General features: G+C 36.8%; 1 long non-coding RNA gene across 1 annotated transcript; it reads right to left on the bottom strand.

The window, feature by feature from the left end:
- Positions 1-40289: 40289 nt before the first annotated feature.
- On the bottom strand, positions 40290-65147 carry LOC120409803. The gene is made up of 4 exons (XR_005601601.1): positions 64936-65147; positions 43351-43540; positions 42607-42678; positions 40290-40552 (listed from the first exon to the last, which is right to left on the bottom strand). It is a non-coding gene; the product is annotated as an uncharacterized LOC120409803 (long non-coding RNA).
- Between the last annotated feature and the right edge of the window lie 6942 nt (positions 65148-72089).

Raw genomic sequence — 72089 nt, 5'->3', positions numbered from 1 at the left:
ATATTCATTATGTAGAAAAAATTGAGATATGGCTCTAAGTCTGTCATCCATTGGTCTCTCCCCTGCTGGCCAAAAATAGCATTTTCATTCTTTATCCCCAGTTAAAAACATGTGAACGTACTACTCTTTCAAAAAATACTATTTCTGTCATCTTGTGCAAGTCACTCCATGCAGTCATATCACCCTCAGAAGAGAACATCCCAAATGTATTTTCTTTGCTATTACGGTATTGCCATCCACAATGGGGCACAGTAGGTCTACAAAGAATATGTTTTGGTCCAACAGGTGAACTTGTGTGAAATAGGTATGGCTTGCTGTACAAAGGAATTTAGCCTCCACAAATTACAAATTAATGCTTAATTCAGTCCTTTTGTGCAGGAGTCAATCCTTTGTTCCCTGTGTCAGGATGCAGAACAGGCCAGGGGGTCAGGGGCAGCCAGGGCAGTCACTGCCCTGGGGATCAGGTACCCCCATGGGGACAAGGATGATACAGCCAATAATTCTTTCTGAAGAAGGTAATTTTAGTGAGCAGAGCTGATGGATTTGCCTAGAAAACCCCTTATTAATGCCAAGCAAAACAAAACATTAAACTTTACTTTCTCAACGAGTTGAAGCGTCTGTGATCAGAAACGTTCCCACAAGAATACATCATTATTTATTTAAAACAAGCAAGCTAACAAAAAGTACAACCTTTTCTACTTAAAACAGAATATCCAACTTTGTACCAACTCCTTGTATGCACTCATAGCAGTGCTGTTGTCAAAAATTTAAAATTAAAACAAGATATAGTAATAAATGTTGAACACTACCTTACAGACTAGAAACTCCCATAGAAATCATTTGGGCTGCTTGAGGTCCAATGTTTCCTTATGTGATTAAGGCTACATCATCTACCTGTATGTTTTATAACATGTGAACAACATGTAAACAGAAACCTATTTTACATATGTGAACTACAGCCTTTTGAAATTTGTATTTTAAAATTCTCAAAAGGATATATACTAGAGCCCATATGCTTGAAAACAAGGTCCTGAAGATAGGTTCTGCATATGCCATTTTTGAGTTTCGCAGCATCAGAATGGCTTACCAAGTGTACTCAGTCACTACTATTGAGTTCACCAGAAAACACCAGGATCACAAGACTATGAAAATCGGCCCATAACTTTCTCAGCCTGCAGGAGAATTCAGCTGCCATAGGTAAATCCTAATCCCCCACAAAATTGATAAGTAGGACATTTGAGATGCGATCTCAATCGCATCTCAGTTTAAGACAAGACCTTGCAATCTCTGAAGTTCTAGTCTCAGCCAGAAAAAAATATACAGAAGCTTCAAGATTCCTCTAAAGCACATAACAAATGTGTGAGCATATATACAAGTCAAAAGGAAGGAATTATTTCCTACATTTTTATAGCTATGCTATTATATTTTGAAAATTGCACTCATTTGGGTGCTCTTGGGATTCCTGTCCACTTTGGCATGGATAGTGGGTAAAAGGCAAAATTTAAAGCTCATAAATCATAGCTGCAAGTAAGGAAATTACTCATATTTATTGATTTCAGTAAGTTCCATAAACAATATAGACTAAAAAAATCTATCTTTAACAGGAAATTTACCAGTATGTCAATTTAAAGGTTTGACAAGCCATCCTCCTCCTACAGGGAAATTTTGTGGTCCCAGAAGCTGTTCCTGGAGGCAGCACAGCCACCACAGCAGTTCTGCTGAAAAGCCCAATACACAACAGATATTTCAGAGCAGGTGACATGCAACAGCAGACATTGTGTTCTAGCTTTAGCTATGTGGAGTTAAGAAGTTTCTGTCCTCAGCCTGTCCTCAGCTGCTCGCCGCTCCTCCCCTCCTTAGGGGTAATGCCATCACTGATTTGCTGGCATAAGACCACTAATAGTTACTCCCTAACTTTTTATCTGGATGATAATATTTAGTCTTTCCAATCACACCTTAAATATTCTGGTTTAGCTGTGCAGTGTCATTACATGGGCTTGACAGAAAGATTTATTAGAAAACAGAAGAAAAAAAAAAGCTGTAAAATTCTGATAGGGCTTAGCTAAAAATGAAACATGGGATTTGGAGGTGACAGAAATTGCAACTTTGCCCATCCATAGAGGGGTCAGGCTCTGAAAGTGTATTATCACATGTATTATCACTACTCATTCAGTGCATTCGGTGCTATGGACAACTCAAAATGTTCTACTTTTTTTTTATCTGTTAAAGGCAGGACAGACATAACCTTTCTACACATTCTCAAACCCCAAATCTGAGTTCATTCAGATTCAATATAGTGTAAAGAAATGGCATCATATTTGACTGAGGCACTCTGACTGACTCAGACTGGATGACATATTTTTCCTTTTGCTTAGCAAGTGGATTTATTTTTTGCCTCATATAAGAGAATGCAGAGGAAGAGAAGAGTTTAGTTAAACTACATAACCATAAGTAAAGATTTTGGGATTTAGTTTGCAGTTTTTGGTTTTTAACATTTTGTTGCAAAGGAACGGCTTTCAATTGTTTATGGGATAATTTTAAATAGGATTATGATAAGTTTTTAGTGCAGTTTTTGACACACAATTGAACTTACTAGAAGAAAAGGAAGAGAAATTCTGCATGACCTTAGATTCAGATGCATAAAAAGCCTACATGACTCAATACCTCTACTGGAGGATGACATATGCAATATAATTCAAAGCTTCAGACTTCACAGTGCCAAGAAGCCCTGTAAGTACTTGCAGGCTAGAGGAATGTATAGGCAACTTGACCACAGACCTTTATGTACTGGTTCAAAGGACTGAAGTATGGTTCTAATTGTTCATTTTGAAAAAGCATTGTATTACTTTTCTTGTCGAGGAAACAAGAAAAATGAAGAATTCAGTGCCTCAGAATAAGAAAACCAGAGCTGTTGAGAGAATATGGTGACAAAATGTTCTATAGACCAGAAATGGAACATTTTAAATGTGCTTCATTCCCTATATAACATCCCGTGAGAGCAGAGGTGGCTAGGAGAGATTGATGTGTATGTGCATACTCTTGAGTTACTCTAGAATAGAGTGAATCAATGCAACACATATTGATTCAAGAGATTAGCAGTTAAAAGTCAGTTTCACATTAGAGAGCTCTGAAGTTGTCACTGTTACCATATCACCACTTTAACATCCCAAACAAGTATTTCTACTGGTAGTGCTGACGTCTTAGCACCAAGATACGTAGATATTCTACATTTAATACAACCAGGGTGCCTGAAAGAGCTACTGAAATAAAATTCTAAATTAAATTTTGAGTAATATGACTTTCAAAATAAACTTCAGTGCCAATGTATTTGAAGAACTAATGTATGTTCTAGATAAGTTAGTAGGGAAACCTTCAGAAACATTTTCCTTTTCAGTGATAAAATAAAGCCATCTAGTCTTATGCAATTGTTACAAACTGCAACATTTCTCTTACAATCTCTTCACTATATTAATTTTTGATTCCTCTGGTTAGAGTTTGTAAAGCCTTCAACCATTTCCTTCCTTCTTCTGTCCTTTAGAGTAGGAGAAAAAGGAGAATTAGATCAGTGTTTTTCTTAAAGTCTTCTCTTGGAGAAGTGGACTCCTAAAAATTCATTAGCCATGGATTTGACAAAAGGTTAACCCTGTGTGTGTGACCAACACTGAGAGGATCAGAGATCATACATTCAGGTGGCTAAAACAATGAGTCTGCATCATAAATGAGAATTTTTTTTAATGTTGTAAGGAATAGCTATCAATTTTTATAATACCAACATGATAGATTTTATAATGTACATGAGGCAAAGGCCAGTTGAATGACTGGAAAGTTGGAGAGTGAGGAAGGGTTACTAGAAAAGGTTAGTCTGTTACTTATTATCAACGTGGTCTTCCTCCAAACACCTCTTACATACCCAGACCATAACACCTGTTAAAGGAGGAGTTCATCTGAGCATGTCATAGGCTACCTATTTGCAGAAAACACTGGATAGCAATTTCAAGTTCACTTTATTGAACAATTATTTTATTTCTTGTTTTTTCTCCTTCTAGCTCACTGACTGTAATGTGCCACTGTAATTTATTTCTTAGCAGCAGTTAGCATTTCTAGTACAATTTCTAGTACAATTATCCCCTCCATAATAAAAGAAAATCTGGTGCTCCTTTCAAAATCACGAGGGTTCCACTGGTCAGTAACTAATGTTAACACTTACTATATATTTTATTTTCTTTCAGTGCCTATTTTCACATTAAGGTGAGGCATACAATTGTTTAAATGGGGAAGCTGATTTATCATTCAAAAAGTAATTCTTCATATGGGCACACTAGGTGATAAAAATCAATGACAAGTATAGTAAATTGCCTGGGAGGGTTCAAAACAGATTCAAGATAAAGGAGAGAGAGAGAGAGAAAGAGGGAGAGAGAGATTAAGTCAAGACAGCATCTAATGCTTTTGCCAAACACTTCAGCCTCACCCTATTTGACGTTGATCTAATAGTCGACCATTTAATTTCCAGGTCGCAGTGCCAATCTTTTGTCACCTCTGTTGCCCCATATCAAACTTTCAGGAAACAAAACCCCTGAAAGCAGACAATCAATAATGAGATCAGCAGATTTTATCTTAAGAGAAACAGGACTTGCCTGCTTTGTTTGTGGAAGGTTGTTTCTTTGAATGCTTCAGCCAGGGCTGCTTGTCAGTAAGTGACTGTGATGTGCACAGCATGATTGAACGAGACTAGATAAAGTCACCAGAAAATGTGGAAGTGGAAAGCAAAACACATAAACTAAAGGGTGAAAATATACCACACCATGTGTGGCCACACAGTTCTTATCGTATGGACTCTCCTAGCATGTCATCCCATATTATTATTGGTGCGTTTTAGATGTCTTGTCACTGGTCATATGCTAAACATATTTTTACCTTAGGATCAGAAGATACTATAGGATTCCTAGGTTTCTTGATATGGAAAACTATGCATTTCTCCACAGTAGTGACTTTTTGCTGCTTTGAACTACTATATTGTTTAATAGGCACGCTGTGGACTAAGAAGTTTATTGTATGGTTGGCTTGTTCCCATTGTTTCTAAACTTATTTCTGAAAAAAAGGATAGAGAGGCAGGGAAGACAGTAGAAGATACATTTAAAAATTTTTAACAAGATTTTGTGTATAGGGGCCCAATCTAGGAAATCAGCTTCATGGACTTGTGATGTTGATATTTCAGTAAAAAAAAAAAAAAAAGTCGTGTCAGTGTCCACTGTCACACCATATTTTGCATGGGTCCACCCTCACTGAAATTAGGTAACATCACTTCCACTCCCCCTTCCTCTCAGCAAACTGATATTTGGGAAAAAAAAATACCCAACTTTTAAAATAAAAAGTGATTTTCGGGCAAACCTAACTGCAACCATCACTAACTTCAGTGTAGAAAAGTAATAACTCTGCATATTACTTTTTCTAGTTTTTCTCTTTATCTTCAAATGTGCCAGCCTGATCAAAATATTTCCTTTTATAAGGCAGAGTGGGATAAATCTTCACTTTACACCACCCATTTTCATTTTTATTTCCATTAGAGCCAGTATGAAAACCACCATTAGTTAAAATTAAGTAAATTTCCAAAAAGTATTCAAATGAATACTGACTCCTCTAAAAAGGCAGGGGCCAAGCTCTTCTTTTTAACCACAATGAGGTGCTAGTCAGTTATTTCACTTACTTTGTTTTTGTGCAATGGCAGTGCAGACGTGAATGAGAAGGGTGAAGTATCAGCACATGTTCCATGCTTGTTTTTTAAGTTGCTGCTAGTAAAATAATGCGGCAGAAATAACCTCACTGCTTTCCTTGGCATAAACACAGGATATTTTTAATTATTGAATTTGCTCAAGAAACTCAACTGAATGCAGTTTGCGGGGTTGAAGAGAGAAAAATTGCTGTTACTAAAGCTTAAAAAATGTAACATGGTAGCATCATTAATACCTTCAAAAATGTAGGATAATTTAACAAAAAAATGCCCTCTTCTTCATTCAAAAAGACACAGTATACAAATTTAGAGGGCAGAGAGAAGAAGAATTACACTGGCGAAGAGGAAATGAATGTATCTAACAAATAGTTACTCTGCGGATCCCTACACTTAATTTCCTATGCTCTTAATTTCTGCTTCTCTTCCTTATGATTTTCACTTCCAAGAAACTGAGCAGTTTGTTCCAGATCTTTAAAAATGTCTATTTCTAAGGAGAATGTTGTTACTCTGAGCTGAATGATGATTTAAAGAGGAATTTGTGCCCAGGGCAGTGACCTTGGTGGCCTTTTCGTACATTACAATTCCAAAGGAAATCACAAAAGAAGATGGGCTTACTGTAGTTAATGAGATTCCTCACCAAAAACACTAATCTGGGTTAAAACTAAAAGAATGCTGATAAGGATATTACAGCTCATACTGAGAACAAGAAAGGTGCACTGCTAAGATCAATTGTGGATGTTAGGAGGTAGTCTTCAATAGTGGGTTTTTACAAAAATATCTATCAAAATGGATGCTTGAGAAAAAGCCTTTTAAATGAAGAGCTGCTAAAATAGAATAAAACATATCATTTCTGCTTTTTTTTTTTTTTTAATATTGTACGAGGTACAAATCAACCAATATTAGCAGAAGTTTAACATCACTTTAAAAGAAAGAGATTGACCTACTGAGAAAGTACATGAGTAAATGTGTAGCAATACACTGATTATTACTGTTTCCCCTCAGGCAAATACCTCTCTCTTAAGCATGTGCTTCACTGGAACATTTTGTTTTATTACCTTGTGAGATAAGTGGGGAAAAAAGCCTTTAGTACCTGGGGAATTAAAAAATTCAGACTTGTCATATCAGTGTCTGTTCTCAATTTCATGCAGGGCGCATAATTATAACCGTGTTTAAATTGAGCCCAGAAGAAAGATGGGTTCAAGTGCAAATTAATTTCAGATTATCACAACAAAGGCAATCAAATCTCAACAAGCTTGCCAGCAAAATACTTTGCAAAGGTCCCCAGGTCCCTTCCCACCCCCAACTTACAACAAAGACCTTTCAGCTCAAATTAAGCTAATGATCTAATACAACATTTCTGCCTACCTTTTTGGGTTTTATTATTTACTCAGATGTGTGCATTAAGTTAGTGAAAAATGGGGGGAAAAGAGGAAGAAAAGGTGGCACAGAAAGGTCAGTGTTCAGTATCAGTAAAGTGACAAAATAAACAGTCAACAACCCTGACAAGGTCTGCATGTCGTCAAATTGTCTTATTCTGTGGAAGCTATCAGAGTGAATTGACAGTGTTGAAAGAACTTGAAATTTATCTGAACCCCTTCTCGTACAGACAGAATCCAAAACCAAATAACATGGCTCACCTCCTCCACCTATCTATCAGCACAGCTTTTATATAAATCCAACATCTTACTCTATCCTATGGGAACCTGCTGGGGAATGAAGGGAATCAAGTGCTGAAAAAATTCAAGTCAAGCCTCATTACCTCCTCATTACCTTTGCAAAAGTGGAGTGAGAGAAAATTTTATCTAGGGAACAGAAGCTTGGGAATCTCATTCAGAGTTCTGTCTGGTTATTGCACAGCCAACCATGGAGCTCTGCCTCTGTGGGATTAAAGTTTTCTTCCCATTTCTCTATAGTAATGATCCACTCATTAAGGTTTTTAAGGTAAATTACCATCACTTATCATTATGCCAGTCACTAAGTAAGCTGCATTAAACAAGGAATGTCAGTCGTATGCTTTGCTTTTCTTTCTTTCCAGTTATCATGAGGAAATAAAGAAAATACATTTTGCAGTTGGTTTTATAATTCTATATTAATTATATTTTCCCACTTGTATTTGTTGGACCCTTAGGGCAGACATATTAGATAGAAATATAAATTACTTTGTAAAAAACAGAAAAAAGTATACATGCAGGTATGTAATTCTGTCTTCCTGAAAAAAAAACCCTTGAAAACATGATTTTTTTTTAGCAGTTTATTTCCATATTAACTTTGCTTCTATCTGAGGATTTTATGTACCATCTCACTGTAGCATGTAAGAACTATTCATCTTGCTACAGTTAAGTTTGGTTGTTATAATGTGCTTTTTAATTATTCAACTCACCCTTTTTGTTTTAAATCACTTCTTTTGTCAGTTTATCCTTTATTATGCAAATAGTTGTTGCAAAATAAAAATGCCCCACATACACCCTATTTTGAGCTTTTTGTAATGCTCAGTTCCTTGCTTCCTTGTTCTTTTCCATAAAAGTATTGAAGCTTCTTGTTTATTTTTTTCTTTTTCACTCAGCATTTCCAGGCAAATTTACATGGGCATTTTTAAATTCGAAAATAAATTTGTTGGGTTTTTGAGATCACGTTTCCTTTGGGAAATTCCTGATTTTTTTGCTGTCACTTCTCCAACAAATTAATTGGAAGTTCATTTAAAAAATAAACACATAAAAACTATGTAGCAATTACACTGTTTTGCCAACAGAAAAGTGATCTGCAAGAGCCGTATCCCCTCCAAGCACCCATTTGCTTATCCTATTTGACCGGAGAGATCCTTAAATTAGCTCAGTGTCTATCTGTCCCTATCATGAGACACTGGGTGATAGCAGCCAGTCCACTGCAGATGGAGGAGAAGGCCACAGAACTAACCTTCCCAAAACAGCCATACTTCCCAGGTGCAATGAGCAAGAAGAGGAGAATCCATAATACTTCAGAGCTTTCCTTGGAAATATTGGGCCTCATCCTTTTGCAAGGAATATGTACTGGAGGAGAAAAAAAGGATGTGAGAAGATAAAGGGTGGGAATGGCAAAGGCAATCAGAATAGACTAGAGGAGGGAACTAAGAAGCAGAAGATAAGAGCTGGGAACTCTGATGGCTCCAATAAAATGGCAGGCAATATCAGATTGCAGACATGTAAAAATAAATTCCTAACAAAGGCAAGCTGCCTTCAAAACTGCAAAAAGCTGCCTTAGTTTCTCTGCTACCAGTTGCTTTTCTAGACTCCCCCCTCTTCTTCTACATGATGTTTTTTGCCCTCTTTCTACAGTTTGATTTCCTTTCCTAACACTTAGGCGTCCCACATGCAATAAAAAAAAAAGTGGTTTTCCAATAGGGTTTGTATTTTTGCAGTTTTACCTTTTGTGTAAAGCACAATCCCCATTAACTCTACAGCAATTATGGGTTGGAAGACCACATGTTCCTGTGACATAAAGAAGTGAAACTGATTATTTTGCGGGTAGTGATATTTTGTGGAGCCATGAATCTCTGTTGTAATATTTTTGGAAGTACATTTAGCTCTCCTGGCAGAGAAAATCTTGAAAATAGGTCTTTAGTGTCTCCAAAGACTCTAAAACCAAAAAGAAAATAGAAAGAATCAATGTTACATTATCTTTTAAAATACTGTGATAATGAACCAGTCACGTGAGGCCTGTCTGGAACCATTTGAATATGACAAAATGGATTCTAAAATGATTAGTTTTACCTTCTTTTGCTACATTTTAAAATTTAGCTTTCCTTAAGCACCAGATATTAATGAGTTAAATTAATGTACCAGTCATGAATGTGAAGGTACTGTCCGTAAAAACTGTGATCTTGAAAAGACTTCAGAATATGCTTATCAGTTCAGCAGTTGTTTTTGCATGTGGAAGAACAATGTCCTTCTAGGACTAAACCTGGTTAGGATGCAGTCAGATTTTCAAGAAGGAAATAGCGCTGTTGCAGGCTGGGGAAATATAAACAGCTTCATGCATAAAATATCACTGAGGTTACCTAGTTTGGTGAATGCAGGAGAAAAATACCCAGCCACTTTAGACTAGGTACTAAATGAAGTTCATATAATCTATTTATCTTGGGTTTTATGTTAATTAAAAATATTAGACTGGTCCACATAATTATTTGTGCTCAGTTGTACATACTTCAGCATCATGATGGTGATGTTTTCAATACTCAGTATAAATCTTTGTAATGCCTTTAAATCCCTGAGAATTAATACCCAAATATTAGCTAACACTCATTGACATCCAAGAGCAGTTAATCAAAAGACTGCGAGATACAGTCATATGACATGAAGAAAAAGCAGTAAAATAAAATCTCTTTTTCTTTAACATCTAGAATAACCATGCTTAATGCTTGCTGCTGCAAACACTGAACAGGCATTCTCACATGCAGCACAAATATATAGACCCCTTGTCAATGAAAAGTGCTTATTCTGTTCTAGGTTGGCAGCTGAAATACCTTCAATGCATTTTGGTTTCAAAACTGGTAATTTTTATATACAAATACATACTTTTTCATATGGCAACTGGTTATAACCTCAGTACTGCAAGACTTTGATGACTATTATAATAACTTTATTGCAGGTTTCCACTTCATGGCAACACCATAACAAACGTGATGCGTCTATTTGTCAAATACATGAAGGATTGGCCCATTCTGTGAATAAATATAAATAGAACTAATATACAAATAAATACAAATGGGAATGCTGTCACTTTAGAGTCACTTACATTTTGTCAGACAGAATAATCTACTGAGAAGCAGTAGATTATTGTGTTACACTCAGAGTGTGGGAAAGGCTGCAGAGTCTGTACAATGATTACACTTTGTAAAACATAAACTAAGATAATATGAATTGCAAATAGCTTTGGCTTGATATGCAGGATATTGTAATAAGCATCCTCCCAAACTTGAGCAATCAGAGGAAGATCCCCTTACAACTTCAGTCTTTGATCTCAAGATAATTCTGGATCTGTTTTGCCACTAAAATTACTCATTTTTCCTGAGCCAGCAGTAAGAGTGCAGAGCTAAGGCCATGCTCGGTCATTTTACTACACCTTGAGGTGAATTTTCATCACTTTGGCAGATGGATACATTGTCTTAAACACCTCATATGTGCAGATTGATCCGAAATATATAATCACCTAAAATACTGGGGACGGCTTTTAACCAATTTTATAATGATTTTTTTCAAATACATTCACAATATATGCAAAGTTTCTTGTGTGACACATGAAAGATATCAGTTTCATGGTTCATAACAAACTACATGATGGTGAAGGTAAAATTACAGCTCTCAATTTAAAGGTAATTTTAGTCCCCTTTCAATGATGCTTTCTCTGTCTTTACCACAAATGAGGAAATCCCATTTTTCATTAAATGTAAAATTATTCCTTAATTTCTTTTGGAGGCAAAGAAGTATTCCCTTTTAGGAACAAAGAAACTGGATTACATTGTAAAGCCCCCTGAACCATACACTATTGTTGATCCCCTCTGTTGGTAAGCTACAGTTCAAAAAGTGTTATAATTTGATGGTTTCTAAAGGAATGCTGTCACGTTGTGGCCACTGTTCAGAGGCACATTTTACTTCTTCTCAGTGTCTCTTTTCTCATGGCTAGATCTCATATTTTCTCTGTCTTTGGACTCCAATATCCAGATGAGAGTGTCTAGCTGTGCAGTTGAAATACACTCAGCTTTGCTGCTGCCCACCCATTGGCAGAGTTGTGCCGATACAAGGAGGGGAGAAAGAGGAGTTTCATGTGCTGCTTATCAGAACTGGTTGCATTGGCATGACAGAATGCATCAGAAGACTGCCCAGCTGAAGGAGCCCCCATTGCCACTGCAGACATGTCATTGAGCCAAGAGCCTGGGAAGAGGCAGCATTTTTGCCATGCAGCTTTTGTGAATGTTAGGGAGGGAATAGCAAACTACATTTCCTAGTGTAATTTAAGAGTTTAGAACAGCCCTATGGTTGAAATACAGCTCTCATACAGGTAATGGAAACTGACTGGTGTATTTTCTCAGGAGTCCAGACAGTCTTCCCTTGTCTCCTTCCCTGGCACCACAAGGCCTCACACCTTTAGAAATACTTAAAATGAAAACAAACTCTCTTCTACACGCACTTTCTGATAGCATTAAAATAAATCATCATCTACAAAGCCAAACAATGCCACAAATCTGTTTCCAGCCATGAGTTGGTTTCAGTAGTGCTTACCAGCAGCCAACATTGAGTTACAGTATTTTCTTTCTATTTAAAGAACTAAATGGGGAGCTTTTTCAAATCCCAAGTCAATTTTTTAAAATAGAAAGTAACATACAAGAGCTTGCAAATCTGCTTGTAATCAGGACTCCTGGAAGTTACATCTGGTTGACAGATTTAGAGCACCACAAGTGTAGAAAAAGGAAGGGTAGAAGAATAGCAGCAGGAGCATCAAGAGTGGGAGGGGATAAACAGAACAGCAGCAGCAGATACTAAAGGAAGCATCTAGAAAACAATGGATAACAATAAATAAAATATATTTCATGCTAACAACCAATGCCATGGGATATAGATATTGAAAGAAAAGGTAACACACTGTCAAATATGTTTTTCCTGACTGAAATTGTTAAGAAATGCACAGTAAATATTTCTTGATAAATTTTGGTTTAAAGATAATTAGAAGTATTTCTTAGTTCTTCTGAGTAGCCTATAAAGATTTGATATTTATTACTTAAATGCACACAAGTGGGTAAAAAAGAATGGATACCTATAGGTACCCAACAAATTAAGATCTTAATTTTGTTAAAACAAAATAGGTTTCTTCACAATACTGAATACATATAGACCTCTTACACTTATACCTTTAATAAGCATAAGACTATGAAGTCATTAGTTTACAGTGTTTTACTTTGAACACATAGAAGTCTTGCAAAGTCTCCAGGACTTTTATGAAGCCAAGCTTTGTCAATCTTCATCTATTTCAGTTCATGAAGCAATTACTATTTTTAATTTTATTGAAAGCAACATTGACAGCTTTTGACAATAGCACTGTATAATTTTAACCTAAAGTGGCTTATAATTGTATTTTACTGTCATAAAAGTAGCTCTCCAAATTTGGTAAATACTTTATGAAAAATTAAAAGATAAAGATGAGTTGTATGATTTACAAAGTGCTACTTCAATAAAATGCACAGATACAGTCAGATACAGAGAGGTTTCTAAAATTTGATTAATATTTCTCCATATCTCTCTCTCTCTCTGACTGTTGGGTTTTGTTTAATGACAGGAAAACTACTTCAGAATTATCGATCACTTTAGAAACATTTCTGAGTATCAAATGGTGTTTAGAACTCAAACACCCTACATATTCTGTGTCAGGCATATATTGCTTGTCACCAAATTAATGTTGCTCTGGAAGAGTCAGAAAGACTGAACCAACCAAAAATCCTTTACTGAAGGAGCGGTTTTGAAATATTTCACTGTTACTCTCTGTTGTGATAAGTTTGCTTGGTTTTGGCAATATAGTCTTTGGATTTGGAGAACTTGATCTTTTACAAAGGAACTAACAGATCAGGGAAATTTCCAACTTAGCTGTAGAACTTTGTAGTGAAGGAAAGTTCATCTTGTTCTTTTATTTCATAGGGGTAAAATGTCCAAAGACAGACTTAAAAACAACCTCCACCCAAGGCAGAAAAACAGGTAAGAAAAAGATTCCTTCCATTTTCCTTTCTCATCAGAGATATGATGGGTTGTAAACAAGCAAAAGGGAACAGAACATAAAGTTAAGCAGGGTAAACGCAAAAACAACACAATGGACCTAACAAAAGTTTGAGGACTAAATTTCAGTAAGTACACAAAACCTTAGTAAAGCTTTTTCATGCACATCACAGTTGAGAAATGTAGAAGAGGAAAGGGACGGGGATGGGGATGGGGACGGGGACGGGGATGGGGAAGGGAAGGGAAGGGAAGGGAAGGGGAAAGTGTAAGAGACGGTCCGAAAATCCCTCATCTGCCTCACGATCATCGCCGAAGACAGAGACTGAACACAGCAGTCCTGGCCTGGCTGAGGTGGGATTGTCTGCCGAGTGTTGCCTACGGGTGTGCCCACTGGGAACTGGTACGCATTCCTGAGGAAAATTAGTGCAGGTCACAATGGACTGCGCCGTTCTTGCTGCCCAGGCGGGAAGGACTGCGCCGAAGCGGAAAGGAACGACCTGTCCTGTACACCTCTCCGGTACACCTGTCTTGTACGTCTGTCCTGTACCTGTTTCCCAAAGCAACGGACCCCATAACAATGGCTGTAGATTTCCCAACCTCTTGGCCAGTTGCCCCTCGCTTCTGAAAAGGACTATAAAGGGACCTTCTGAAATAACCGAGATCGGAGATCTCCCCACGGAAAGAAGACGAATCTATTGGCGGAAGACCACGAGGACTTCGTCTCATCCGTTAGTAGCTATTGCCCCTCTTTTCTCTCTCTCTCTCTCTCTCTCTTACTCTCTTCTATCGCATTACTGTGTTGTGGGCACTTAATAAAGGTGCACTGCTTTGATTAAAACTGAAATCTCTTGTGTCCTTTTACACTCTGAGATCGATAAACGAACCATCACGACCCCCGCTTGCATTAGCGGATCGTGACAGAAAGAAGTAAAATTTTATTAGTGATTGGCATGAAAAAAGGGGATAAATTCCTAAGCCACAAATCTTCTAATAAGGGGTTCTCTGAAAGTCCACTTTATAATGAAATGTTTCTAACCTCATTTATCAGACAAAAATATAAAATGAACAGTGCTAAGTCACTAACAAGAGATAATACATACCCAAGAATTCTAAGCTGATGGAAGAATGAGCTATCTGAATTGTTATGGACAATCTTTGTTTGAAATAATTTGTTAACTAAGCAATGGTGAAAACAGATTTTTTTTTAAAAGGCTGCTTATGCATAATGAAGGAACTACAGACTGGGAGCTCCAACATCTATATCGTGCAATTCAGCAGGAACTAATGCAAAGAATATAATCAGTGGACATATTAATAAATTACATGTAATAGGAAGGAGCTAGAACTACTTCTATAAAAATAAATAATGCCTAACTAATCAATACAAGTTCTTTAGATGATACACAAGAGAATGAATAAGATTCACTCTGATGATACAAATTATTTGGATTTCCAGAAAGCGTTTGACAAGATCCCTTACCAAGGGTCCTTAAAGAAACTAAGTCAGAAGATTAAAAAGAAGATTCTTGCACGTATAAATAATTGTTTAAGATTGGAAACAGAGATTAAGAGTCCCTTCTCAGTGTAGAAGGAGGATCCCCGTGGAGCTCTGCAGTCATGTTTTTGGGTCTCATACTGCTCAGTGTATTTCTAAATAACTGGAAGGAAGAGAGGGTGAATATAAAGTGTAAACAGTTCCTTATGATATTAAGCTATTTAAGGCAGCAGAAAAAAGAGCTCACTGTGAAGTAGTGCAGATAGTGCTACTGGAACTCAGATATTGCAGTCACTTCTTACTCTTAACCTGGCACTGTATTGTACCTTCAGGCATGGGGCAATTAAGTGTTAGATGAAATTCATCGAAGGTAAGTATATAGGTAAAAAGATAGACATGGAAGAGTGACAACCCTTATTTCAGATATATTTGTACAGACTTTAAGGCAGCCTTTACCATTTAGGAGCTAGGCCTTCAGTTACAGCAATGAAGAGATTCTTGTGAATCTTTAATGCTGACCTCAAGTTAGTCCTGGGGAAATTTCAGAAGAGTGGGAAAAATCTTGTGTGGCAACCTTTCAGAAGGGCAAAAGGATGAATAAGTAAAAGCTAGTTATCCTGGTTATCTGGGAATTATGAGAGGATAGTAACACTCCATAATTTCACCTGAAATAGCTCATGTAAAATTAAAAAAATATGACTTGTTGCCAGTGATGATTATAATTCATAAAGGTAAATGTTGTAATAGACTTCTATAAAATTCACAGTTTTATGAATAAATGATAAAAAATTGAGCATAAAACCACATGACATACTATATAACAATTAATAATACTTGATTGTGTAAGAGTTCAGAAATTACTGCAGACAAGAAATAGTCTTCATAGGATTTAGAATTTGCTCTATTCCCTGCACAGGGTAACCTGTGCAGAAGGTTTGAAAGCCCAGATGAGTAAATCTGTGTCCTTCAAACAAGAACATAGCTCATATGATAAATGCATTTTAACCATAGATGAAACAACTAAGTTTGTGGTGGAGCTGCTGACTAAAAGAACACCTCAGAAAGAACTTCTTGTACATGGAAAAGGGAAATAAAGTTCTGGCTTAAAGGTATCTTCACAGTATCTCAGAACTTCTACCTGCTGCTTCCTGAAGCCTAATATAAAAATACAACCAAACTAAGCCACCTTTTGCAAAGCCAATACCTCCAACTGAAACTACCTGCAGCAGAACTAGGTTCCATGCAATCTACTTGCATTGGAATTATAATTTCAATAACCTGAAATTGCCTCAATCACTCAGGCTAATGTCATATTGAAAATGCCGCCTATTATTTTCTATCACACGAATTTTTATCAACACATCCTTAATTGCATTTTTAACATTTGTCTTTCAGTTTTACATGGACCTATAGGTTTGTATCTTTAAAAGCAAGGAAAAATGTTGACATATTAGCAGTCAACATTTTTGTCCACAGCCAAGTTGCATTGCATTCAATTTATGAATATCTGCCACAAGGCAAAAGAAGTAATGGATGCAGAGATAAATCTGCATTTTCTCTTTTCTTCAGAGTGCACTCAAATGCACTTGCTCCAATCTGTTACCCATTCCATCCAGTTTTCATCTTACTCTTTGTTTAACCATGATTGTCTGTGCAACCCACATTCTGTTCAGTAATATTTTTAACCCAATCTTTCCCTAACTTTTCCTAATCCTGGTTTTACTTGTATTAATTACCAATTACCTCCTACCCAATTATAATCTGTCTACCCTTATCCCAGTCCTTTCTTCTCTCTGGGTCTTCATCTCATTTCCAAACTTCCCTCATTACAAGTATTTTCTTGTTATAACACCTTGGCAGAAGCTCTGATTCACACTCCAGATTATGACTCACAAGACTTGCTGACCTAATTCTGCTCCTTATCTTTCTCCAGATCTGTCTTTTGAACCCCTCCTTTCTCCAGATTTCTTGAGTGGTAGCTAGAGGCCACATGCAAAGCAAAACACACAGGACAACTTGACCTTCATTCTGACATTGGTTCCTGCCTTTCCCTTGTCCTGCAAGTAAAATGGAAGTCTCTGACCAGTGATAGGATCCAGGATACTCCCTTGCTTTCTGTGAAAGGGCCACATATGGCTCAACAAGCAGTAGACACATGCTCGCAGAGGAAGAGTCTTTTGAAATTTTATCTTTTTAATATGAAGGAAGCTGGCGGAGAATATCTTTCAAATGTTTATTATTTGGCCAAATTTCAACAGATTTTGAAGGGGCCAACAACAAAAACAAAAACTAACACATCCCTGACACATATTTCAAGTCTCTGTTGGAAAGGAGGGGGTTGCTACTCAAAGAAATAATGGACTGCTGGATCACTTTGTTTGAAATTAAAATGCAAAAATAAGAAATTTAACCTGAGGCTGACACAAAACATGGAGAAATTTCCACCCCAAGGACTGAAGTTGTGCCAAGCTATAAGCAACTGAATAATAGTAACATAAAATGGGGACTGATAATGAAAATTATTGATAATAATAATTTTAATATTAGTAATGATGTGATGCTACCATCCTGCCTATAATAACTGACAAGTAGCACTCTCTTATATAGGCTAAAAGTAAGGGCATACAATTTACCACAACTCTATGGACAAGCAGCCACATAATTATGTATCTTTCTCTTACAGCAAAGTGGGTGAGATAAGAAACTAGGTGAAGGAGGATTTTGCTTCTCCACAGAAATAGGATTTTCATTGGTTTCACCAGTTGTGCAAATTTGTTTTTGTACAACCATATTTTCTTTTAAATCCTAAGGAACAGACATTTGTCCCCTAGGACAATTTTTCAAACACATATGAAAATATCCCTAGTTGCTGTGTAGAGTGAACAAAATCCATATCCAATATCCATATGCAATTATGTTCCATTAGTCACCCTTCCTTCTATCCCTCCTTCCTTCCTATTACTCCTTTACCAAAGACACCTGGCTTTTTATTAACTATTGCACAGATTGAGGATGTCATCCTCAAGCTACTGAGTACCAAGTTTTCACTTGACATTTTGCCAGAGAAATTCTGCTTCCTTAAAGACTGGATGCTGTAAGCTCTATTATCACCAGTATTTCTGATCAGTGTATTCTCCTAGTTTATCTAAATAAGTCACAGTCCACTTAACCCCTAAACCCTAGCATCTTTAATAAAAGCCTTGTTATTTTTCCCCCTTGTATCCCAGCATCTTACTTGCCAAAGGTCAGTAAAGAAGTGTTTGCCATTGAGCTTCAGAAACATCTCTCAGCAAATTGCATGAATGAAGAATTACAGTCAGGTATTGTCATGCATATAATGCTTTCAGATTGCAGTCTGAGGTTTGGAGGGGTCTCTGTCTTGGATTAGATTCATGTCTCCTTTACAATGGTTTTCACTTGGCAAAAACTTAGAAGTGGAGAGGGGACCAAACTGTAATAACTCAATATATTATGAGCCTAAAATAGTATAAGTGGGGATCTGATCTTCATACAGTATAAGTGACATCATCTGCACATGGGAGTGTATCATTTGTACATTTTTCCTCTTCAATCCAGCCTAATTTCTCTGTAAAAATTATTTTATGATCTGCCATTGAAATATTAATAAAAATAAAAATAAAAATAAAAATAAAAATAAAAATAAAAATAAAAATAAAAATAAAAATAAAAATAATTAGCCAAAGTATTATTTATTTCTCTTCTCAACTTTTTTCTTTTTTATTGTTGCAAATGAAAATTCCTTTTGATTATCATAGTATGTGCCTAGGTTTTTGGAGTCTTTTATTTAAAGCTTTCTCTTAATGACAACATTTGCTTCATACAGCTTCCTTACCATCACTTGAATATTTTCACCAGTACAATACCTGCACTGCTTCCTGTTCATAGAGGGTGCAAAGTGTCTGTCTTTACCACTTCAGAATGTCTCCAGTTCTCTCTTCACATCTTTATACAGGAACACATGTAGATCTGTATATGTATTAACTACATGTTACAGTAAGCATGCATGCTAGAACCAGATTTTGCATTAACCTGTTCATGTAGAAACATCCTTGGTTCATCACAGAACACCAGACTGACTTTAAAATCATGCTGTCCTTTAGTATAACCTTTGTGGCACACTCTGCTGGTTGCATTATGCAGTAGCTTTATAAGACTAATATTATGCCTGATAGTCCAATATCCTGTCACACCTCAGAGAACACACCAATTAGTTGCATCCTAGATGGCAATCAGCCCACTCCCCGTCACTTTACTGAGAGAGGGTCTAGCTGTTTCTTTGTGCAATGCATGAAACTCTGATGTGCTTTTCACTTCTTTTGGTTAGGTGAAAAGATGCCACCCATGCCACCACACAGAATTCCCCTAAATCATTTTCATGGCAGGAATGCTGTGCTGCGTTGGACAAGATAGTGAGATTGTATTCATATTGAGTATCATGGATTGAAATCACCTTGGCCATAAGAGGTGATATATTTGCAGTAGCAGAAAGTCTTTAATTGTTCATGGAAGAATGTGTAGACACCATATTACTTATGGCCTGACTACAGCTTTGCCATTTACCTTTGAGCAGATGGGAAAGAAGCCTGTCATTTGGAGAAAAAAGCTGGGGGTTTCTGGTCCTGTTTTTTGTATCTGTGAAAATAATTAGGATCTGTCACTGCTTACACACCACAGTGTATTCTTTCAACACACAGGTTTGGTTACATGGGGCTGTACATTGTTGTTTTAACCTCTTCTGAGTAACAAAGCAAGTGCTCTATATATTCCTAGTCTAGTACAATAAAGATACAGAAGTACCACATACTTTTTCCATACGTATACTGCAGGCATTCATTTTCCTTTGCATGACTTGGAAGGTTATGCTAATCTCCTCAAACTTAAGAATTCAGAGGGCACAGTTAAGCCTACAACACTTATAAGGGCCTGAGTAGGGGTCACCATCTCTGCAAAGGGAGATTAAAGGAAAGGAACGCCTAGTGGGAACATCTCAAAATTTCACTCCAAAATTCCCTTTGTATTTCAAGGATCTCCAAACCCAAATTTCCCCATTCCTCCTGGTCAAAGATACATTTCTTCTGGAGCTCTGTCTTAAAAATCCTCATTTCAAAGGATTGCTGCATTTCTACATAAGATCTAAATTCTCTCACCTGAATTCCATCCAGCCCTCCACAGATCAGAGTCCCAGCTGATACCTTTTATCAACAGTCCTGCTCCCCTTGAACACTACACCTAGTCTTCTGGATTCTTTCACTGCTGATTTCCCACTGACTGATAAATCTTACATACAACATCATCTCCTCACTAGGTCTCCCCATGACAGCTATGCTAACCAGAAACTTTCTCATGTGTAATTTAGAGACCAGGGGGAAAAAAAAAGGAAAAAAAAGATATGTCAGGAGTAAACAAATATGGAAGCTCTACCAGATTCATTCTACTATTAATAAAACTCTCATTTTGGCTTTTTCTTCAAAATATGTTGTTCTACCCAGGGACATTATTATCATCTCTTCTTAGGATAAACCAGCTTTCAAGCCATAAACCATTTCAGCTAACAACTTTTATCTCTCTTTTTAATCAGATGCATGTCTGCGTGGTCCAGTTTATTTCTGAAAAGTAGGTATATTTTTATCAATATTTTATTGATATATTTATTTCATTATTTAACATGGTCAGGGTTTGTATCACCTCAGCTTTAGGTAAAAAATATTAATATAAAAATATTTCAGTTGGGGAACGAAGGTATTAAAACCATTAGAATATAAAGCAATAACATTTAAAGTCCATAAAAAATTCTAAATTTCAGAAATAAAAGTTGATATAATGTATATCTAGCTATGTATCTGGTAATTACAGTATATGGCTATTACATATATATTCAATACTTTATAAATACAATGGTGACAATTGTATCATTTCCATGAGTATATCACTTTTAGTCAATTATTTTAGCTATTTAACAGTAGTCATAGACAATCAATAAGGCCCTATAAAAAAGCACTGCTACCTGAAGGATTAAGGACAAGGGAATGAGATCCCATAGATAATTTCAAATAAGTAGAGAAAGTTTGCTGTAACTCTTGAAGATCCAGTAACTCTCAAGACCTTGCACATAAAAACTACTCAAAATGTTATTGTCATATTTATGTCTATATTTTAGATCAGTAGACTAAACAGATCTACACGATCTATTTTAACTGGATTGTTAAAAGTAATGTTAATTGAAAGAAACCCCATCATCTTAAATGCTCAATAAAAGCAACGAATATGGAAAGTACTATGAGGTGAAGTTTAGGTCAGGAATGATACCAGATTGAATTTGTAAACTGATTTTGCAGATTTGATGTTGGTTTGCAACAATTTGCAAACTCACTGAGTTGCAAAACTTAAAAAATTATTCTCATAGTAAGGAGTTGTATTTACACTTAACAAGGATGCCACATTAACAATCCTACTGCACATATTCAAGCAGCCATTAGACAATTTCATGCATCAGCTTTCAGCATCAGTAACCAAAAGTAAGGCCCCAAAGAGAGAAAACAAATATTTTGGCTGTAAAACTATGACATATATTTGGCCTTGAAGGACATACTGAAGAGCAAATTTTTAGCATTAAAAACATCTGTAATTTTTCTACCTTTCCTAAATCACTTGACTGCCTTTTGGGTTCTTAATGTCCCCTAAGGATAATTCATGATTCCTCACCATTTGTAGTATTCATCTCAAGTCATGAGCATTAATTTTACATCCTTTATAATTTTCAGACATCAGTTATAACATAGGATTTTTTTCCTCTTGGCTTTTTATTGCGACTCTGCTGAGCACAACTCTGTGAGACCCCAGTGCCGTGTGTGTTTCACCTGGGATTCAGGCTTTGTGAGACTGCACTACACAGGTGGAGTCTGAACCTACAAATCTCAGTTATCATCAAGTGAGGTTATAGCTTGTTAGCCTGACTTTAGTGACATTGGGCCTTTGTGATCAGATAGGCTGCAGGGTCAGGCACATCAGGACGTGTTTTTTTCTATCTCTTCATTTCTGTTCAATTGTGGAAAATTACACATCTATTTCTAGGGTTAATTTTTTCTCTTTAGTGGCTCCTGGCTGCGTATTCTTTTTATAGGTTTGAAATAAATCATGTGACAGCACCTGCCTCCCTGCTCTTCTCTTTCTGCAGAGCTCCTTTCATAGCTATATCAACTGTGCCTTTGGATGAAGCAATTATGTGGGGTGCTCCCATGCTCTCAACAAGAGACGTCAAACTACCGTCTGCCTGTTTTACTGATGCAATGTAACTCATGCTTCATCAATGGTAATCAGCTCTAAAAGGCAACACTAAACTTAATATATTTCACCTTTGATCACTGAATAGCATTTAGGTGAGAGAAGATTCGGTCCTCTGTCCTGGTTTCAGCCAAGGACAGGGTTAATTTTTTTGCCGTAGCCATGAAGGTGTGCATTAGGAAGAGCACAGCCAGTAGGTTGAGGGAGGTGATCCCGCCCTTCTACTAAGTCCTGGTGAGGCCACGTCTGGAGTGCTGTGTGCAGTCCTGGGCTCCTCAGTACAAGAAAGACATGGAGCTCGTGGAGTGGGTCCAGGCAAGAGCTACAAAGTTGATCAAGGAACAGGAGCAAGTCTCCTTTTAGGAAATGCCAAGGGATCTGGGCCTGCTCAGCCTTGAGAAGAGACGACTGAAAAGTGACCTCAATGTCTATAAATATCTAAAGCAGGGATGCCAAGAAGATGGATCCAGCCTCTTCTCGATAGGGCCAGCCAATAGAACAAGAGGTAATGGGAAGAAATTCCTGTGCAGGAAGTTCCACCTGAACATAAGGAAGAACTTTACTGTGAGTGACCATGCACTGGAACTGATTGTCCAGAGAGGTTGTGGAATCTCCCTCCCTGGAGCTATTCCAGAGGAGTCTGGACACAGTCCTGTGCCATGTGCTCTGGGACAACCCTGCTTGAGCAGGGAGGTTGGACCAGATGACCCACTGTGGTCCCTTCCAAACTGACTCATTCTGTGATTCTGTGAAAGTAAATTCAAGGCAGGTTTCCTTGCAGCTTTAAAGTTCTTGGATATCTATAATATCCTTACCTTGTTCTGTCCCACAGGGAGAAGATGAAGACCTGTAGAACATAATTCCAGAAAAGATCACCATATCACCAACCCTGATGATCGTGTGGTCTTCTCCTTCTTTTGTATCACAAAGCTTATGTATCACTCAGTTTCATACAAAACCTAAGGTTTTAATTAGACCAAAGTGCTTCAGAATAAGCTCTGTGGTACAGACTGAGAAGTGGAGATCAAGGCATTAGTAATTCCAAAAGATCCTTTGATGTTAGAAAACTGACGAAGTGAGAGCTGCCCTGATGATTCCCAAAAGCTGAACCACATCCTATGTAGCAAAGGAAGTTGAAAACACCTTTACACTCGCACAGATACACACACACACACCAGCATCTAAAACCCTGTCAATCTAAGTCAGGTTTGACCTTAATCAGACAGTCAGCCCAATCCTCAAACTTGATGCAAAACACAGCCACCAAGAACCAAAGAAAGAGTTTGCCTTTGCTAGCTTTAGGCACAGTTCTGAGCAATCTATTGTCCCATGTCTAGTTGTATGAGGAAGGAAAGGAGAAATAAAGAGCAATGCCCACCTGAGAGTACAGCTTGCTAATTACAGCTGGACATAGCTCTGAGCATTCCCACTCTCTTTTCCAGATACAAAAGGTGGTATATTAAAAGTGTCAACATTTCTAGATCCTTGTAAGGGTGAAGACTGTGGATAAGTTTGCACTGTAGGGCAGAGAGATCTAAGCTAGCTCAAAATAAGGCTAACACTGGAAGCAGCATAGCCACGTCAGCATAACTGCACTAGCCAAAGCATAATTCATTGCAGCAATCATGCATCTGCACTGCTTCCAGGACCCAGAGTATAATTTCTGTTCAGAGTTGTACAGATGTGTAGATCTACTACCTCATCTGGAGCTAGCCTGAAAATCTTAAACAGAATTCCACATTGTAAGGCAGTTCACCCCACATACATGCTTCGTATTGTTTCGGGTCATGCAAGGGAGAACTTTTCGACTTTAAACACATTTCAGTATTCTCACAATGTAGCATCCCCTTTGCCTTATTAAAAACCAATGCACTGTAAAAAGCCTTCTTAACAGAGCTACTTGCTGAATAATTTCTCTAAAACTGATCAGGCAGGACTTGCCCCTATCCATTTCTAGGAAATCTCAATGACCAGTTTACATCCAATATCACTGTGTATTCAACACCAGGGGCACAGAAGCAATCCTCCAAATAGGCAATGTCTCTGTTTTAGGAACAGTATCAGGAACATATGTAGATCTTGTTTCAATTATTGTCCTTGTTCTTTTCCAGTGTATACATTTTAGGCATGAGCTCTACTATTCTTAATTCCTCTCACAGCTTAATTTTTCACCTATATGTTTTTATACATAATCTGAGAACTGACTTGACTAATACCCACCTGCTCTCCTCAGAAAACCTATTCATCTCTCCTACCCATTGGTCATTTAAAACAAATTAAAACACGGAGAGCAAAGCCATATTAAGTTCCTTCCTTTCTCAATCCCTTGAGGAAAGGACTTTCCAGCATTGACTGTGAGTCTTATTTGACTGACTTTTGGGCTTTTGATTGGTCCTTGGATACAGCAGTGAGAAGATATTTCCTGTGTTGTAGAGTGTAATAAGAGCAACAGATTTTACTCTGAGCCATGAGCTGAACAAGGGAGGAAATTGGAGTGCCTCGCTGTAATTAATCATTGTATGATGAGACCTGTCAAAACCCTTTCTAGAGCTGATATTGCTGTCAATAACTAGTTAGTACATTGCCATCTGTGACTGCTTAAAATATCAGCCTATACTACTATCAACATATTTTTTACTTACACATCTTTTTTATTTACCAAATATAATTCTCCTAAGTACTATATGTGCTCCAGTGTTTGCCAGATGACAGCACTGCTGGTGTCAATATCTAAAACTAAATGCTTTTGCCCTAAGTAAGTATCCAACAAATCCCCTGAGCTGTAAAATAAAGTACCAGCTAAATTACATTTGTATCTAGTCTAAATTCCAGTGGTAAGAAAAATTTATTACCAAACATTTGTACTCTGGATATTGGCTTATGGTTGAATGAGAAAAAAAGAGAAGTATCTCAGAGCAGTTTCATGTCATACTGAAAGTTTAAATAAATAATAGCTGCCAGATTCTCAGCTGGTATGAAAGAAAGGAATTCAACTGTAACTATAGAAAATTATGTTCCTTTACATCAGCTGAGAATCTTGTCCAAGCAAATCTGAACCTAACTCTGATAATTTCTAACTTTTCTATTTTATTTCACTAATTGAAAGCAGCAGCAGCACTGGCTTTCTCCAAAATCTAACTTTCTCTTTGCTTTATCAAATGTCTGTGGAATAAGCCAGGAAGTCTTGCGTGTCTTTGTAGAATAAGCCAAGAAGTTTTGAGGTAAGGCTCAATTTACCTCTAATAATATCTTACTTAGGAATAAAAAAAAAAATTGAAGTTGCTTCTCCTCTAACTTAGTGGCTGCATGCAGCCTGTGAAACATTAGTCTGTTGCCTGCAGCCACAGAAAATTAAAATGTTCAAATAGAGGTTAAAAAGGAAAGTAAAGGATGCTGTCCACAGCCAGTTATTTGTGTGGTACTGCTTTTAAGACATTTCTGTGTTTCACATACTGATAACTCAGTATCCTGTTTCTTCTGGATCCCCCTGCAAGGGAACTAACTCTTCCTGGACACTGTGTAAGGAACTTACTTGACTAACTCAGAGTCATACTCCAAGACCCAGGCTACATACTTAATGAATGGGCATCATACATTCTGTTTTGTCTGCAGAGCCCTACAGAATTTGCCTCCAAAATTTTGAACATAGTTAACCTCTTTAATATTAAGAGCGTACAATACACAGGTAGCTCTTGAACAACTGAGTTCTGCTCCTTGGTGTCACAGGAAGTGGAAAAATGTCAGTTGTGGGACACTCTAAGGGGGGAACAAACACGAGTCCTAGGACATTTGGGAAACAAAGCAGGGGGGCCACAAGGGAAAGCTGTGAGTGATAAAATATCATTTGAAGAGTCCTGTCATGGAGGATGGGAATGGGAGAGGTTGCCAGCAACCTTCTCACTGTAGAAAAGTAAGTGGATGGAAACTTCCAGTAGTCAGCGAGCATAGCTTCACTGCTTTCCCTGTCTCTCCTCATCCCATTCCTTGTAAGGAATTTCCAGAAAATAAAAGCCAGCTCCATTGTTTTGTGTGGTCTGGATGTGATGAGAGCAACCAAATCTGAACCCTGACATATAGCAGGTCCTTGGTGTTCTACTCTTTAAATGACCACAGTACATCCCATAATTTGCTTGCACTCACATAGCTGAGATAAACAGAATATTCTGTTGCAGTAACCTATCCTGTTCACTAACTATCTCTTCAAATTTTTCTACTGCCAGAAATGGTGAAAATGCATAAATTCTCAATTATTTCATATCTCGTCACTGATACAAAATATTGAACAGATTATAACAATAAAAGAAAATCCCTGCAATACTGAGCTCAAACCTCACACATTCATTGCTAACTCTGTGTTTACGTACCAGGACCCATGAGACAAGCTCTTTCACTGTGCACTGTGTTAATTTTGAATCACTGTTTTTGAACTAAAATGATGTCTATAGCTATATATGTCACATATACAGGTTTGTAAGACATGTCATGTCTTACCGAAACCTACGTAGCTCATATCAACACAATTCCATTTTGCAACCAAAGAAGTAATCTTGCACAAAAGAAAGTTATTTTGACAGGGTCTATTTTCCATATGCTTATGTTGATTGGCATTCATTCCATTTTCCTCCTTTCATTCTTTTAGTAACAGAGTCCCATTTCAGTAACTCTATTATTTTGCCTGGGATCGATGTCATGCTGACAGCCCTATAATTATGTGGGTTGGCTCATTTAGTCTTTTAAGTACTGGCATGGTGTTATCTTTCTTCCAGTCCTCTGGAATGTCCTTAGTGTTCATAGGGCTATTGCAAATGAACATTCTGGTACACACCAGTTGAATGCAAGCTGGTTTACCATTCACCAGTAATTCACTTCTATAATCCATTTTACAGAAGTTTCCAGCCAATGAGAATATTGGACAACATTGTGCTTTTTTCCTAAGTTGCAGTTTCTGAATAAGAACTTTAACAATGTCATCACTGAAGTGAGAAAAGAACTTCTAAACCTTTTTCCTGTACATTTTAATTTCAAAAATTGCAGATGTTTCTGCCTTAAAGCATGCAGGATGTGTTTTCCTATATACATGCTTGTGTATTTTTGTGTCTTTATAGATTCATAAATTCACATATCAAGTTAAAATAACTGAATTAAATGAAAAATTATTTGTGGTCAGACTAATACTGGCCTAAAATACCACCTAAAAAGTGGCTGATACCACCTAAAAAATGGTTTAGTGCAATAGAAGGAGTCAGCAAGTTAAAACAGTTGCTGCTGCAGCTCCTACATCTAAATGGTTTTTCAGTCAAGGTCTTACTCTGTACTCAATTTGATTTGGTCCCCTGGGCTGACTGTCCTTACCATGTCATGGATCGTAGCCATCTGGAGGACAAGTCATAGATGGGGATATTTATACCTTTACTCTGGGGTTGGAGTTGGGTTTGGAATTGCATTTGGTGTGCAACAAGAGCAGAACATTTTTCCCTGTTAGAAATCCAGTTGCGTGCAGTAAAACTGCTCTACAAATCCAAATCAAACCCAGCAAATGCTTTGGCCAGGGAATTTGTTTTCAAACAGCAGTGCTGTTCTCAACCAAAATGCAAATGTACATACAATCATTGACAATATTTTTTTCATAATGAAAGAGCTCATTAGAGATATTTCAGTTAGTTTGTTTCTTTTAATTGGTATTTTAGAACTGGGTTTTTTTCCACTAATGAAGTGTATGATGTTGCATCAAAGATGAGAAAGGTATCTACTGTGTATATGTCTATATTATTGATTTATTGAAGAAAAGAGAAGTTTAGTTAGGGTTAACAGATAGCACAGCTTAGCAGATATTTTTAGATATTTGTAACATTTACTTAATTTGAAACCAGGTTGAATCTAAGCCAGATGCCACAACTGAGTTACTGAAAAGAGGGTGCTGAGTGAGATTTAATTCTACCCATGTCAACCATTTAGATCAATGTATGGCTCTATGGGTTATTCTAACTACACTCTATATGGCACAGATTATCTCTTCAGTAGCTGAAAAAGGCAGCTGGCTCTTCCTCAGTCCTAGAACTAAAAACTGTAATGTTACATATGTCTTGAGCAGAAAGCAAATGTCATGAGGAACTTATAACTGATAAAACATATGATCATCTTTTTCTGAATATCACAGAGCAGTATGAGCAACTTCCTTCATGTGGCACTATTTCCTTGCTGTATATCAGATCTGACAGAATGGCTTGATACAGGTTCTGTGCACATAACAGAGATATGATGCACATAGCAGAGATAGAGCCTGTCTAGGGGCTGCTGCTCTCCCTCTGTGGCCATGACATAATACCACATTTATATTTGCTATGTATTGCAAAGCTTACTCAGCTGTAGTAAATTGTAGGTCCTAAAGGTTTGAGTACAGTCCCCTGCTACTTCGACTGCTGCTATGTATAACACTTTTCACTTACTGCCTGATCATAACCTAAACATTTAAAAAAATTTTTTGCTAACTTCATATTTCAGTGGTTCTAGAAACTTGATTGTGCTAAGAAACCTGCTTTCAATGTCTGGTCTACATTAATTCATGGCTGGTTCGTAGCCCTTGGCTACAGTTGGATGGGGCCCTGACCAGCCTGGTCTTGTGAAAGGTGCCCCTGCCAATGGCAGGGGAGTTGTAACTAGATGATCTTTGTGGTCTCTTCCAACTCAGGCCATTCTCTAATTCTGTGATTCTATGATTGTTCGTTGAAATTAGTTGCTTTCCCACCACCTCTAACATTTTTCCACAACATATTGGAAGATATAAGCAATTATAACCTTAGTCTTCTTTTTGCTACAATGAATGAACATAGCCTTTAAAGTAACCAGTTGACCAACAAGCACTTGAGAAGCGGGTAAAACCATTTTTTCATACATTCTTAAGAAACTCTCATTCTTTGTCCCAAAGCTCCATAACTTCAAAGAAAAAAGATATGTTTTAAATAGGGAATGATTATAATAATTTAAAAATTATTTGAATATGCTTTAGACATATTTAACATATAATATATTTCCTCTGAAGACCTCCAAGGAATTAAAAATTCACTAATTAAGTACTGTAACATCCTGGAGAGGCATATACCATCATTATCTCCATTTTACAGATGGAGCAAGTGAAGCACACGGAAGCTAAGTGATTTGTCCAAACTAAAGCATTCCACTGGAGTGTAGCCAGGAGAGATACCCATGCTTTCTAATTTCCAGTGAAACAATAGATTATGCTACACACACCAGCCCCCAAAGGCAGGTTGTTACTCTTTCTTCACCAGAAATTGTTGGCTTCCTTATTGAAAACAAGATGCAAAACTTTGCCTTAGTTCAGATTGTCTAGTAGCTGCCAAACAATTTTTAAAAGTGTATTAACATACAAATAATTGTAAAGGGCTCAATGAAAGACTGACTTGGAAATGATACCCAAACACTCTTGCTCAACGACAGCCTTCAGTCTTGTTGTACCTTCTTGGCCAGCTGTATATCTGTTTATTCAAAATTCAGATATCTCCCTTCATATGACAAAATTATGTCTGATGAGTAATAGCAGACTGCATATATACCAGGCCATGCCACTGGAAGATGCTACCATCACCCTTTGACTAATCAAATGTGCATCCATTACAATGATAGGGAGTATCTTCATTTTGGACAGCATCCTGGCATAGGTCCAATGGCATGACAGGGCAGTGGCTATAATCTCTTATTATACCCATGACAAGCTGTATGGCTTTCCCAAGCCAAAACTTTTGTTGCCTACTAGTAGCAGTTTATAAGGTTCTGGAAACCTTCTCAGAAATGTCAGTATTCTCTTTATAAGTCATACTTTATCCAATATAAAATTCAGTTTCCTGAGCCAGCACAGAAATTTAAGAACCTTGCTATTTCACTTCCTCTCTTTCCTGCATCTCCCAATTACTACTGGGTTATTCTCCTCTCTTGTATATTCTCTTTCTAACCCCTGACTTCTTTGTTACTTTAGGACACAGCATCAAAAGGGCAGTAACACATCTGCTTCCATCTTCCCTAATAATGTGCACCCTAGAAGGAGCTAAAAGACACTTTTCAGAGTAGCACGATATGAAACAGTTGGTTTCTCTCACTTAGGGAGACAATGACATTGATTCTAGTCTTCCTTGACAAAAAAAATTCCAGAATACACCATGTAAGTGCAACTACTCTGACCTCTTCCATTCTCTGAGTGAGAACTGAGTGGACTACATTGATATTTCTGAAATGGAGTGGGCTGTGGGCCTGAGAGCCCTCGTGGGCTTGCTCAAGCTGCGATTTAACTGCTTAAATAACTCTCAGTAATTCCCTTCTCAACATTTTTACTGCTTTGGATACAGTCTCAGATGCCATCTGCCCTACAGCCTGTTGTTTCAGATTGACTAATGGGTCCAATGTGACAAAATTTGCCAGAAGGGCAAAAAATAGTAGAAATGTATAGCTCTTACAACTTTCCTATTTTCCAGAAGTAACTCTAAAACAATAAGTTGGTAACTATAAAACCCTTGAACTGATTATTCTATTAATTCATGTTTCATGCTACTCCTGCTCAGACTAAAAGCGATTACTTATGCTTATGTAGAGGAAAAGAATATCAAAAATGTGGGGGGAAAAAAAGGTGTTTCATTACAAAATTTAACAATATTAAAGAAGCTGGTTTTGCTCTTTGCATGACAAACACAGAGATTAAAAATGGCTCTGAATTTCAACCTTACAGAACCTCTGCTCTCTTAGAAAGTGTACAATATCCTCTTACCATGACCAATTATTTGAAAAACTGTGGAAAAACATGCTATTGAAAACATATGTGTTTTGAATATTAGATAATCACAGCTTATTATAATATTATTATATTCCCTTCTTTCCAATATTTGGATTCATATATTTTTTTTAATTTACAGAATAAGCGTCTGTTTTACATATAGAATTACTCTGACACCTGTTATTATCTAAATACATTAAAAAGTTTGAACTAAATGAATATGCTAAGAAATACTATCTGAAATTACCATTAATTTTAAAATTGTCAGTGGAGCTTCTGATTCTTAAATATTGTATATCAATTATTGTGAGACAGACAGTGAATATATATGAGAGTGAAGAGAAAACATAAGCCTTGCTTGTATTTAAAATGAATATACACATACAGGCAGTAAAATTTGCCAGTGATGCTTGAAAAAACTTATATGTTAAACTCTTTACATCTACTTTTATGTTACTATATATTCATTAATTAAAGAGCAAGAGCAAAAAATGTATAAAGTTGATGAAAGGTTTACAGACCTAGTGACCTATCCCAACCCCAAGGATTAGTACAGAAACTGTGTGCGACTGCAAATTATTACACCAGCCTTATGAGGATAATGATTTCCCACCTTCCATGGCGCTGCATTGTTATCCATAAGCTCCCAAAGGTCCTTAAGCTTGTTAATAACCATTATAGATGTGCAATGAAGTGAATCAAGACTAAAATGAACTCACCTGAGCCTAAGCAGATTAACCCTGTTCAAGTCTGATGACGTCCATATAAATTCATCTGGATCTCCTTCCATCAACAAATAGAAAAGTGCAATAAAACAAGGGTATATTTTATCTGTTCTTTTAAAAATAAGTCCAGGAAATTATGCAGGACACAAATTCAGGAATCACTATTTGAACTGCAAAAGAGGGTCACCTTTCCCTGGTGGGGACATATCTGGGCCCCTGGGATTATATTTCTTATGTGTTCAGCACTAAGTATTCTTGAATCCTGCTCACAGGCTGAGGGCACTATGTCTTGTAAGCTGACTGCAAAAATGTGAATTAAACAAAGCTGGACATCTGCACTAGATTATTAGCTAGTCCCTGAGAAAGTCATTGAAAAGGTGATGCATGCAAAAATGAAGAAACATTCACATTCAAAATAAAGATGAAGGTAGCAATTTATAAAATTTTTAGACTAGTGTTGTGTTTCAGAAGAAAGAAAACAAATTTTGAATTTGTTTTATTGTAGAGGTAAATTGAAATATGTTTATAAAATAGCCTGCTAGGATTCATAGACAAAACTTAAATCAAAAAGATAAAAGGCACTTAAACATTCCATCAGTGAGTGGGATTTCACATACAGATTATTATCTTATTTTTACGCATATTTAAGTCACAGTATTTCTGCATGCAATGAATATATAAATATGCCATATTTTAGTTTGTAGAAATCCTTATCTAATATAATAAATGCCATATTTATAATTATTTCATTATATGTTGCTACAGAATGTGAAAGAGGTGGAGGTAAAGGGTGTTTCAATGTTTGAAATGGGTATGGAAGAGTGACCTCATGATGGTGCTTAGATGAACACCAGAAAGAGAAGAGAGAATTAAATTACAGAGTCATGACCATGGTGACATGTGAATTTGATGTGGAAAGACATGACAGGTGGATTTAACTGTAACCTGAGTAGCAGAAGAGAAACATAAGTATATGGAAGCAATATTTCAGAGAGGAATGATCATTTACACCTGAGGAAAACAAATCAGTAATTAGGCAGAAAACCACTGCAGCAGCAGAGTTATTGTTCAAAAATAAATATCTTTCATATGATCTGTATGTTGTATGCAAAGAAGAGAGATATCACAAGGACAGGGAAGAGAAATCTGGACCTAGAAGGAAGACATTTATCTGTGGTGATGGAGAAAGGAGACGAGGGTTATCTGGAAAGAAAGAGAAGACATCAATTTGCTATATTGTTGTCAAACCCAGAACTTTCAGTGAGAGAAGGGAGGAATAAAAGGAATCATGTCAGTTATGGAATAGAATGCACAGCAAGTGATAATAAAATTAATATAGAAGTGGATTGTTAGAGACCAGATGTGTGGAATGAAAAGAAAAACCCTCAAAAGTGGACTACAAAGGGACCTCTGAAGAAAGGTGTTATAACAAGCCTCTCTTACTGGATGATTGGCATCATAGCTTTGTGGAGGGAGAGGGGGCGGGAGGGAGACAACAATTTTCTTTAATAGAAAAAATCCAGCATTGAGAAATACCATTCATGATGGACTAAACAGAGGCAAGGTGAAGCAAATGTCCCTGCCATCCAAACTGCCTGCCTTCTTAGAGATTTATTCTCTGTCTCTTGTGCTCTTCCCCTTCTATACAGGCTGTGGAAGAAAGAGTGATATTTTACCAAGAACACAAACACTCTGCTTTCCATTAAGAGTTGAAGCCACTACAACAGCAGAAGGAATAGATATAGGTGCAAAGGCATTTCTTGATACAAATAGTTCAGCAGACTCTGATTTAGAAGCTGGGTTTTTTTACTCCTTGTAGTTCAGTTGATTCTGTCTCAACTCTGCATTTTTCCTCCATCTGCATCTCTGCCATCCAATATTCATATTATGCTGATGACTGAATATTTTTTTCTTTTATTTCTATGCAACCTCCTTATTCTTTACACCACTGCCTGTTTTTTTAATATAGATGCTAAGCTATCTGGCATATTTTCATCTACCTCCTAGAAACACCTAGAAGTTTGAAGAATAAACCAAGGCAGAAAATTCTATTTTGGATTTTAATTATCTAATTTATGCTTTCCTCAATCCTGGTCCATTTTCGAGAAAAGCTAAAAAATAGAAGATGGCAATGCCAATTTTACAGATGATTTTCAGACGATTTTCAGACATTCATGGGAAAGCAACTAAAGATCATTTGAGCTGAGAATCAAAATCATGTAAAACAAGACTATTTCTAGGGAAAATAAATACCTTTTCTTTAATTTTATAGAAGGGAAAACATGGTAATTTTGTTTGTTTGGGTTTTTTTCATTTTGCTTCATTTTGTTTTAGCTCATCTGCCTCAAACAAGATTGTGATATATTCTGATTACTTAGAACAAAACCTGCCAGAACTGGAGTTCCAATTTCCTATGTTCAACTGTTGTTTTTCCCCACTGAGCAGCAAGAGTTCAGACAGATGTATGTAATAAATTCAGAAATGTTGATCTGCACTGCAGATGAAAGGCTGAATAACAGTATAGTCATAAAACTGAAACTTTTCATACCATGCAAGAAGCCTGTACTATATTTTACTCTACACTTCAAGATATATCACAATGACAGATTTTGTAATGTCAGGATATGGTATCGAAAGAATTCAAAGAAGTTTCCCAGCAGTTGCTGTTAGAATAGTTGCAATTGACTTACAAAGCTGTCTGAAACATAGTAGTTTTCACTATTTCTTACACTTTTGGAGTACTTTTTTTTTAGTGAAAAATCAGATTTAGAACAGTCTAACTAATATATTCAGCCATTCTACAAGACTGCTAAAGATAATATTTGTAGCAATAAACTGAGCTAGAAAGTTTATAGTAACAGGAAAAATATGTAAACAGAACTTTTGGAAGGTAAGTGGTTTTTATTCAGACTATCCAAAACACTTTATTTTTTTTACTTTATAAACATGTACTTAACTCAAAGTCCTAAAAAAAAAGGTGGCTTGACAGTTCTGACCAAGGTCATAATCAACATCTGAACCTGTCAAAGCAGCTTCCAGCAAAGCCCGGAAAAACCCTGACACTCTTGAGGCCCCCAGTTCTCTCCTTTTCCTGGTTCAATCTCTTTGCTTTATGAAACAGTACGTTTTCCATCCTTTTTATGGTAAGTTTCACATTCTTCTTAAAACTTCAAATGTACAATAAAAATATTTCCCTCAACTTCAAATGAGCATTGCAAGCCACCAGAAAGGATGCGATCAGGAGTTTTCCTAATTAGCAAAGCAAAATGAGGCATTAAAAAGTGGCAACATTATTCAGAGGAGAAGAACAAAAGCAATTTTGGAACAAACTTATCATTCCAAATTTCATCAGACATCCTAAACTGTAGAACATAATATAGCAGGCTTGTCCACCTTTCTGTGCACATTTGTGGGTTATTAGTACAGCAGTACCACTTTGATTCACTCAGACCTGTACTGAAGTTCTACATGGCAGCAAAATTGAATCAGTTTAATTAGTAGAAAGCCATTTACACCTTATAAATTAGGCCACTGTTTTACCATTTACTATTTGTGATGGAAATCCAATAGAATTTCTTTTTGCAATAAATACATGCAAACCCATGTTTTAAAAAGGTCAGTAGTATTCAGAGTGCTAGAACGCAACACTGACAAATAACTTCTTAATTCCTTCTAACAGGTAGCTTATGTTATGGCTGTTCTGTCTGCAGGAGGTTGTAAAGTCAATATCCATGGAAAACTTTTGAGACACACTTATCAAATGTACCATCAAGCTTTATCAGTCACAGCAGGCAGATGCAACTGTAAAAATGTTCCATTTGGAAAGGAAACAGTTTGGCTTATGATTGAGATAAATATTGGTTCGCATTTTTAACGTTTACTTTGTACTAATAGACTGTTTCATTTCATAAGCATATAAGCAATCATGGTAAAGTTATGGCAGGACTAAAGTATACTGGCATATTTACTCCTTGAAGTTCACCAATCAAAGAGAAAACTCAGTTGTTTGCTTTGATATTTATTTAATGATGTGAGCCCTGACCGGACTTGAGACAACCTCAACTATTTCATAGAGCAGTGAGTTTCTTTTGAAATGGAGCAATGTAAACACTCTTTCAGGTGTTGTATAAATAGCAAAATTGTAACACATAATATTTCTTTAAATTAGCACAGTGTTAATAACTGATGGGAGTGGGGGTCATATATAGGTTACTTGACAAAACAACAACGCTGTTTCTCGATGTGTAGGAAAATGCAGAACACAAGTCACAAAAGTGTAAAGTACATGATAGAATAATCAAGATTATTTAGAACTGCCCCTGGATATCTGAAAAAGGCTATGAAAATGCTGCAGTGATAGTCTTGAAGTGACTTTTTTATCCTAACAGACATATTATTATTATTATAGTAACTACCTTATAGCATTACAGTCAACCACTCTGAGAGATCTCAGGTGCTGCATGCACCCTGCAAGTATTTTAATATGGGGATCCTTGTTGCCTGCTCCTGAGAAATTTCCATCCTCTTCCTAGAGTGTGTCAAGATCAGTCCAGTCAATCAAGGGTAAAAGTTGGAAAAATCCATTAGTAAGCACTGAGTGATGAAAGAAACAATTACTAGACTAGTGGCACTGTGGTGCTGCTGTACAGATACAGTTTAGTCATGATATTTTAATTTCTGTCTTCTCTGTAGGACACACCAACTACAGTCTACTTAAAGCACTTTAGTCAGTATGCTTATGAACACACATATCCTCCCCATTTTTTAATGTTGAGAAGATGCATAAATTGCAACTGGAGCCTGACATCACTAAAATTAAGATTAAAGGAGTAGCGCGAGTGTTATTTGACAGCATAGTGATTACTCCAATGGAAAAGTAGTATCAGTCAAGCTGGGACAGCTCAAAAGAGCTTGGAAACTTATTTTGGTTATTTCGGAGCCAGTTTTCAGAGGTGAGGAAACACAGAAATCCCTCTCAATATAAGACTAGAACTTCAGACATAAAATGGAACAAGAAAGATAAATTCCAAAAGAAATTACTTGTCAGAAATTATTAGAAAATCCAGACTGATGAATTTCCTCTGTGTCTCTTCTCCCAAACTAGAGAAATGTTTTCACTCATCCAAGATATTTTTGTCTGTTTATCTAGGTGCCATACTTTTCTGGCTCTCAAAATCTCACCTGTTTTACCAGCACAGATACCATACACCATGGCAGCAGAAATACCTTCCTCCATCTTTAAGAACTTTCACTCTAGACAACACATTGCTTAAACACTGGACACAATTTAAAGTAATGCTCATTACCATAAAGGGTTATTGACAAAGTCTGTCTAAGCTAGCTTTGCATATGTGGCCTGCTCATCAGGATTAGTGCATTTGACAAAGCAAATAAAATTAGATCTACATGAGCAAAACCATCTGTGGGTCCTAAATTGCAGAATATCCAAAGACAGACTGGACTCTCTTCTACAAACAAAGTTCAATCTCCATCTTTTACAAAGCCATTAGAAGAGCTTGATGCCCATAAAGGTGAGATTACATAAATATTTTTTAAGTCTTTACATCTTAGTATTTTGCTAATAGGTGTTCCAATATTTTATAAGGGTTTACAAAGAAATATGTATAGTACATATGCACTTCTATAGGCTGAAGAGCAAATAATTGACTACAAAGAAAATGCATTAACTTTCAAGAAAATTCCACTGCAATTACCAGCACTAGTGTTCAGTGTTAAGAAGATGTCCAACCAGCACACTTATTATGTATTCACCAGAGGTGGGTGGCATGCAAAACCCCAACATTATTTCAATCAGTACCATGCTACAACCCTGACAGAAACGGACTTGTGCTTGGTGTCAGTTGTTCTGTGACTGCCAACTCCATGGCAGATTTTGCTGGGAATAACTTTCATCTCCACTGACAACTAAAATATAGTGAACAATGTTGTTACACTTCTGAGATGAGAGTGAAAGGGCTATGTGTGAAGTGCCAGTCAGAAAGAGCAGAGTACACGATAGTTAATGTCACTTACAAATATAAAACACTTAGGAAATACTAAAATGATAACTTCATTAGTAGAAGAGAGGGGGTAAGCTCAACAAAGAGGTTTAATATATTTTAAACAGAAAAAAGTCAGCAAACAGCTCAGGGTAGGGGTCAACCTGGGTAATCCTAATGAGCAAGAATTGATTTCTGCTCTTGGAATCAATAGCAAAATTACACCATGGCAGCAGAAATACATGCTTCTTGTACCTGCCAACTTCTCCCCTTGACAAGTGAGGCTTCTAGATGCATATTTACCACCATCTAAGATCTTTTTGTAGCACAGTCAGTGAACTAATTCATCGAAAGATTTCTGAATTCCATAAACTTTCTTCAGTATATCCCCCAAAATATGTGAATTCCATGAAAACATAAACCTTACTGACAGGAAAGACAGCAAAGTAAGTTTTTCAAACATTAGAAGATACTAGAATATACAGACTTAACTGATGCACCAAGAGCATGACAATATGTAGTGATATGACCTTAGACTGAATATAGACTAAATACCTTCCAGAAAACTTAACCTCTGTTCACACACTTTAAAAAACTGTTGAAACCTGAAGAGGATTAAGAACAGACATACAGGAAGCCTTCCAGTTCTAGAAAACATAAAGGACACAAAAGGATTTATTTAGCTCTACTTAGCTACAGAGGGCTAACAGGCACAACATAAATATACAAAACCCTTCCTGTCTGTATTAATGGATCTAATGGTGAAGAGGTGACTGCTGAACATGTACAAAGGCAAAGAGCCTATGGTTATCATTAAATTGTGATCTTTACTGTTTCTCACTTTCTCCTGTCCTTCAATCACCTTCCATGTCTTGTATTGCAAGGTCTACTGTATGGTTGCAAACCACGGCTCATTATTGCACTCTGTTATTCTGATGGTACTCTTACTATTAGTGAATGCTTAAGAAATATCTAAATTCATATTCTTCTTCAGCTCTGGCATTTATCTAATGAGCAGGCCCATGTTCAGGCTAAACAAGTCTGCTTTTCTTCCTAGAACTCACATGCTCTGTCCACATCATCATTTGTGGCACTTGCCTTATTCCTCAAATCTCTGTTTCAGCATATAGGGGCTCACCAATTCATTTTAAATAATGACAGGCAAAACCCAAGACCAAACTCCTCCTACATGCTCACTAGTGAATCCAGCCCATTTGGTGATGCTTCTTGAGTTCATTCTTATGCATTTTCCTTTTTTTCCCCACACTTCTAAAACTCCTGTGGCTCTTTCTCCTTGAATATATGTGCAGCTTACTGATCTGGTTGCCCAGGTCGTCCATCTGTCTTGCACCTCTGAGCTAAATAAAGTTCTATATTATACACAAATTAAAATGCACTCCATCCTAGATCCTCTCAAATAAGATCCTGTGCATTGCAATCAGTCAAAGCCACTCTCATCCAAATGCCTAAAGGCATCTTCCTAGGCAACTAACATTCACTCTCCTCATTCTTTCAGCTACTCATACACTCCAATATTTTATTAAAATGCCTATCCTCTTATGACTATCTTCCGTTACTTTTTTTAGGGTCTTTTTTTAATCTTTCCAATTTCTCTGTCACTGAGTCCTTCCTCAAAATATCTTTTTAATGTGATACTCCCAACAAACACCTGAACACCATAACCAATATCACACATTGTAAATCAAATTTGTTGCTTCTTTTTCTACCTGGCTTTTGTAAGCTCTGATTTTGGTGAGTATAGTATTCAACACAATAAAGCTCATGAGTTTGAGCTCCAAACTGTGGTAGTATTAACCATATCAAAATCAGCTTTCAACATTTTGGAGGGAGATAGCTTTTTGGATTCCACGTATCTCTGTGAAACCATGACATCTCAGTACAGACACAGAAAGTCAGATTTTATACTTTTCTCTAGAATTCAGGTGGTTTGCTGATAAACATTTAAGTCACAAAGGTGAAAATAAACCAGATAAACCGGTTAGTCATGATGTGCCAGTAAGTTGAATAAGGAAAGATTAGTGTACATGAGTGTTTGAATTCTGGGTCCATCAAAGATTAAGGGTTCTGAGGAAAGCACATAATCAAATGCTATGCAGATGTGTGAACAGGCTAAAAATCATAGCAGTAGTTATTGCTACTTTTATTTTTTTAATAAAAAGTGAAGTAAAAAAAATAAACTTCCTTCCACATGAAATCCTAAAATCTCACATATAGAAATAATTCTCAACTTTTAAAATTCATGTCAATAAAATCATGGGATTCCAATCACCCAAACAATTTAAAAAAATAGAAACCACTCCAAAGTTCAAATAAAGAATTGATTAATTCAATATCTGATTGACACGGCATTAAATAAAGTGACCACAAAATCATATCTAGATTTGGAGTTTAGGATTATATCCAGTCTTCAATTGCAACAAACTCAGACAGAAAATCAACTGAATTTTGATAAACCTATTTTGCTGAAGTATTTATTCTTTTAAATACAGAGGCAAAGCAATCAAATGAATAAACTTGTTATGATTTCAAGGTTTGCTGTATATTTTTAATATTTGGCACATTCTCTCCAAATACTTGCTTGTAAATTAGAATTTTTTAAAAATAAAATATTTTGAAGTAATATTTTTTTGCCAGAATACCTCATGTCTTGAAAGAACTATTCTCATATATTTATGTGTGGTTTTCTTCTTCTTCCTCCAGCTTTATGCAGAATCTCAAAGTTCTTCACAGTATCTTATTCTCGCGAGACTGCGCCGCTTCTCCTTCTCTGCAATGTAGTAAATGTGAAAGTTGACCTCACAGGTCTTAAATAGGTGCCCTTTGCTTTTATGCTAGTCATGAAAATCACAATTGCTGTAATAATTTGCTCCTAGCAGTAGTCTAGCAGCTGTCTAAATTTACAAGGTCAGTTCTAGCACAACCTAAGCCAAACTTTTTAGAGACCTCAGGGTCAGGTTTCAAATAACTGCACATTCCTACTTTAACCAAAAGTAATCCCTGAGACTCAGCACACTTTAAAGATGAATGTTCATCTCTTCTCACATTTGAAACTTCAAAGGCCCAATTACTACTGGGCTGACATGGGCTGTTTCATGATACTTCCTGTGCAAAGTGCTACCTCTCTGCACTCTGTGTTTCTGATGCTTCTGTTATCACTGGTCAGTTGCTCTTTGGCAACACAAAATTCAATACCAGGTTTCCTCTCACTTCTTCCTTGCACTTGTTAAAAGCAATTACTGTTAGCATCCATATTTGAACTTTGAGTTCTGTTTCTGGGATTGTTTATGTTCTTTACGATGGCTACATTAATCACCAGCTATTGGGTTATCTTACAGTCAAAACTATTGGAAACACCTGGCTGGAAGATAAAAACAAAAGTAAGGCTACCAAAAATATCAGGATTAAGCTCAAGATAATGCCACTATAACACTGTCTGTATGCAATCTGCTTTCAGGGAAAAACATTGACAAAACAAATCAATTGTTTAAAAGATAATGTTTCTCTTGGTAGCAGCAAAGCTGTTCAAAGTGTATTTGTGCATTTTTGCTATTAGGAGTGTTTAGTTGCTATTTTCATTTCCATTCAATGACTTAAAGGTTTTTAAAAATGGAACAAATCTAGAGCAAAAATTTATATCACAATCAAATCACACATCTTTTGCTTACAACTTTCCTTCCCCAAGTGGGTATTTTGAACAATATTTTTCTCTCTCATATCAGATCAAAACTTTGCTATTCTTCATTTAGTATCAATATTCAATTTTTAAATATGATACATCATAAAAAAAAAGACCTTGGTTAATTCATTAAATTCTTAGTCAGTATATGACAGAAAAGGAGAACAACCCCAGGATGGTCAGCTCCTGAAAGAAACCATGAATTCATAGGACAGATGGGCTGGGTTTAGAGTGGATAGGGTGGAAAGAATAAGATTCCTTGTATAAAGTAGTTACTTTTTTTCATTTTTATTGCAGTGCCATTTTTTTTTAATAGAATTAGGTATAATAATATAGTTTGCACTGCAATGTTCACATAAGAAATACCTCAGTGACTTCTGAATCGTGTTTTAAAAGATGTGAAGTCTTACAATGTATTTAAGAAGATTAAACCTAATGCAACTGAAAAAAAATTCAAAGTTCAGTTGTGTCTTGATATTAACCTGCAATCTTGAAATTGTTTGTCCTTTATAAGGAAAAAAATCAGTGAAATCATTCCCAGTAACTTAATACCCTTAAATGGTTTATAATAAAATGGTTTGTTCTTCTTTCAGGGATTTACCTTAATGATATCATTCCAAAGGAGTCTGGTTTAGATCAAACTGGGTTAAAGATCATGACTGTCAAAAGATGATGTCACTTAGATTCCTTTACTAATAAAACCAGAGGTCATTTTGAGTACAGAAACAGATTGATATTCATGCTTTCTTTACCTCTAATACCTTTAGTCATGCATTACAAAGGTAAAAGTTGGCCCATTCCAGTGTACTTCAAGAGCATAGTAGATCAACATCATATTTACAGTTCTTTAGCATAGTTGTTTAAAAAGTCAATGGCAAGAAACATCCAAAATCAATTTCAATAATTGAAATCACTTTGTCTAGGAGATTCTAATTTCTGCATTTTACAAAGATTAAGGTTGGAAATGCAAAAATTGCATCTTAATTTATCAATCCATGTAGATGTAAATAAAAAGAGTCAGTATAGCCAGTAGTCAGTATAATGACTGTGAAATGTAAAGTTAGGATAACTTAATATAAGATTGAAAGGCTAAAATCTTATAACCCATTAACAACAGTTCAGCAGTTATTCTTCTCTTGTCTTACCTATTTATTATTTTGTATTTTCCTAGTATTGTTTGCTGGTATTTTCCAGAACTATCCAACTTTCTCTTATACCTAGAAAACATTAAATATACAATTAAAATACAAAAAAACAATAATAGCAAAATAAAACAAGATTAATCACCTGCAATGAAGAATTGCAATCATTTAGAACAAGAAACAATAGAAGTCAAATTAAACAAAAGAATATTTGCCACCATGGGATGCTCAAGTTGCATGAAGTAGTAGCTTTCAGTGAAATCTCTAAGAAGTCAAACAAAATAAAGCCCTGTGATTTTCACTACAGGTTTATGTCCTGCCATCAGCAGACTAATGTGTGAAAGGAAAAACAGGTACAAAAGACTGAGCACTTGATGAATGTAAAAAGAGATATGTGTCTCACTATGATGGACCTTGGCCTGAGTACTTAGGATCCACTTGTCAACTCCTGCTTACCTGATTTCATGATTTTAGCAATTAAAATCCAGCTAAATCTACTGCTAAGACTCCAGAAAAGATTCAGAACCAGTCAATTCTGCTAGCCAATATTTCATTTACTTCTGTGCATAGTGAGAATCTTAGTAAGGACCACTAGATGGTGGTGTGACAGGGCAAGGACTTCCTTGGATGTTTGTGGTGCCTCCTAAAAGACTTGCTCTTTGTAAGCTCTGACACACGTCCCTATGAAATGCTTTGGTTCTTCTCTGCATTCATTTTTGATACAGTTCCTGTGAGCTTAAATATTACCTATTGCCAAAACATTTACTTCAGAAGTATGTTGTAACATGTTCTTCCACAGTTTGTCCTCAGATATTCATCCAACACTACCATATTATTCTTTAATTTCTCCTTACTCTTCTTCATATTTTTCCATCCCAATTCTCCTCTGTCTGCTTTATTGTCAAGGTTTCTTTCAAACTGATTTCTGCTGTCCATCCTGTAAGATGTAAAAGAAATGGAGAGAAAAAAGCAAAAAATACATATCCATTTGTCAAAGATGAACCACCATATTCTGAAACCTGCATCTCTTCTCTATTCTGCTTTTATTTTTTGTTATCCTTTAGGTATGAAATAGTTAAAAAAAAATCTATTTTTTGTTTCTGAAATTTCAGTATGACAACTGAAAGACTAATATTAATAGAAGAATAATGTTTAAACACAAAACTTTTCACAAGGGAATAATCTCTTACTTGAACTTCAGAAAGGCTGTATAAATGTATTTAAATGAACAATTTACAATATACATTCCCAATAAAATGTTTAACTTGCACTTAATGTGCCATATGGAGAACTCAACCAAGTTAATTCTAATAAGGATAAAACAACCTTTGGAAAAAATAAACACTGCCAGATACTTCATATGTTGAATCAACTATACAACCTGTTGAAACATGTGAATTACCTGCTGAATCAGATATTTAATCTACTAAATCAAAGTTAACACCTACTGAGTCAAGCATAGCACCTAGTAAAAAACTATTAATACAGATTTATATATGTTCAAGTGAATTACAGTAAACACATTGCTCAAGAAATACAAAGTAGGCTCCAGCTAATTATTGCATTTTGTTTAGATGGCAACAGGTGTTCTGCTATGAGGGAATTTCCCATTCAAATAGCAAGAAATAAGGTCTTCCTTTTGTGAGTCAGTTTTCTTCATTAGATGGCAATGAATTTATAGATATTCTAATGTCTCAGCAGAACTTGTAGAAATAATCAGGGCGAGGGGCAGGGGGAAGACATCTGTGCAGTTGCTTTGCTTTCTTCTTCTTTTATTATTCTTTCCCTCGTAGATCATGCTGCTACACATGTAACTGCAATGAAAAGTATGTGAGAAGGAGAAAAGGGGTTCTTGTCCAATGCAACTCAAGAGAATTTCAGTTTGTAAATCCACTGTTTGTTTCAGCAGCAGATGGTTCTGCACACTCTATATTTTCTCAAATCCTCCAGTTGCTCTACTTGTACAAGCTTGTCTATAGGCTTATTTTTTTGGAATGAAACATGCTACAACTATGTTGTCTTTTGTCCCTACACAGACTTTTTTGCTGAATATTTGTGTTTTTTCATTATATTGTTTGACAGACCTTCTTCATATAGAGACCAGTGAATGTTGCTTTTTAATTCCATTTGTTTCTTAATATTATGAAGAAAATACTAATGTCCCTTAGCTATAATATTAAGAGGTGTCCATTTACTTCTTTTTTTTCTACATCTCACACCTTCTGATCAGGTTACAACATTCCTTTCATTGCATTGGTTTCGTGCATTGATATCCAGAGTAAGCACACTTTTCATTTAGAGCTGCCATTTCTTGGTCCTGTTGCTCCATTTTAAGAGCCACTTCCTATCTTTTTGATTATGGCCTGATTATGGCTTTTGAGATATAGAATATTTGCCTACATTTGTGTTTTAATTTGTATCAGGAGAGCAGTTTTGAACTGCCAATTGTGCCTATTTATTTTATTTTAATAAGCACCATGGAGCTGCCATGGAGCACTTGAACTGAAATCCTTTTGGGTGAAACTAAGGAAGAAGGAGCAGTTCCAATGCACACTGCAAAATGGGCTGGAGGCTAAAGGATAGCCTAGAGTTTATCCCCCCCATTAAAACGTGACTTGTGTGGGCATGAACACCAAGAGTTTCATACTACAGATCTTGCTTCTACTGGTCTACTTGCTACTGCAGACATAACACAGACAAAAGCAGTCCCAACTATCCTTTACATTCTGCTTTAGCAGACCTAAGACCTAAACTCACACCCACAAACCCCCACTTATACAGAGATATGGTTTATTGTGATTACCAGTGACAGGACTCGAGGAAACAGCATGGAACTGAGTCAGGGGAGGTTTAGGCTGGATATCAGGAAAAGGTTTTTCACCCAGAGGGTGGCTGGGGGCTGGAACAGGCTCCCCAGAGAAGTGGTCACAGCACCAGCCCTGAACCAGAGTTCAAGGAGCATTTGGACAATACTGTCACACACATGATGTGACTCTTGGAGTGTCCTGTGTAGGGCCAGGAGTTGAACTCAATGATCCTGATGGGTCCCTTTCAACTCAGCATATTCTGTGATTCTATGATTCTGGATTTTTGACTCTGCACAGGACAAAAAATGTATTAACATTATGTAGACAGTAATGTAAGAGCTTTCTTGCTTTTAAAAGATTCATGGAGGGAAGGTACAAACCCCAAAAATAATTTCATAGTGAAATAACCCCTCAAAATGTAAATTTGTAGCTAATATTTGGGTAAAGATACTGTAATAATGAAAATGAGTCAAAACACAAAACATTTCAAGCTTTTATAATTAGATTTTTGCTATATTGAGCGGTAATCTATTTCATTTTCACTGTAGGGAATGTTCCATTCTGATGCAGCACTTAATAGTTACCTGTCAGTAACAGGTATGCAGAAATAAAAAGTAAATTATGCTCTTATCAGAACTGAGATTGGTTTGCTTTTCTGTTGTTTTTTCCTCTTTTATCATTGCATAAGAAGTACAAGGAAATCTGAATTCTGGATTATAATCAATGAAGTAACAGGCTTTCTGCAAAAGGGTTTTGTTGATTCAGTGACCTAAGATATTTGAGTGTTTGGGCTGGTTATCAATAGCTTAACATGATACTGGAAATAGAACACTGACTGTTACAGAAAGATTGCATGTTGTCCAGCAACCAAGTTATGTTTCCAGAGGATGAATTTTCATATGGCACGTAACTGTGAAACAGGTTTTACTCATTAATACATGACTTGTTACTGACCTAAAAGAAAATTGATTAGTTATTTGCTCTGCACCATGCTTGAGATACTGAGAAGCAGCTGCATATGTCTTTTATCTATGGATTTGTCACACAGCATTTTCTGTTCATACACACTGGATCAAAAAAAGGTATTTGTTTTACCTAAAGCAAACAACGGCATCCATTATGAACCTACTTCAGGTCCTTTGGTATCTTGGAATAGGCACACACTAAACAGAAAGTGACATATATGGTACGTCTTTCATAAACTGAAATACGTTGTTTATGGTGGCTGAACATTTCTTAAAACCACAAGATAGCTACAATTACTTTACACTGAACACGCAAAGGAAAAGTACTTATTATCTCTTTTATAAAAGCCAGCAAAATGATCTAACAATTTCTGATACTGTTGTTCATTAAAAAATCTAAGTTTTGAATGGTTAAATAAGTAATTATTGTAGAAAAAATGCAAACTGTTCTACATATTAATGAAAAATTACCTTTTATTGTTAGATAAAATAGATTCTTCATTCATCTGGTTTTCAATGGTTAGTGTCAAATTATATAATGAGATAAAATATTGTCCCTGGGATAACAAAATAAAAATAATAAAGTAATAACAACATTTGATTAATTATTATTAGAGCACTACCAGTAAGCACTACCAGGACAGACAAAAAAATTTCTTACTTAAGAACTTAGAATAGAAATAGCAGCAGAAGGGAAATGAGATCAAAAGGACTATATAGGAGGAGAAAAAAGAGTTTGGGCATTACAAAGATTGCATATGTTAAAGGTTTTTTTGTACCAGGATGATTTGGCATTGATTAGGACTCTCCAAGGGGAAGGAGTTAGTTGGATGGAATTAGGTTTCCAGTGTCCCACTAGCAGCTCACTTCCCTCCTCTTTAATTCAGTCACCCTCATTAATAGATGACTAATGGATTAATGGAGGCAAATGGCGACTTCAGCATAAGAAGACTTGTAATCACGGTGGCCTCTTTTTCCTTCAAGTTTCCAGATGCATCTCACCCTCTTTTGTCACTGGAAAAACAAGTAGCTACTTTTAGAAGGTGTCTGACAGAGACATGCTGTGTCATCATGCTGCTCCCCATGCCAGCTTCCCTGGGACACATCATATACTTCACTCACTCTGTCCTTGGGCTCTTACCAAATCACTCATAAAAATATGTAAATTCAGGTATTGTGGCCATAAAAAACAGAGAACTATCTTGATTATGAAAGAGCAGATAACAAGTCAACATCATCTTCCACCAATTTGGTCTCTGTTGTCTTAATACCCTGTATTTTCTCTAGGTTACTGCATTTCTTTTAAGGATTTAGTGCCAGGGGTCTTAATACATCCTTACTGGGATCTGGCTGTCAGGAATCAGGGACACCTCAGTCCCTGCATAGATCTGGGCACCATCCTTGCTGATGACGAGTTGAGGCATTCAGGCAGCACCCTGACATCTATTTGGAAAAAAGTCCTAAACAAATTCCATGAGTTTCAGTTTGGTGGCAGTATTTCTACGGAAACTATGAAGGCAGGCAGTCCTGTTTTATAAATGTTTATGTAAACATAAGAAAAAAAAAAAAACAAAAACAGTGGAAAAAACAGTATTTTGAAAATTCAATCTGAAGTATACTGAAGCACTCTGAAATAGAGCAGTGAAAATTACATACTTGGTGGGAGCAAGTATGAACTCACTCCAGCACAAGTTTCTTTGCAGGGCCTAAAGTTACTGCAGGTGTATCACTTGACTATGAAAGGAATTTCTTAAATGCAAAATAAACTTATATGTAAACAAGTGTGCAAACATATTTTTTCAGTTATAAAATAATTGGGAAAAAAAGTTCCACAATATATAAAATCTTCTTATTTGTAATATGAGACACCTTTGCAAAAATTTAGGAGAAAATTCTGTTTAAAGTGTCTTAAATAACTCTAGAATTGAAGATAAATTTTGCTGTAAATTCAGAGAAGCTTTTAATTGGGAATAAAATTTGAGAAATAAGTACACCAACTAGTGAAACTTCTTTTCCTGAGAGCACAAACCTGATTGCTCTTATCCTGCTTACATCCTCTTTGCACTTGTTGCCATTTTCCTTAAAGAATTGAATGACTCTGTTGGATATTGTACTGGAAACTAAGGCCATGTACAATATGAAGTCCTTCTCAGGTTCATTTCTTGATTTATTTTTTGATTTCTTCCCTCAGAAGTTTCTTTGTAAGAATTGCACTAAGATCCTTCCATTCTTTTTGGGAAGGAAGGGACAAGGGTATACATCAAGCAGACGAAGATCCAGAGGGCATTAGCAAGTAAGCAGTGGCCCCAGTAATACCACTAGTGACACAGAAATTAACTAAAATGGAGGAGCCACATGGTGATGAAACTGTGTGCCTGATGCACTCTCAACACCCACTCCATTTACTGGGATCAAAGTTAAAAAAATCAGAACATTTATGAAAAAGACACCATTACAGGCCTCCTTCAACATATGAAAGGCAAGGCACCCACCCTTTCCTCTGCAGCAACTCCTCTGAAAACAAGACAGACCATGCACACAAAGGAGGCTTTTTCTCTCAGCTTGACAGCCCACTGCACGCAGGAAGATAAAAGCATTTTGGATCCTTGCCAGGAGAGAAACCTTAAAGCAGCTTCATTAGGCAAAAGTAAGATAATCAGAGTAAATACACAATGCTGCCTTTGTTACTTAAGCTGTTTGATTGGCTGTTTTGCTGTTGGCTGGCCAATTAATACCCTGAGCACAGGGCACTGTCAATGCTGGGCACCTCAGGGTGTATGCAGGAGTGTCAGCATCTGATGCATGGCAGGAGCTGCAAAAATAGCTCTGCAAAAATCTTCATATTTCCTGCTTGTTCAAAGCTGAGAAGAGATCCATCCAAGAGGTCACTCCAGCATGGTAATTATGATTTGTGTATGTTAATTATGTCAATGCAAGCAAAAGTGTGGAGCTTGAGGAAAAAAAATATTAATTTGTAGTAACAACCTGAGTGCTGGCCCCAGCAGTGCAAAGGAGTAGGTAGCAGAAAGGGCAAGCAGAGAAAAAATTATCCAGTGATGCTTAATGAAGAGATCTGTGACTCTGTGAGTAAAAGAGATGTGCTAAAGAAATTCCTTAGAGAATTGCCATGTCATGGTGACGATGGAATCAGAGTTGGATAAATGCTGAGAAGATGAACTGCAAAGATGAACATTAAAACATCCTACGCTACAGCAGGAATACTATAGGGCCTTTGCGCCTAACTCTACAGATGAGCTGAAGATCTGTTCCCACCCCTTCTGTCATTAAGATTGCAGGACATTTGAACACTATTTCCATAGCCAACAGGGGGTATGTCGTGCCTACAAAATGTTTGTTAAGTACGAATATAAGTACTTCAGCTAACCACATTCTTCTGGCAATCTCAGACAACGTGTCCCTTAGCATCAAAATCTTCTACCACCCATCAGAGAACCCCTCCCACGACATTCACATACAAGTGCATAACTGTAACAGTTTCTGTCTTTCCCAAAACCAAAGGGAAACATCCAAATGTGAGACTATTTTTTTTTCAGTCAAGTGGATTAAAATACTAAACCTACTAAGGATGCAGGAGAGAAACTTGTCGGTCCAGTCACAGGGGGCAAATGCAAGAGGGAAACTCTGAAAGCTAAATTCAGTCTGCTAGGTAGGGGACTAAAGTCCCTGACCTGCATAGTAACATTGTCTAAATTCATGCAGGTTCTGAGGGGCAGGCAGAGACCCATAATCTCCGTGTATGGCAAAGAAAGAGCCTACATTAGGAAGACTTGGCTGAACCTTCATTGTAACTGAACCAAACTGTCAGCAGTGGAAACTAAAATAGTTACATGAGGTCTCTAAAGTGGAAGTTTGACTGGCAGCAAATGTCAAGCCCTGTGTAAGACATTTTAGAGTCTGAGTAGAAGGATAATTGATGGGCTTGTGTTCCTAGGCTGCTGACTTCTTGTGAGGGGTGAATTAGGATATGCTCTGAACTGGCAGTTACACGTGCAGAAGTCATATAGGATTGTTAAGGCCATTTCTGTGGCAAAGGCTGCCTCTAGCATGGCTACATCCTTGTAGCCTGTGTGTTCTTTATCTCTGCAGCTCAGAAGGATGTAGTGGATATAGAGAATGTGCATACAAGAGAAGAAAAACTGAAATGGTCAAGGAGATGGAGTAGTAGCTACATCACAAGGACAGGTTGGCAGAAGGCTAAGGAAAGGGCATGACCAGGGGTTATGAATTCAAAGGGGCAGATTAACAGAAATGTAAAGCGGTTGTTCACTAAATTCAGCAATAGGTGAATGCTGCAGCAGTAAGTAAGGTGGCTCCAAGCTAGTACAATGTGGATTTAAAATAAAATAACTGTTCTACCAGTGGTTGGAGAATATCCGGAACTTGGTGCTCAGGGAGGCAGTAGAAGCAGGAAGATCTGAAGAAGAAAAGGTACAGAAAAAATTCATAAAAAACAGGGTCACAAATAGATCCTAAAAACATGTGTTAAGATCTCACATGCAATATTCTAATACAGTAGCTGTAGAAGCTGGTGGAGTACATGAGTTATGGCTTGCAAGTTAGCCAGACTTATGTATTCTGCTAAAATGGCATCCTTTGACCTGCCCATGACATAGCACTAGGCTAGGTGGACATCTGGCCTGCCCTAGGGAGGACATTTCTCATTAACAGTGAAATCTTAACACAGTGAAATATCTTTTGTACTGTGCCAATGATTGACTTGACAATGATATTGAAACTAATCCTGAGAACAGCTGATCATCACTTCAACAGTGGAAATGTTGCCTGAAAGCCTTAACGTCTGATGTTTGTCCTTGGTGGCTGTAAATATTCACCTGGGCTTCTTCACCTTAATCAGCTCGTACCTTGTTCTTCCAAGCACACTTCTCACAGATACTTACACCATGCAGATAAACAAACTGTCCAGTGAACAGGAATTCAGCTATAATGGCTCAATATGAAGAGAGATGTCATCAAGCATAATGTCAACAAGAGAAGAAAGATTCATTCCATGTGTCTTAAAAAAGTAAAAGTGTTTAGCTAAGACTTAGGTGTAGTAGTCAGCTCAATTTCCCAAGGGATTTTATTCCAGTCTTCGTGTGGCACGCTGGCTACAATTCTCTGACTAGGACATGAGAATGGATCTGCCACTGTAGGTGAGGACTTAAGCAGCACACCATAGCTGCTCCTCGAGAGATCATAAAACACCAAAAGGTGTCACAAATTTTTGTGAATGTCCAGCACAGAACATGCTCTTGAAATCAAATTACAAGTACTCTCCAGCATTCTAAAAGGCATTCTAGATACAGTGATGCTATTTCACTGTGCTTTCCTATTTCAAAACAGCAACCACAGCTATGCTTGTTTTCATTCAGCAAGGACTGGTTCTAAATAATGTAAACTGCTCAGGTAACTGAATGTTAGAGTATTTGAGTTCCAAAGATTAACTATTCACTACATAAAGAATTGTTTCCTTTTATCACTTTTAAATTTGCTAACACTCAGAGTAATTGAGTGTCTTCTTGTTCGCACATTATGAGACTAAATTAAGAGCATCAAACCATCTATCTTCATTACACAATTCACTAGTCAGTATATCTGTTCATTCTTTCTTTTTCTAAATTACTTAAGTTAGCTTGTTCACACCAGTTTACATGCACTGCTTGCCCTGCTAATTTCTCTGTTCTCAATATTTTCTTCCCATTCATCTTTTGATAGTTCAAAAGGAAGTTGATATGAGTATCTTGTTTTCATGTAGTTGCTGAGTCAGAATTTTACTAATTCCAAACTAAACAGGCCATTTTTTATCTATGTTCACAGGCATGGGCTTTGCATCTTTTTTCATGACAGCTCTTACAGACTATTATGGACTATCCTCAACCTTTGTGTGGACTGATGACTAAATTTTCTCCTCCCCTTCTTTCTTGGCATGATAAAATGAATGGAGAACAAAATCTTGACCTCTGCTGAAAGCAGGAAGGATAGAGGTTGGCTGTAGAAAGTGATTGGAACAAATTAGGATCTTCCCCAGATAGGCAGAAAAACTTCCTTTATTCTTTGAGTTGTGTTTTCCCAGAAATTGCAGTAAATAGGATGGGAGAGGCACTGACTGAACAAGTAACTATTTTAAGCACATTCTGTTTCTTGAGGAATCAGTTCCTTATCAGTGTTATTTTCTACCTTCATAGTTGGCAAATCAAAGAGAGCAAGAAAATGCATCTAAAAAGGTAGAGAAGGACAGATGAAAAATGTATTCCCAGAAGCATAATATCTACATGATATGACATTTACCCTGACTGCAATGAATCTAATTTTCAATCTAGTTCAACAGAGCCCTGCCAAGTCACTTCACTGGGTCCAAAGGAAGAGATGATTCCCAAAAGCAAGACTATTCTACTAGAATGCCTGTTTTTAAATTATGATATTGCCTTAAGAGCCAAATTACAAATGTGGTGTAAGGAAAATAAGTAATAAGAAAATAATTACAAGGTACCAGTTATCCCAGCACTTGACCATACTGGAGCATTGTAGTATAAACAGGGTCAAATGAGAAATGGCATAAGGTTACTATCAATCAGGAGTGTTCAGCACCTATGACTGAATAGAAAGTGGGTAATACTAGGGTTATGTTAACAATTTCTGTATTCCTCTCCAAATCATGAGAGTCACAGTGACTGGGGACACAGAAAAGTAAACCAGAAAGAATGCAGCAGCAGCAAACTCAATAATGATAACAGATTTCAATCATATATAGCCTGGCTAAACATCCAGTTAGGGCACAAGAGAGATTACACTCTAGTATCTCATCCAGAGATGCTGAAAGCCCCTCTTTGGAGTTTTTAGTTAGGAAATCCAAGAGAAGACAGCTAGTGCTTACCTTACACCCAGCACTGACTGGGATACTGTTCAAAATTTTGCTACCAAATACCTACTCTGCAGGAGCTGACAGATTGTAATCACACATTCATTGTCTGGTGGGATCAGGGATAAGGGGGAGTGGGACTCTAGTTTCAAATGGGGAAATCATCTAACGTGACAATATATTAAAAATAAAGTAGGAGATGCATTTGAAAAGTTATAATACTTGGAAGTAGCTTGGAGATTGCTTGCTGACCACAAAAACATCCCACCACAAGGTTGACACAGAGGCAGGAATGTCGTGAAAGTATACGGAAAGAATTCCATGCAACGAACAATCGAAAAGCTAAAATGCTTCAGCTTGGAAAAGTGATAATCAAGGATGGATGAGATGGAAGTCTGTGAACTTAATGAGTATCTGTAAACTTAATGAAGATGCAGAAAAGGAAGTAGGTTCCCTTGCAAGAAGTTAAAACCATGAAACAAAACAAAAGGATCTGTTTCTTTGTGCACAGCACACAGTACCTCTGCTACAGGGTCTGGCAGATGTGAGAAGTCAGTCCAGCCTTTTCTTCCACTAGTATAAGGTTTGTAGAAGAAAAATTCATTAAGAGTTTTAAAATAAACTGACGATTTGATCTTCAGCCATATCTGAATCACAAATGGTTCAAGGCCAGGGGAGAATTTAAAGGAACTACCAAAACACCTTTCCTTCTTTCTTATAATCTTCCCTCGACATCTGGTGTTGTCCAAGAATGATACTGATGCAGAGAGACCTTTGGTCTGACATAGTGCAGTCATTTTTACATTTTTATGAAGAACAAATCAATAACATGAGTTGTAGCAAATTGCAAGGACCAGATGGTACTCACCTAGAAGTTTCAAAAGGACTAAAATATGAAAAAGATGCACTGCAGTAAGTGATTCAGTTAAAATATAAAATGCCCTTGGTAGCATGGGTAGTGGGAAATAAAGTTTCAGTTCATAGAAAGGCTCTCAGACTGAACTATGGAAGTTCAGACTAGAAAGCTTGGTTTCCATGCTGGAGAAAATGGTAGAAAATAGAATAAAAAATAGACTAAGTCTATAGATAGGTGTGAACATAAAGAGGAAGAAATAATTTGCCTCTTGTAAGTGTATTTTTGGAGTTTATTCAAAGAATCAATGACCAAGTGGAAAATAGTTGCTTGACACTGGCTTTTCAGGAAGTTTTTAATAAGATTTTTCAGTAAAGATTTATAATGAAACTAAGTTTCCATGGACTAATAATAGATATATAGAAAGATAGAAAGCAGATAAATAAAAAGTTGATGATATTAACACCAGAATAAGATAACACTAGGGTGCTGGGACTTCCATTTTACAACAAGCATTAATGATCTAAGAGAGAGGATACTTGGGTGACAACACTGTAGGACACACTCATAATACTGAGTGACTGGGAAATAAAATGGTAGACAATATCATGTTGGGAAATTCAAAGTAATGTACATGAGAAAATAAACCTCACTGTTCATATGCACCAATGAGCTCTAAACTAAATTTTACCACTCACAGAATCCTGGAACCTCAAGCCAATCCACTGAGGTGTTCAGAAAAGCAAGCAAATTTTAGGAGTTAAAATGAATGGAATGGAAAAAAAACCATTTTGTCTGAGTTATGTAGACTACTCAAGAACTTGTACACAGTTTATATTTCTAGCCCACTCACCTCAGAAGTATATAGTAAGATAGTACATCTACAGGAAAGGGTAGTAAAAGTGTACAAAAACGGTTTATGAAGACTGAGCTAAAAGATTTGTATTTTTTACTCCAAATTAAGAAATTAAAAGTAAGGAATCCACAGAGAGGTAATTGATGAAGTACAGGATCATGACTTTAAGATTTTGTGTGAAACAAGGAGGATTGGTAAGGAAGTGCTGCTCAGACAAGTGAGTAGTCATCAAGTGAGATTACCAATAGCAGGCACAAATCAAATTCCCTGAGAGTTGTTACCCCTAAGTACATTCACCTCCAAGTAAAAAGATCCCTAAATGGAGGACATCCTGGAAGATTCACAACTATCTAGGCAGAAATACATGTCTTCTTGGCCTGCTCACTCTTCTTCAGATGGAAATCTCCAAAAGGATATAGGAGTGGGAAAATTGTTAAGAGACCTAAATTATCATCCCCAAGCATTTTCAATAGCACTGCCAAAACTCTAAGAGATGATGAATGAACTGGATTTTTCCACCATATGATTGTTTATTCTAGAAAAACAGAATTTTTCATTAATATTACGTAACAGAGATGGCCTGTCACTGCAATGTAACTGCATTTTTGAAAAAGATGTCTTGTAAGTGTCACTGGCTACTTTTGAATTTATTGTAATACACACAGATTTCCTTTGGACTAAAGTCCCTAATTTTTTGAGTCTAAACAAAGAGGTGTTTGGTATACTCAGTACAATTCAATGTAAAATGACTGTCTAAAGACATTGCTACTTCTACCACTTGCTTTCTTTTCTAGTATATTACCTTCCTTTTGCTCTGTTTCCTCCCTTCCCCTCCTGTTCTGAAACAGCTACTAATTCCTGCTTCTCCATGTTTTCTCTCTCACCCCTACACCTTTTCTCCTTTGCCTTTGCTTTCGGGTGAATTTGTTAAATAGATAACAGTGGCAATGAAGTGTCATCATTAACAGGGGATAAGAGAGTTCATAGCCTTGAGTCACTATTTGGAGTAGGTCTAAGATTTGAACAGACACTGCTGTTTCATCTATAGCTCCATTCACATCTGGAAGACCTCCACAGTATATATTAAAAGTATATATTTGGTATTATTACTTGCTTATAGAAAATCTTCTGTACTAGATGATCTAAATGCATGATCCAAAGCCAGTGGATGCTGTGTTTAACATAGGGCTGATAGATTCCACTTTTTGCATAAAAAAGAGAGCATGTTAAAGGGGAGGATATTTTTTTTTGTCATTTGTTAGTTTTCCTTCAAAGAACTATCAACTATCTCCGACGTGACAGAACTTTCAGAAAGATAGTCTACCATATTTAAATTATCACCATTACCTTTGGCCCCGAGTAAAACTGCTCACAGTAAACATTAATTTCTCAGGATGACATTTAAGGGAGGGAGGGAATCTTGAGTCCATGGAGTGTTCTGGACTAGACAGACATGTTCTTAATATACCTTTTTTATAGTTCTCCACAGAAATTAGGCCATGTTGTGTTTAGGAATATAATTAAACTCCCCTTTCTTCTAGCTCTATTAATAGAATGTGCAAAAGTATCTGGTGAATGGATTTGATGGGCACATTTGTAGGTTTCAGAAATGAGTCTTAGATCTCTTGACCCAGTTCACAGTTCCTGTCACAATTCTCTCTCTAATATTTTCTATGGATACTTACACACCACCTGAAACTTAGGGTGGCTAAAGCACATGCCTAATACTTTATTCTTGTTCCCCTTTCAGTGTGGTTATGGCCTTTCTTAGGTTGATACCTATTTGTGCCATCTCTTATTTTGCCCTTTTATTAAACACTTCAGAACCAGATGGAATGTTTTTGTAATGTCTTTCAGTATATTTCATCTAATATATCCTTTCATGTTTGTTCATGTTCTTATTACCTAGTATCTCAACTTTCATAATACATTTTCATCTGTCTTTTGAAAGTATTACCTTACTAATATCCAATCAGAATTAAGCTGAAAAGACAATTTTCTTTGCCTGTATTTTTTAATATTTTAGCCTTTTTATTTCATCTATTCAGAAGTTAATATAAAGCTTTATTTGCATCACTCTGTTCAGTTTTGAACCAATTGAAAAGAGTCTGAAAGACAGCACTGAGATTGATGAGAAGGTTTGTGGAAATACTTGATGAGTTAGAGTTGTTTAACCTAAAGAGGAGATTGAAGATAGGCATGAAAGTATTCACCTATGCAAAAGGCTGCTGCAGGATGGAAAAGAAAAATCTGTTTTCCACATTCAAGTTGGATAGAACAGGAAATAATGGGTTTCAATTGCAACAGGGAAGATTTAGGTTACTAATATGAATTTTTTTTATAGTGATCAAAGTTAGCGAAGCATGGGAACAGATTGTCTGAGGATTCTGTGAAACTTCTCCTTTGGAGACATATAAAAATAACTTGGACCAATATATACCTGAGGTGATATTTGCCTTGTTGATTATGCCTTCTGGCAGGAAAGATGGATTAGATGTTCTCTTCATGCAACCTTCCAGCCTATTATGATTATAATGTTTATATTTCTAAATTTATCCACTCTCTAGAGAGCTTTGAAGACCAAGAACTAAGATCTCAAATTTGATTTGATAACTGAGGAACAGTCAGTGCTTAATCAAAGAAAAAAAGTTGCTTGTTGAAGTGCATCTACTGTATTTAAATGTTAAGACATTGGAAATTTTTCTATATATAGGAACGTATTCCCATGTGAAGTGTATTACTGTAATAGCCTGATTCAAAAGATAAAAAATATATGGCTCACTGTGGGCACACTAGCAGCTGACAAGCTGGAATACTGCCTCCTCACTATCCACAGATGAAAGAAAGTGCAGCAGCTGTTACTATTCAGGTAGCTGGTAGTGATGAAGAGCCCAGGAGGAGCCTGAGGCGGTGTACTGCCTTGACAATTGCAGGACAGATGGCCTTAGTTGTGATTTATATTACTAAATATTTTCCTCTTTCCACCTCTGTGTTGCCTGAATCTAACATTGTTCAGGTGGTCTTCACCCAGGGTATGACTCGGGTAATGAGGCATTACTCTTGTAAGAGGTGCAGAATTATATACTACTGGCATGTGTGTAAGACTACACAGGACCTTTTGTTCAACAGTCAGTCTTAAGTGCTTGTAAATTAATCTTTTCTATAGTTTTGAATTATGGTATTTTTATTCCTTCTAGGAGTAAGATTGTGTGACTAGCAGGTTTCAATAAGGCGACTGCAGAACAGGCAATCATCCATTCATCCAGTCAGAAAGCCTGCTTTAAACTTTCCTGCAGTAATGCTGCACTCCCAGTAGCAGAAACCTGACATTCAGCCAGAGCACTCCTTAACAAATTTCTTCTCCATGTAAAAATTTCTTCTCAATTTAAAATTAGTGAAGAAAAGGTTTCATGGCATGAATTGCAGAACTTTGATCTTCTTAACTCTAAAGCACAGTTTTGAGAGAAAAATTCAAAGTTCCAACTTGATTAAATCCAAAAACATTTCTAAGATTTTTTTTTTTTTTTTTGGGACAGATGAATTAAATAGGAAAGGGAATTTATTTTTGAGTATTAAGATGCAGATTAGAAATTTTATGAATTGACAAAATGCATTTACGCTCCAGAATAATTCAGCTAAATACACTTTAGCATTAGAAAAAGGAAGGATAGATCACTTAGTTTTGGCTATGAGGTAGGACACACTGTCTTTCTAGGTCCTGCCTTGTTGTAAATCTGCTTTTCTTTTTCTATAAATACAAAAAGTGTTTGATTTTTTTTATATGATTCCTTAAAAAATAGAAATTACTGAGAGAAAACAATTGAAAGGATGTTTTCCTTCATGGATGTAGATATGGTTCTGAAACGTCCCAATAGCTTTTTCATGCCTTTGATCTCTTGGATGGATATCTCTTTCCCTTAGGGTTTTCTTCAAGTTAGCAGTTTGAAAGACTCTGGACAGAAGATGCTATTTTTTTTTTTCTTTATTGGGATTTTCAGCAAAAAATATATTGTATTAGATATTATATAGAATACTTACCTATATACACACACACATTTATATATGTATGCATATATATACAGGTCATAGAAAAGGATGGAAGAGGCCTCTGGAGATCATCTAGGAAGGTTAACTTCAGAGTTAGAGCATGCTGCTCATAGTCTTTTCAAATCAGGTTTAGAAAAATCTCTTTCCACTGCTTAACTACCTTCATTGTGAATTTTTTATTCCTCATATTATGTAGTCAGTATTTTCCTTGCTTCAGCTTGTTGACTGTTGACTCATTTTTGCTCTGCATGGGTAAGAGTCTGGCTCTGTCTTTTTAATAACTGCCACTTTAGATAGAATAGTTTTATGGGAGTTGTTTAAACTAGGACATTTATGGAGAAATTAATACATTTTCATTTTCTACCAGATTATTTGCCAATCACGGCATTTTTTAAGCAATTGTCTGTTTCCTTTACTGTAAAGTTAGAAGCCTTGACATCTGACAAAATTCTAAATTCTTTCAGAGGTACTGAAAGCATCATAGAATCACAATAAAGGTTCCATCAAGAAAAATAATGGATGCTGGCTCTTCTCTATACAGGTCTCTTGGCTGTTCCACTCTCAGCAGCTGTTTGACTTGCCATACATATTTAGATATAGTATTCTCATAAGTTGCTTCAGTTAATATTAAAGCACAGTAGAAAAGAAAGGAGGATTCAGCCTTGGGAAGAAAAAAAATTATTACAGGATCTAAGCAAAACAATTGGCCATAGAACAAATGTGTGCAACATAAACCTTCATGACTTACAAGTATCTAGCCAATTACAGTTCTAAAAAAGAGAAAGCAAACACTAAAAAACAACTTTCTTGGGCAGGGGGTCAGACACAAAGAAAAGAAAGAAAAAGCAATCATCTTCTCTATTTTTCAAACAACAGCCTCATCTTATTTTCTTTTTTCATTAAAATAACTGAATTCTGAAAAGTTCTAGTCAGACATTATTTTTTGTCAGCTAGAGGGCCTACTTCTCCACAACTGTGATTCTTTTTTACTAACATCAAAGGGTCTTCATTTGTACCAAAACACATGATCTGCGGTGTTATGTTCTGCCCTCATAATTTCCTGTATTTTTAAAAATATTTTTAAATTATGTCAAGGTCAGAAAAAAGAATCCTCATCTTTCTTCCAATTATTTGTATGCAAAGGGTCTTTTTTAGCAAGGTTTTTCAGACCCAACTGGAAAGTTTAAGGAAAGGACATGTGAGACTTCAGAGATAATGTGCTATTTTACGCTTGGATTATGCTCATGCAGTCTGGAGCCGCACATATGTTTAACTCATGTCCTGTAAAGTGTTCATGGTGAAAAAAAATAAAAATCCATACATATTTGTTTTATTATAACGAACGGTAAAAGTCAAGATATGTAATCATTGATTCCAAATGTAGTGGCTACTGCCTGAAGTACAAATCTAGCATCACTGAGGAAACCTGCTTTGTAGAAGGCAGGTGAGGTATTTTTTACATCAATATAGCTGCATTTTCATCCTTTTTTATAAAGACATTGAAAATTATTTTTCAGATATCCTGCCTGTATAACAAACTATTTTTGATCAGATTACTTTTGATAATAAGTTTTTTTCATCATCTCTCACCACTCAATTTTTAGAATATTTAGTTTAGAATTATAACTAGACACTAAAGGCAAATAATTTCCTTTTTTTGTCTGACCATAAAAAATATTTAAAAAGCAGGATCTCAAATGGACAGAGGAAATTTTAGAGAAGCTGGAGATGTTCCTGAAGAAGACTGTCAGCAGAGGTAATTACTGGATTTTTGAGACAGGAATGCACAAATTTCAAAAGGAAAAAAATGTAAAACATCACAAAGATAAAAAAATGGTAGTGATCTCATTTTCATCAAGGTGTAGACTTAGTACACTGAAAAATACTCTGGTGAAAGAACTAAAATAGAGTTCTATTGGGCAATGTGTGCCATGCAATAAACAGAGCCGAGGAATATTCTCAATGCTGAAGTTAATGAGCATCTGACTCTTCATTGCAAGGCATCCCAAGTGAGCCTCTCAAACATAAGCTCTCCAAATAATGTTTCCATTATGTTAATAGAGGTGATTTTTTCAATAAAAGAATCAGAAATTGTGCTCTGTTTGGCTAAAAAGGTGCAAACTGTTACCCACAAAACAATATTCAATCACTCTGAGGCACCTTCAGACATCAGCACTGCTGCTGTAAAGGGTCCAGTAGCTCTCATTGTGACATGATGCATCCTATGGCTCAGCTGCGTTCACCTGCCCTGGCTCTCTGTCTGAGGCTCCCAGAGCCTCTTGCAATTTTTCCCTCATGGAATTTGGATGAAGCACTGGCTGCTTTCCTGCCAAATGTGTCTGTGTGCCTTGAGGACTTGATATGACCACTGAACCAATCTCTCAGGATACCACCATTGCATGTGACCACTGCATCTCATTACAAATGCCCAACATCTATTTCTGGGAAGTGGTGGCACTAAATGCAAGTGACATTTATCTTTTTATTTCACACTGTGCCACCTGATACATCTGGAGGCCCTAAATCTTTGGCATGAACTTTCTCATGGGGCAAACATGCTAATTTTCATTCATTCTCTACAGAAGAGAATATTACTGTGAAACCTTATGTCTCAGCAGCCCTGCATTGTATTTTGAGACTTGAATATGACTATGTAGCATTTTGGTATGTTTCTAATTATGAGATCAATCTTCAGAAACCCATTAGATCAGTGATAAGAAAGCCTCTATCTTTGATATTTTACAATAGATATTTTGAAATTTTTTGCAAGTACCTACAAGAAAAATTCCATAGATATTTGATAGATAGGATATAAACATAGAACATGGTCTTCTTTTTCTTTCTTAATGCAACTATAAAAGACTGGGAACTTTTTTTTTTTTTTTTTGGTAAAATACTTAGGCTTTCATACTTGCATAGAAAAACGTCACTCTGATTTCCCACACTTGACATCACATATTTATGCAAGTTCTGTAGTTCTGTGGCATCTGTTGAACTTCAGCCATCTGGACTCATGTTCTAGCCTTAGGCATCCATAACCTAGCAATATTTAACACATCTCTTTCCATATAGAAATTCATTTGGCATCTTCTGAGTTGCTGTTTTGAGCAACGGTCTAGTAAAACCAACAGTCTAGTAGAGTTCAATTAGACCTTTGCTCAAAACAGCAACTCAGAAGATGCCAAATGGAGGAAAGTCTGTAGTAAAGTTTTTCCTTTCAGATTTGTTTGTAAACTCTGTTTCAAATACTGACATATTCCACTTTTCAGCTAGCTTGAAGACAGTACACAGATAAAATGGTGTGTACTCTCTCCCTGAAAAACCTAAATCAGCACATAGATATGAAAGCTACTTCTGACCTGTTCTGAAGTCATAATCATAGTGTTTAAATCAGGACAATCAGGTGCTACACTGTCAAATGGATTGACATCAAATGTTATGAGGTTTGATGAATCTAGGACAAAGTGGGTTGTTTTATCACTTCATGGTATTGTGCATGTCAAATGCCCCAAGGAAGTAACACAAGAGTTTAGAGTGCCTTAAATCGAAATATCCTATGGTGATAACAAATGCATATCTTTAGGTCAGATTTTTGATCTAACATTTTATTAGGCTGCATGATATTTTCTCATCTATTCTTTTCAGCACAGCAAATGAGTATGTCATACCACATATCTAGTTCATAGCTTTTCTGACAAATGTTATATGGAAGAGTGGACCTTATACCAAGCTTTTCAGTATTTTTAAGTATATCACTGCAAGGGCTTCACCTGTTTTATGATAGTTTATACATGTTAGGATTTAAATTTAAAATTTTATTAATGCAATAATTGTCCTTGTTTTTCAATCTTCTGATGAAGTATCTAATGAAGAACAAGCACTCAAAGTGGTCTTTTGTGTAATTCTTGTCATATGAGAACAGAAGGAATCTCAGCAGCTCTGTGATAATTCAGATCCCCACCCTTTGAGTCCTTGTTTTCTCATACTGTCACTAAGTAATCTATGGTTCTTTTGAATCTGTGTCTTCCACAGCAGGATCTTGATTTTTGTGTAGCCAAAATGCAAATAAGCACTTTCTTGTGCTTATTCTTCTCTCAATACTTCTTTTTTTTTTTTTTTCAAAAGTATTTCTCTGGAAAATAAACATAATGATCCTCATAGAATGGTTATGATTACTGGTAAAAAATTCTTTAGCAATACAAGCCTTCAGTCATCACAGGTATAGTTAACACAGAACCTAACGATCTTGCATGATTATGTTCAAAGATTTCTTTCTTCTTTCCTCAGGAAGTAGCTGAGAGCAGTCTAGGATTGGTATGTGGGTCCTGCTTGTAGCAACTCCATGTCAGTGTAATTTGAATACAGTTTTCAACCAGGACATTAAATACAATTAATTGTAAGAAATACATAGAAGCATAGAATGTCTTAGGTTGGAAGGGACTTTAATGATCATTTATTTCCAACCCCCCTTCCATGGACAGGGGCACCTTCCACGAGACCAGTTGCTCAGAGCCCCACCCAGCCTGGCCTTGAACACCTTCAGGGATGAGATATCCACAACTTCTCTGGGCAACCAGTTCTAGTGCCTCACCAACCTCACAGTAAAGAGTTTCTTTCTAATATTTAATATAAACCTCTTTCAGTTTGAAACCATTCCCCCTTGTCCTGTCACTACATGGTTTTGTAAATAGTTTCTTTCCATGTTTCTTGTAGGCTCCCTTCAGGGACTGGAAGGCCACAATTAGATCACCCCGAATCTTCAAGGATATTCATGAAATTAATTTAATTGCAAATAAATTACTTAGACCAGTTTCTTTGGTTGATTGAAATAGTGTTCTCTGCTCTTCTTACCCTTCAAGGAAGGTATGTCTGTTTCTTTGCAGAGATATGTGGACATTTTGTTTCAGCCTAGTCTAACTGATGCTTGTATATTGTTCTCATGACCTCCAGCAACCTTTCTAAGTGTAGTAATGTCATCTAGGCAATTCTGGAGTCCAGCCTGCCTCTTGAGAATCAAAAGTACTGTTTGCAAAATACATATATATACAGCATTTTTTACACTTATTGGATTGCTTATTCTATAAGCAATTCTTTGTTTTCACACAAAACCCTGCAGAAATCCATGATCTTTAGAGAGAAATAAATGCAGGCATGCTGTCTCTACAGGACAGATACAGCAAATAAAGAGACACTATCACATATTGCTTCAATAGCCTGATTTGGTGTGCACATGTGGGATTTTGGGAGATTGCTTTAGAGTTTGTTTCACCAGTGTAACAAAATCATTAACAGTGCATGACTACAACTACTCATGTTCAAAACAGAACCCATTCTCCTGGCCAAATCACATATTTTAGATAGGGATCCATGACAATGGCAAAAGATAATGTCAATCCTTTCCTCAAAGTTTGCATTTCTCTTGTAGGATCATAATAATTTTCAGGTTTTGTGTAGTTTTTCATCAACAACATAGTTTTCCTTGTATTTTAATAGTTTCTCAACCCTGTAGCTTTACAAATATCGAATCACTGCCAATTTTCTCAGCCTCTGCTCTAAGCTCCAAACTTTCCTAATTCCACTCAAGTTGCAAGAGTGACAATAGGTCTGATTCAAGTGGTAAATACTCTCTAATGCCTGGTGTTACTGTAATCATGCCATATGCCATGTTCTATGACCATTTTAGCTGTCCAGGTTGCATGGGAGAATCAGCTTCCTTGCAACAGTTTCTCAGACCTGATCTGTGTTGACAAAGCTTAAAGCATTCAGCTAAGGTGAGTCCTTTAGACCAAGGGAGAAAGAATGAACATGAATGAAACAATATTTAACACCTGCAAAGACTGAGCACAGAGTACATGCTGGCTTCTGCTCCAAGACAATATAAAAGCAGCAACACTCATTCCTCAAAAAGCTCCGTTGCAAATTACCAGTTCGTCGTTTTCCAACGCTGAGCCAAGTCCTGTAACAGATTGTAGGCACAGGTTGGAGGTGCACGAGCAGTACGTACTGATGTCGGAGGCAGAGGGATTTCCTCTTTATTACCAATTTTGCCTGCCCCATGGAACCGTGCACCAGCTCGTGGCGATCTGAGGGCTGTGGAGAGGCGGGAGCGAGCAGGCCAGCATGGCCCCGGGGCCGGGCGGGCCAGCATGGCCCCGGGCCGGGCGGGCCAGCATGGCCCCGGGCCGGGCGGGCCGGGCAGCCCCAGGCGCCCGGGGAGCCCTGCTCCCTCCGGCAGCACAACGAAGCAGCGCCCTCTACTGCCCAAGCGCCGAGACTGCAGCGGCACCGCGGCCGCGCTCGGGCCTGAGCCATGGCCCGGGGCGTGGGCACAGGCCGTGCTGGCCTTTGAGCCCTACTTGTCCTGCTGGCTTTTTCCCAGGTAGTCAGGTTTTCTTGTGCATCAGAAAAGATATTCTCCTGCCAGGTTTGGCATGGCTGGCCATGCTTCTTTTGATGAAGCCCAGGGTATGGTTTTGGGCTTCAAGCTTAATATTAAGCTGCTCATCTACCAGCACCCACAAGTCCATCTCGGCAGGGCTGCTCTCAAACCATTCTCTGCACAGCCTCTATTTGTACTGGAATTTCCCCAACCCAGGTGCAACTTGGCCTTCTTGTACTTCATGATGTTCACACAGGTCCACCTCTCAAGCCTGTCAAGGTCCCTCTGGATGGCATCCCTTCCCCCCAATATGTCAACTGCACCACACAGCTTGGTGTTGTCAAGAAACTTGCTGAGAGTGCCCTCAATCCCACCATCCTTGTCACCAAGAAACATGTTAAAGAGCGCTGGTCTCAATACCAATCCTTGAGGACACCACTCATCACTGGACTCCCCTTAGACATCAAGCCATTGACCACAACCCTTTGAGTATGATCATCCAGCCAACTCTTTATTCACTGTGTGGCCTATCCATCAAATCCATGTCTGTCCAGTTTAGAAACAAGGATGTCATGCAAGACAGTGTCAAGTGCTATGCATAAGTCCAGGTAGGTGGTGTTAGTTGCTCTTCCCTTATCCACCAGTGCTCTAACTCCTTCATAGAAGGTCACCAAATTTGTCAGGCACAATGACCTTAGTGAAACCATGTTGACTGTCACCACTCACCTCCTTATTTAACATGTGCTTTGGCATAATTTCCAGGAGGATGTGCTCTGTGATCTTGCTGAGCACAGAAGTAAGACTGACCGGCCTGTAGTTCCCTTGTACTTCCTTACTTCCCTTCTTAAAAATGGGGGTTATGTTTCCATGTTTCTAGTCAGTGAGATCTTTACCAGACTGACATGAATTTTCAAGTATGATGGATGGTGACTTAAACTCTTCATCTGACAGTTCCCTCAGGACCCAACAATGTAGTTTATCAGATCCCATGGACTTGTACACCTTCAGATTCCTTAAATGATCTTGAACGCCTTTTTCCTAAAGTGTCTCTCATCATTGCAGAAGACCTTTATGAGGCCCAGTCTTGAGACTCTTGTTCTTCAAGAATGATTTCACAAACCATTTTATTTTGATTTCGAATCTCAAAAGGCATAATAGGTCTTAAGTTTTCAAATACCTTAATTATGCTTTTTTTCCACAAGAATAAATTTTAAAAAGAGAAAAGACATGCATTAAACAAAACTTATAATTATAATTTTAAATGCAAATTTGTAAACAAAAAGTATATAAAACACACACAAAAATCCCAGTTTGTTTTGTACATGGCTCTTTTGTAATGGCTAAGCATATCTCGCCTAACATTCCTTCTGTATGTCCTCCCTTCAAAAATTGAGGCATCCAGCATTCACAGAATCATCCTTCCTGTCATAACGCATTGATGGCTTCCTTTTACTGTGTGATGGTGTTTAGAGCTAGACTAGATCTGGATGTGATATTTTAAAAAGTGAGATTACTAGATTTACACAGTGGTTTCATGTGTTTTGTCTTCTGTTTCTAATAATCCCTTACATTTTCAGCATCTATTTGTCGGATGAACTGAACATTAAACTGATGGTTTTGAAGTACTAACACTTTAAAGCAATAATTCTGAGATTCTTCTTCAATGGTAATAATTTCAGGTCACTCACCCTATGTGTACAGCTAGGCTTATGCTTCCTCATATAATTTACTGATCATTTATCAGTATTTCTTTTATAATTTTACTATTGTCATTCAGTGTCACAAGGTCTTGTGAAAATTTGTCACCTTTGTTTCTCCATTTTCTAGACCTATAGTTGCCTAGATCATTCTTGGAGCCCCTTTCAAAATTTTTTTGCCAGTTTCCATTCCTCTGACACTAACTAGAGCTGGTAGATTTTGTGTGAGCTTCTTTTCATCTAATGATCAGGTTTTAGGGGTCCAATTTCTCAAAAATGAATGCTGCATTCGTCTTCTGCTGACAGGTGCTCTGAAAAAAAATTCCTCACAGCCAGTGATGCTTCTCTTGATATCAGGGCATACCTTGCTGGCGCTAGCAAATTTTTCAGCTGCAAGATTCTGCTCTGGTTTGTGATATTTACCACAAAACAAGGTTGGATGGGTATCTGGGTCTCTGCTGCAAGGGCACCCACTGTGAGAAGAGTCAGGGGCTGCCCTGTGCTGGACACAGATGCTTCCAGCCTGTTCTAGTTGACTCCAACAGACCCACCATAGGGCACAGCTGAGCCCCACAGCCAGATTCAGACAGCGCATTTAAGGAAGGACAAAAGATCCTGGATATACAGGGAGGCACATAGACACAAAAAGAGTGAGAAACAGCAGCAGGAAAACCCACATCAAAGAAGGAGGAAGAGGAGGAGGAAATGCCCAATGGCAGCAGCCTATTCATTGCAGACTGTGATGAACCTGCCCTGGGGTAGGTGGATATTCTTGCTGGAAGTGGTGGCCTGTGGACAGCACATTCTGGAGCCAAGGAAAAGCATGAAGAAGAAAGAGCAGAAGAAAAAACTATTAGGGGCTAACTACAACCTCTATTCCCTTGTGCAGCTTGGGGCAGGTCTATGGAGAGTAAGGGAGTCTGAACTGAAGGTGTGAAGTTGACTCTGAGAACGAAACAGGAAAGATGATATTTTAATGTTTGTGTCTTTGATTTTGTTTTTATTTTGCTGCCAAAAATATTAATTTTAATTGTCAATACATTCAGTATCTCTGAGTCAAGTCTGTTTTGCCTGTGAGAGTAACTGAGAAAATAGCCCTTCTTTACCTTGACATATGATCTTTCTTTCTCACTCACATTCTTCTTCTTTTCTCCCTGTCCCACCCCACGGAAGTGGGAGTGAGAGAGAGCAAATGGATGCGAGTTTTGCTGTTAGCCGAGGTTAGCCCACCACAATTTCTGTTAAACTTATGTTTTTACCTGGCTTAGACAGAAAACTCTTTAGTAAAATGTCCCTTTACTTAATGAGCACCTACTGCTTCAAAATACAGACTGCAAATTTATTTAAGCAATCCCATTTTCCTTATCTTTGGAGATTTTTTGCCCTTCTTGCCCCCTTTTCCCTCAAGCACCTCAAACATGAATGACAGATATGAGGATCATGAGCAGTTTGGATCGCACTTAGTTCTATGTAAGTAGTGAGCCTCCCTTGTTTGAAATGGATGTTCGTCATGAGTTTGAGACTTTTTGGAATGTATTAACGTGTATCTCCTGCACCATTTGGGATACAAGCATGATATATTTTCATGGCACCTAGTTAGAGAGGTGTGTAAACACTAGATACAGAACTAGGCCAGGTGCTTCATCCTGCTAAAGACTCAAAGTGGTTTGACTTTAGATATTATATAATGCAAATATTAAAGGGTGATGTCAGAAGTTTTTGTAGGAACAGGTAACAGCAAAAGAGCTGATGTTGAGTTTACAATATTCTCAACCTTTAAGAACATGGAGGGGTTTTTATTAATTATTTTCACTTTAGTTTCATATAATAAAAACAGTTGAACAATCTTATTTTGAATGTTTACATAAAGTTTGAAAAGGGAATTAGGGAAAATACTAGATAACTGCTCTGTAGATACTTAAATATAATTTTTTTAAAACACTTTCATTTTCATAATGTGATAACATTCCTATTAAATCAACTTATTTATAGAGCAACAGTCTTGTGAAATCATAATAATCACATACCAAATTAACATAGAAGGTGTACACTTTTTTACACAAGATTTTTCATTTATTTGCCATTTGAAGGGGCGAAATTTGTCAGCATCATTTCATGCATTTGGAAAGACGTTCTTTCAACTATAAATATAGGTACAATATACTATGGGAATTGAATGCATGCTTTTGAAACTGACTTCTTCTGAATCAACTAGACATGTTTCTGAAGTGTACATTTCATCAAATAAGAAAATCAACCAGCCTAAATAATATAAATATTGCCTAGTAGCTCATGCTCAAAAAAGGCAGATATATAACAAAGATACCCGTAGAGAAAGGTGGTTATAATAGTTCCATAAATTTACCCATTTTTTTTGTATTTAGTTTTTCCTGCACTCACATTCTTTTCTGTGTCACTTCATGTATGTACTTCAACTTTTTAAGCTCTTCAGACACTGAAATATGAGATTAAAATTATTTAAGATTCAGCCATTAACCGTACTGTAAGGTTTCACAGGTTCTTGTCCTAGAAATGAAATGTTAGCTGTCTCTTGTCAGTTAGTCTTTGATGTTTTACACACATACACAGAATAATAAAGATGTATTGATTGACTTCTGTAGAGGTTAACTTTAAGATTTGTTACACTGAGCAGTGAGCACTGACTTAGTCAAGCCAAGGAAAGAGAATCAATCTCTTATTTTCATCAAAATACCAATACATTTCTAGATAGGCATAGAATTTACTTATAAACATATTTGGAGCTGTTTTGTAATTGCTGAAAATCAAGATGTGAAAATATAACATCTTCTTCTAAGGGTTTAAATAAAGGAAAAGAAATTCTCATGTGCCAGTGAATGACTTCACAATAATGAATTCCGTCTCAGGGAAACTGAGAATTTGTGTTTGATGATTGCCCAAAAATATAGCTTTATGGCCTTTGGGAGAAATGTAAAAGAAGTTCTGATCATCTTTAGAAATATTATATTTCATTTCTATATTATGAGAAAGAATAAATATTTTTTAGCATTTTAATGAAATTAAAACTCAGCACTATAGTTCTTTATATGTCTGTTTCACTGAGCCTTTCTTCTCTGGGAGTTATAATGGAGTCACAAGGAGTTATTAAAAATTCTGCAAATGCAAGTCTGCAAGATCCTAGCTGAGACTCTCCCAGCTCAGGGCAGAACTCCAATCAATTCTCCCATCTTCTTGGTAAGCATACCATAATCATGAAACAAATGGCTGCAACAACAGCAACTACTGGCTGGTATAGGTATGCACTGAAAAAATAATGGGGAATTGGCTAGAGAGGCAAGTGAAGACTACATCTGTCTCCTCCAGATACAAATTTTGCACTTGAGGAATCTAGTGATCTATAAACTCCCTGAATACACCTCTCCTCTAGATCATCCTTACATCAGGGTATTTCTCCCTGCTGTCGTTGTACTTGAGATCTCTCCCACTTACCTGCAGCCATGCAGTGAGGCAGTACCTTTCTGTCTTCCCCACTTGAAGTCTCAGCCTGGAAAACTATAAAATTTGAGAGAATGGAACTTCTTTATGAGGGTAGAATTGTTCTTTTGTACTCTTCTCTTGCTTTTTATAATGTGATTAAGGCAAATATAAGTCCTCCTTAGATGTAAACTTTGAACAGCACTGAGGCTTGAATATTTCTAAATCTCTTGTGCTTCAGTTTTTAGAGCAGAGAGATACCAAAGCATGGACTGGCCTCTGAAGATCCTTATACCACTTTCTGGAGTATGCAGATACTCCTGTTTGCCACAGACTTAATCATACAATATTTTACCAATGTTTTTTCATTTCCCATTATTGCTGAAGATTAGGCCAGAAGACTAAGGAGGACAAAATCTTAAACTAAAAAACCTGAAGGTTGTTACTTGGTTCTTTTATTTGATCATCTACTAAAAATCAAAGAAGTAGGGGATCTAATTAATTTCAACAGAAAAGAAAGGTTGGATAAGAGACGGGAAACATTGGTGTTCTTTCCCTTTGAAAAGGGATCATGCTACCTCCTTTATTTTTTCAACAGAGCTCCTGCTAGGATCTTTGTCTCACAATGCCTTGGCACAATCAAGATTTTATGAGGAATTTATTATCTGTCCTTTGGACTATGGCTACATATTTTGTTTTCTCTGGACTTGCTGACTTCAGGGGTAACCAGAAAAAAAAAGTCATCCTCTGTGAGCTTCTTGGTTTTAACAGTTTCCCATCGTACATATATCTTGAAAATCGAAACCCCTAACTTCTCAAAAAATAATGGACATGGCATGAATTAAAATAATTGTTGTTTCATTTTTACATCAACCTAGAAATGCTTAATCATTTTAATAGTGAATTAATGTACATTTCTCAAAAATAATAATATTTTAAAAAAGGTTTTTTCATTTTCTTTTTTAATATGAATACTTTTTATAGATTCTGAAATGGATGCAATTTACATTCATGCTAACAAAAATATGGTGACTGTTTTGAAAAGATAACATTTCTAAAATGGAGGGAAAATTTTTTAAAAAATTAAGAGGAACACAAATGATGTCTTGAGCAAAGGTACAATGTGCCAGCATGATGATGTGATGGGGTTTCTGTTGTCAGAGAAAGGTTAGATGAATGAGGGGTGGTATGAAGACAGATCACATTTGGTTTGGTAGGTTACGCTGCTCCCAAGAAACAGTATAAAGCTGTAGATTACCAAAAAATATTTACAAGTTCATGTTGTTGCCTAACTTCAGTACATTGTTCTGCACTTCCCAAGATTTTCTTTTTCCTGTATTTTGCATTTCTAGCCCTTTATTTCGCTCCCTATATCTTCTTTTTTATTCCTATTTCTTCCCTATATCTTCTTTCTTGTTCCCGTTCACTTCTCCTCCAATTCTTGTCCTACCTCTCAGTCTCCATTCATTCATCCATACTCCAATTTCCAACACAGTACTTTATGAATTTCATTTTCAACAATAGAAAAATTTCTCAGCCTCATGCAGTG

The sequence above is a fragment of the Corvus cornix genome, chromosome 2, assembly GCF_000738735.6.
Source record: "Corvus cornix cornix isolate S_Up_H32 chromosome 2, ASM73873v5, whole genome shotgun sequence".
Taxonomy (NCBI): Eukaryota; Metazoa; Chordata; class Aves; order Passeriformes; family Corvidae; genus Corvus; species Corvus cornix.
The sequence above is the reverse complement of the archived record's forward strand: the minus strand, read 5'-3'. Positions and strand labels throughout refer to the sequence as shown.